Source organism: Benincasa hispida, chromosome 3 (genome assembly GCF_009727055.1).
Source record: "Benincasa hispida cultivar B227 chromosome 3, ASM972705v1, whole genome shotgun sequence".
In the NCBI taxonomy this organism is placed as follows: Eukaryota; Viridiplantae; Streptophyta; class Magnoliopsida; order Cucurbitales; family Cucurbitaceae; genus Benincasa; species Benincasa hispida.
In genome coordinates, this window is record NC_052351.1 from 34,692,843 (window position 1) to 34,754,504 (window position 61,662).

The 61,662-nt window shown below is 32.9% G+C and overlaps 5 protein-coding genes and 1 non-coding gene across 21 annotated transcripts in view; 3 read left to right on the top strand and 3 right to left on the bottom strand.

The window, feature by feature from the left end:
- Positions 1–1,392, bottom strand: part of LOC120073838 (protein MODIFIER OF SNC1 11) — a 3,708-nt gene extending 2,316 nt beyond the window's left edge. For both annotated transcript variants that reach the window (XR_005480823.1, XM_039026711.1), the window contains exon 1: positions 969–1,392. Coding sequence is in view for 1 of the 2 variants with exons in the window: in XM_039026711.1 (XP_038882639.1) it covers positions 969–1,276 (308 nt within the window). In the remaining variant the exon portion in view is untranslated. The remainder of the gene's footprint in view (positions 1–968) is intronic.
- Positions 1,393–10,624: 9,232 nt separating this feature from the next.
- LOC120074656 (thylakoid membrane protein TERC, chloroplastic) lies at positions 10,625–15,858 on the top strand. 5 transcript variants are annotated; one of them, XR_005481031.1, is made up of 16 exons: positions 10,629–10,855; positions 10,932–11,015; positions 11,167–11,249; positions 11,340–11,416; positions 12,045–12,132; positions 12,257–12,337; positions 12,408–12,464; positions 12,562–12,646; positions 13,100–13,149; positions 13,342–13,398; positions 13,512–13,590; positions 13,945–14,003; positions 14,300–14,357; positions 14,443–14,555; positions 14,899–15,036; positions 15,519–15,858. XR_005481031.1 is itself a non-coding variant. In XM_039027852.1 (15 exons), the coding sequence occupies exons 1-14, from the start codon at positions 10,717–10,719 to the stop codon at positions 14,532–14,534; spliced, it is 1,089 nt and encodes a 362-aa protein (XP_038883780.1). In that variant the 5' UTR covers positions 10,629–10,716; the 3' UTR covers positions 14,535–14,555; positions 14,899–15,227. The 5 variants fall into 5 exon arrangements, 2 of the variants coding, with proteins under 2 accessions (XP_038883780.1, XP_038883782.1); XR_005481032.1 differs by having other exon boundaries at positions 15,635–15,858; XM_039027852.1 differs by lacking the exon at positions 15,519–15,858 and having other exon boundaries at positions 14,899–15,227.
- Positions 15,859–19,336: 3,478 nt separating this feature from the next.
- Positions 19,337–28,251, bottom strand: LOC120073134 (two-component response regulator-like APRR7). 9 transcript variants are annotated; one of them, XM_039025777.1, is made up of 10 exons: positions 28,075–28,251; positions 27,786–27,865; positions 26,923–27,547; positions 25,087–25,248; positions 24,839–24,972; positions 24,243–24,407; positions 22,522–22,708; positions 21,987–22,434; positions 21,073–21,889; positions 19,337–19,787 (listed from the first exon to the last, which is right to left on the bottom strand). In XM_039025777.1, exons 3-10 carry the CDS (start codon positions 27,263–27,265, stop codon positions 19,680–19,682), a joined length of 2,364 nt encoding a protein of 787 aa, XP_038881705.1. In that variant the 5' UTR covers positions 27,266–27,547; positions 27,786–27,865; positions 28,075–28,251; the 3' UTR covers positions 19,337–19,679. The 9 variants fall into 9 exon arrangements, with proteins under 9 accessions (XP_038881705.1, XP_038881703.1, XP_038881701.1 ...); XM_039025775.1 differs by having other exon boundaries at positions 26,923–27,610; XM_039025773.1 differs by having other exon boundaries at positions 27,993–28,251.
- A 10,831-nt stretch (positions 28,252–39,082) lies between these two features.
- LOC120074646 (adenylate kinase 1, chloroplastic) lies at positions 39,083–42,355 on the bottom strand. 3 transcript variants are annotated; one of them, XM_039027836.1, is made up of 5 exons: positions 42,029–42,355; positions 41,723–41,863; positions 41,019–41,291; positions 40,661–40,826; positions 39,083–40,290 (listed from the first exon to the last, which is right to left on the bottom strand). In XM_039027836.1, exons 1-4 carry the CDS (start codon positions 42,353–42,355, stop codon positions 40,683–40,685), a joined length of 885 nt encoding a protein of 294 aa, XP_038883764.1. In that variant the 3' UTR covers positions 39,083–40,290; positions 40,661–40,682. The 3 variants fall into 3 exon arrangements, with proteins under 3 accessions (XP_038883764.1, XP_038883763.1, XP_038883762.1); XM_039027835.1 differs by lacking the exon at positions 39,083–40,290 and adding an exon at positions 40,330–40,464; XM_039027834.1 differs by lacking the exon at positions 39,083–40,290 and having other exon boundaries at positions 40,382–40,826.
- A 1,209-nt stretch (positions 42,356–43,564) lies between these two features.
- TRNAD-GUC lies at positions 43,565–43,636 on the top strand. The gene has a single exon. It is a non-coding gene; the product is annotated as a tRNA-Asp (tRNA).
- A 7,943-nt stretch (positions 43,637–51,579) lies between these two features.
- Positions 51,580–56,228, top strand: LOC120074511 (thioredoxin-like protein AAED1, chloroplastic). Its single transcript, XM_039027661.1, has 9 exons — positions 51,580–51,997; positions 52,075–52,216; positions 52,308–52,353; positions 53,062–53,121; positions 53,359–53,395; positions 53,911–53,990; positions 54,067–54,158; positions 55,301–55,361; positions 55,821–56,228. The coding sequence occupies exons 1-9, from the start codon at positions 51,799–51,801 to the stop codon at positions 55,878–55,880; spliced, it is 777 nt and encodes a 258-aa protein (XP_038883589.1). The 5' UTR covers positions 51,580–51,798; the 3' UTR covers positions 55,881–56,228.
- Positions 56,229–61,662: the final 5,434 nt, after the last annotated feature.

The window sequence follows — 61,662 nt, forward strand, 5'->3', positions numbered from 1 at the left end:
CCAAACCTCCATAAGACACTACAGACAAGACAAAACCACAAAGCTCTCATAATTATGAAAGGACGACGGCTTAGCTAGTTTGTGTGAGAGGCACAATTCTGGAAGCCTCGAGAAAGACTGAAAGAGCATAACAAATCATTCCAGATTTCACTTGAGAAGGGATAGGAAAGAGAAAGGACTGCAACTTTTCTCTTCATTTTTTAAAGAAGAAGAAGAAGAAGAAGAAGATATAACAGTGAATTAATGATATTTGACATCTAAAAATAAGCCACTGCAATCATTTCGGGTTTCAAATATATATGTACCATTACAATTAGAAATTCAAGTCATTGCCCGAATATGAATGATTAGATTGGGCACTTAAACCAAAACATCGGACTAAATAACAATACAGGGTTGATACGTTCCAGAAAATCATAACCTACCAGTTCCAAATCACCTCATAACTGCAGAAGCAAATCATCGGTCTAACTCAGATATAACAGAGAATTATTGATATTTGACATAAAAATAAGACACTGCAATCATTTTGGATTTCAAATATATATGTACCATTCCAATTAGATTTTCAAGTCATTGCCTGAATATGACAATTAGATTGGGCACTTAAACCAAAACGTCGGACTAAATAACGATACAGGGTTGATATGCTCCAGAAAATTATTACTGACGAATTCCAAATCACCTCGTAACTGCACAAGCAAATCGTCGGTCTAACATATGACGGGAGATACATGAATTTTTGGGCTTGTTAAAATCCCTACTCAGGCAGTTTACGAGATAGAAACGTCATATTTATACCAGTAAATTATCACTACATTTGTCCGTAAAATGAGAGAAACATATAGATTCAAAGCAACCATAGGAAACTAACTATGCAAAAGCCCATGATCTCCAAGAGAAAACGCAACAACACAAGGACGAGCAAAGGCATGCAGCGAAGACCGATAACAAATAAATAGACTCACCGTTCCGCTCGAGAATTACGCTTTTCTTCTTCAGACAATTGCACTGAGATCCCAAAACGCTCGGCACGGCGCATTTTCCTCTGGACATCAGAAACCGGTGCACCATCACCTTCAACCGACGCCTTACCGGAGCCCTTGGACTCGTCCCTGTCCTTGGATGACCCGCCATCAGTTGACGAAGACGGAACGGAGGCAGGAGGCTGGGCAGAGGAAGAAATCGTCGGGTCTAGGGTTTGACTAGGGTTTTCTCCAAGCGGACTCTTGCTATTACTAATATCATTGAGTCCTGCAGATGCTACCGTCGCCATTGGAGGAACAGATTCGAGACCGGAAACCTAATCGGAGCTGCTTGCGAACCACGAAAGCTGCAAAGGGAATTGCCGCGTGAAAGAGAGGGCACAGCTTTTCTATTCGATTTTTGGGTCTGGTCAGATATTTCACATCGTGGATGAGAAGGGCAGGGACAATAATGTAATTTGTATCCGAATGAGAACGAGGGATATTTCCCCTTCATATGTATACGTGCTGGCTTTTCATTCGTCCATTATTTTCCTTTAAAAATTGAATTTTTCCTATCTAGTTTTAGCCTTTTAGGTAAATAATGTTTCCTTTTAAAAAAAAAAAAAAAAAGATGAAGAGAAAAGAAAAGGTTTTAGGTAAATGATGGAAAATTTTAGGTTCAATCGTACATTTGATTCAATTCTCTCATTTCAAAAAAAATAATAAAAAAAAAAATTTAAATTTAATCCCTATTAGGCCTAATTATTTGGTTTTTTTTTGTCTTTATTTAAAATTAGACTCATTTCATCTATCTTTTTTTATAATGATTTGTATCCTACCAGCCAAATTCTAAAAATAAAAACAATATTTTAAAAACTATTTTTTAGTTCTCAAAATTTGGTTTGATTTTTTAAACCATTAGTAAAAAGTAAATAACAAAAAATAAAATAATTATTAAACAGAGTATTGATAATTATAATTTAGTTTTTATATTTTTATAAAACTCTCAAGCCCTAAGATTATTTATGAAGTTTTATCAAACTATAATGATCAAATTATAATTTCATCCTAATTATAGCAACAAATTTTTTCACTTAACCAATTTTTTATTACTAATTTTCAACACGTGTCTTGCACCTAGACGTTTCAATTTTATTTTATTAGATTAATAATATTTATATTTTATTTTAACATAAACTATTAAATTGGTTATACTTACAATAATATAAATTATTTACAGAGTAATATGTGTTTTCTTCGAGCAATACTAACTTTACAATGTGTACAAAATACTTTCTTATTACAATAATAAATGTTATCACGATGGATGTTCATTATCCAAATATGGATGTGCACGAAACTTTTCATATGCATTTTTTATTGTCAATATAGTTGAATAAGTACTAACTCGCTTATTAAATATAAACATAGAGAGTTGTAGCATCTCTACTTTTTTTAATCTCTATCCGATCTCAATTGTATAAAGATCGGATAGAGATTAAAAAATCAAAGAATCTGATTCCACAATTGTATAGTAGATATTTTTTATTGACATTGCAAGAAATTAACTGTATATACTCCTATCTTTTAACATATTATTTGGAAATTGTAATTCATCTATAGTAGCTTTTATTTCCACATTTTTCTTTTATTCTAATTATACATATTCTTTATTCTTTTTTTGGCATCTCAAAAATTTATGTGCCTTTAAACTTTTGTAGAACTATTTCGAAATTTTGATTTCATTAGTTAAAGTTTAATTTTATTCTAATTTAAGATTAACCATTAATAATCATATATACGTATACTTCACAGAAAGATTATATAAATAAATGATAATCCCATTACTAAAATTATTATATTATACAAATGATAATCTCATTGCTGTTAGGACTTATAATAATTTTTACTAGTTTTTACCTGTTTACGTACTAAATGACAAACTCTACCCTCCCTATATATATAAACTTTACTTTCATTATATAAAGAAAATAGGACTAAGTTCAATAATAATGTAATTTTTTTAAGTAATGACAAAAATAATGTATATAGAAAGAAATTACAAAATTAAGATGGAAGAAAAAGTATTGATAAAAATAGGGTAGCAAAATCGTGTATACGGTATAGTTTTGTGGCCAATAAAGACCAAACTCGTGGACGGGGTCCACGATCTCTATTTTTTTATTTTTTTAATTGTTTTCACAATTTCTCATATTGATAAGTTTTCATATAAAAAAAATTGAGACGAAACTCGTGAACATGATCCACCATTTCCATATTTTTATTTTTTTTAATTGTTCTCACAATTTCTCATATTAATAAGTTGCCATATAAAAAAAATTTGAAAAATTTTTGAATTAAATACACGTCGCTATTATATTAATTTATGCATTAAATGAAATTTTAATGAAAGGTATATAGATATATTTTTTGAATGAAAAAATCTTGAGGTGAAATGGAATATATTCAATTTTTGTTCAAATCGGTAAATTAAAATTTATTTTATCCAACAAATTTGTTAATGTAACCTTGTATTCAGATTCTAAAAAAACTCAACTTCATGTTAATGGTAGCATTTTATTTTTAAAAAAAGACAATGAAAAGATTTGCTTTCAAAATCCATAAATACTAAAACCAACTATATTTTTGTCAATAAAAAATGGTCAAACATTAATGCATCTACCATTTCTTTTTTATTCTTTTAAATAGCCAAACATTAATGTCTCTTCCAAAATGGTCAAACATTAATTTCTTTTCCAAAATGGTAAAACCTCATTCATGATTTAGTCTTAAATTTTACTTGATATGTGGCTGGAAAATCGTGGACCGGGTGCACGATTTATCTAGGTCGACACTCGCGGACTCCGTCTATGATTTTACAACCCTATTTTTTAAATAATTTCAAACCAACTTTATTTTTATCAATAAATATTAAAAACATTTTTAAAAAAAAATCAGGAAAATAAATAAAAATAAAAAAAATAAAGAAGCCTAACTACCCGTTCTCTTTTTTCATACATATGTATTATATACATCAAAGGAAAGAGAAAAACTAATTAAAAAAAATTAAAAAATAGAGAATAAACTTAAACTGTAATGCATTCACTTGTTTCTTATTTCTTCCGCATCTTTTTTCCCCTCAATTACACGCATCAACAGTCTAATACTTGTTTTTCCACGTCCTCCATATTTTTACCCAAGCCGCCTACGGATTCAATTGCAGGCACACATATATCCCTCCGAGCGAGCTTTTCAGAATTCAATATTTTGACATTTCATTCTCTTCCATCATCACCACAGTTGCATCATCATTGCTATCCTCATTGTATCAAGGTCAAAGATCAGTATTAAAAAGCTTTGATCTGGAGAATGGGAGTTATATGTGTGTCTCGAAGAGATTCCCTCTACCATTGATGTTTCGACAACGATCATATGATCACTTCAAATCTTTTATGGTATCTCTCGACTCCAACCAAACATGTAATCAATATAATCCATTATAGATACAATCTTTAATCTGTTGGACAAGAAGAAAATATACATTGATACAGGGGGAAAGAAAAATGAGATGTTGAAGAATTGAAGAAAAAATGGTGCCGGGTTTGTGGAAACTAACATTTAAGTTCCGCCTTAAATGTAATGATGAATGCAGTCTTTTATTAACACATAACATCTGACTTTTAAGTATGTTTTGCATGGACGGTCTTTGCGGGCTATTCGGAATGAGGTTGGTAGGTCTTGGTGCTTGAGGGTTTCGTCGTAGAGATAGATTCAAGCATCTAGCTCATTTGATGGTTGGCGATGGACGGTCTTGTTTTGTTTGGTGGGATCCTTGGCTGTCGGGGGTGCAATTTTGGATTCATATGAGTCTATGGTGGTTTATGATGGAAGGTTGAAGGTGATCTACAGTGTCTTGGGAGTTGCTTGAGATCTGGGATCTTATTGAAGCAGTGCGGCCTAGGGTGAGGGAGAGGATTATTGGGTGCATAGTACATGGGAGAGTTTGCGTCCTCATCGTCTTAGGGTGTCTTGGGCTAGTATTTTGTGGGCGAGGGGTGGTATTCCGCGTCACTCCTTCTATGCGTGGTTAGTTGTGAGGTACAGGTTGGGTATGCGGGATTGGTTGAGGAGCTGGAGTGTGTTGTCAGAGGGAGTGTCTTCTGTGGGGAGGTGTGGAGTCGCGGGATTATTTATTTTTCGAGTGTGGGTATGGGAGAGAGGTGTGGTCTTGTTGCGTCAGTTGGGTTCGTTGCATCAGATGGTAGGTTGGGATGTCGAATTGAGTTGGTTGTGCCGAGTGGGGTCTGTAAGGGGGTGCGTAGTAAGTTGTTCCGTGTATTCTAGTGTGATTCCATCTACTACATCTGGCAGGAGCGTAATCGGTGATTGCATGGAGGTCAATCGAGGTCGGTGTCTGCTTTGTTTCACCTTATGGTCTCTACGGTTCGTGCTCGAGCTGCTTCCTGACAGGTTGATTTTCTTGGTCTTATCTAGTGTGTTTATGGATACTTTTCTTCTTTTTGAACTTGTTGTTGCTCTTTGTTTTGCTGTTGTCCCTAGTTGTGAGGTTTTAGTTTTTTTTTTCTTTGGCTTTCTCCTTGGTGGTTTGGGGTTTTTTGAGTTTATATTTAGTTATGTTCTGGTCTTATCTGGTTGGGTTTCTTTGCATATTGTTGTTCTATCTTTGCTTGTAATTTGTTGCTTTGATGTCTTGATCCCGGATTGTGAGATACCCTTGTTATTTATAATAATATCATCTATTCTAAAAAACATATGACTTTTAAGTTTTCTTGAGTTTTTTTTCCCTATAATTTAGAACTGATAACATTATCACAATAATGCAATAATGAGAATTATTTAAAAATGAAGATAGGCAAAATTGGGAGAAAAAGTTTATCCTTATAATCCCTTTTATATATGGTATAGTATAGATAGATATAGATTTTAATTCTGTCTAATTCTAAGAAATAGCACCTTTCCATTTACCAAATATTATATTCAATTAATTTTAGGTCAATTTATGTTTCTATGATTATACGAATTTATAAATTTTCAAATGAATTTATCAATTATATTTTTTTTAGATGGATAATTGCATCTTGATTTTTAAAATATTGGAAAGATTAAATTTTGCAAACAAAAAAATAAAGTAAGATATGGAAAATATATAAAATTTTGGTATTAATATGCCAAATAATTCACCGATCTCAATGTTAATCTTCCTGGGATTCATACCAAGATTTTATATATTTTTCATATTTTTTTTTTTTTTTTGAAAATTTTAATATTTCCAAAAATTTTAAAATCAAAATCAATTACCTGAGATACATCTAAAAAATCATTTGGATAATTGGATATTTGACTTAGAAATTAAAAATTTGACTAAATATGCTTTAAAAAAATTGCTTAAGATTTTGATATAATATTTGATAAATATATTGGAAAAATTTTGAAAATATATAAGATTTGGTATAAGATTTAGGAAAATCACATAATATTTTTGAAAAATTACTAGAATCAGTGGTCTCTCCAATATGTACCGGCCCCAAAAGGGCCAAAACAATCAAAGCTATTTTTTTTTAACTAAATCTTTATGGTTGATCTCGCCACCGAGAAAAGCTATTTGAACACAATTTCAAACATAATGCTAGTTTTGTAAGATGAAAACTTAGATGTATCATTTCTGACAATTTCCCCTAAAACTTTCAATCTCATCGATTTGAAATCTAAACTTAAATAAGTATTACATTTTTTACTCTTAAGCAAATTTCAGTTAATTCATCCATTAATTTTAACTATATATATTTTTAGCTCCCAGAAAAAGATACTTTCATGGCTCTAATCTTGTTTGTTTTTTATGTTTAATGTGTTTACATATTTATATTTTACAGAAATTTGAGTAAACCATTATTCCGGAGTACTACAGGTCATTCAGGGCCAATTTGGAGTTAGTGGTAGTCATTTCGAGCACTTGAAGCTTCAAGGAGCATAAAAAGTAAAAAATGCTCCAAGAAAAGGGCGACCATGCATAAGTCAGAGAGCTCACATTGGGCAAGTGTTGTGATGTTGCACTTGAAGGAATTTTGGGAGAAGAGAACCTTGAGCAGAAGCGAATCATCCAAAAAAATATCTTTCATTGAATATAAAATTTACAGTAAAGCAATAAACAAGATATACATTTATTTTAAATTACAACATGCGAATTAAAAGGTTTTAGAAACCTCACCTTTGAAGACCTTTCTTCACGATTTTCCTCAAACAATTCACGAATCTCTTGAAGACTTTTTTCCAAGAAAAAAACCTCGAATAAGAACAAATACTACCACAAATGTTTTCTCGATATTCTCAGGTTGAGAACCTAGGAGTGATGGGCTCTGACTATTTTGGATTTGAGGGAAAACTTAATGTTGAGGAGGAAGATTGAAAATTCTCTAAAAAAAACTCAAACACATAGAACTCTTTTGTTATTTACTTGCTGTCAAAATCAACCAACTTGCTTAGCCAAGAAGAAGAAGAAACTTTTTCTTTTCTACTTGCTAAAAATAACTACCTACCGCTTACGTGGGTGGAAAGAAAAGAAGCGGAAAGGAGTTGTAACTTCTTCCTTTATTATTAAAATAATAATAATATAAATATAAATATGATAACTAACTTATTATATTATGTATATATTAGATTATATGTTATATCAAATACATTATAACAAATATATTAGTTTCTATGATTATATTATGTAACATATAATCTGTTGTTTTAATATTGTATCACATACAATATAAGCTATAGTTTTTTTTTTTCTCTTTTATATGACATTTAATATAAATCATATTTACATTATACTTAACAACTATGAATCCAATTCATAGAAACTATATTTGAATCACATTCAAATATTTATTTCCTCTAATTAAGCTATAATGTATCAAATACATTATAACAAATATATCACATATAATTGAATCAACTTAATTATATCATATATAATTAAATCCCTCTATTAATTTGAACAATTCAAATTAATCAAAAAACTGATTATCAATTGATCCTATTGAGCTACCAAGGGGACCTCATGGACCTGTAGCTTGAAGCTCCAACGGCACATGAATAATTAATTAAACTCTTTAATTACATTATTCACCATCTGTTAACTGTTGGGCACTTCACAAAAGATCGATAATTGCACTATTCGCACTACATATATATTTTCGTGTCCATTTGATATAATCAATCAACGGTATGATGACTATTCATAAATTGCTCGTAAGGATAGCTAGGCCAAATTACCGTTTTGCCCCTATAGTTACATTTAACTCCTTAAGTATCGCTGATCCCTCTAATGAACAATAAATCATAGTCCAACTATGACTAAACCCCTCTCGAGCCAGGAGAGGGTGGGGCGCCGCATTATTCAAGACCCGGAATCAGCCCTTAAGAGAGCAATTTATCTACTTACCCCTGCCTTGAGGAATAAGTGAATTTCATCTTGTGTAGTTGTGTTCTCAACTATCCAATTACACGAATCCCCAAAATGGTAGGCTTGTTGATTCGTCAATCTGGCTACTCTCATCCATACAAATCAAAAGACCGCCCTCATAGGTAGGAGTACACAACTCGCTCAGGTCAGGTCATGTTACCTATAGTTATCCTGGTGAAATGTAAGTCTCTATTATGAACGCTGTTATATAATGATACTAAATATTTTGTGGTCCGGTCTTATACAAACTCCTTTGTATAGAATATTCCCGCTCGCATGTCTATACATGAATGATCAGGATCAGATTATTTGTAGCACTTTACAACAATTGTAACACCTACCAAGCGGGTCATACTCATAGTGTCACTAGGATAAGGTACCTAGCCTTATCCATCTACTACAGACCATTTAGGTTATCACTTAAACTTGATCCACCTGTATGTCTCTACATACATGTTTAAGTTACAAAGATAGCCTTGAATGATAGTTTATTAGTTTGTGGTTAATGTAACTAAAATATCGTATATTTTATAGAAAATGAATAAAATATCATATATTTAATTAAATACACAATGAGTTTGTTCAATAATGTTTACAAACTATAGAACCCTACGAGATTTAGGACATCAACCCCAACAACATTGTAGTGCTACAGCGCTTCCATCGGATGCAAGCACAAAGATGTCCAAGAATGGATGTAGGGTTGTCAAGGGCAAAGTGTTGATGTGCTATCCATTTGTATCGCAATGCCATCGTGATTTTTTATATATCTCTTTTCAATTTTAGGGGTTTTCAGGTTGGAGATTATTGAGGGAAGAGCTCGATATTCTTTTCTTCCTTTATCTTTCTAGCAATTTTTAGGTTAGCTTGATTTTTTTTTTCCTTTTGAGTTGTAATTAAGGATTGGAGCTCACCCTCCTCATATTATCTATGGATTGATGAGGTAAGTGATTTTTATAGTTTTTATAGACTATGGATTGATGAGTTAATTTTTTTTAGATTTCTCGACTGATCTAATGCATTTTAGATTATGTTCTTTGAATCTTGTTTGTATTTAGATATATGCTTATGTATGGAATGACTCTCTACCTATAAATGTATAACTTGGCTAAGACTTGTTGCTTGCACGTTGTTTGTCTAGCTAAAATCACAAGTAGCAATGGTTGAATCATATATGCTAGGAATATAGGCTTCCTATAGAACTTGAATGCATGCTAAACCTAGGTTCAAAGATTAATTGGTTAATTCAATTGGACTACCTAATTAGTTAAGCACACAATGAAATTAAAAATCGTAATGCAAATATGTTAGTTATAGATGAAAAATTTCAAACCCAATATGACTAATACATTCAGTTTAATTAGAGTCTTGTGCTTTAATTGATAACTAGAGCGCTTACTTGGTTTAATCCAACAAGTTGACTGCCTGTAGCGTCAATGAGTTTGGTTAGGAGCGTTAATGAGTTTGGTTAGGTTGAGCAAATCGGTGGGCACACATAAATTGTATATATGTTCAATCAAGTAAAGTCAATGATCAAATTATATTGGAACCCCATCTTGCTTCTAGAACTAAAATTTCCAATTCTAAATTATATTTACCTGTTTTATCTTTTATTTTCATGCACATTATCTCATTTTCACACTAAACCCACATTTACCACTATAACTAGTAAATTAACATAATACAACGCATCCCGCGCTTCCCTGTAGATCGACCCAAACTTGCTATTTGTACTACTCGATAATATAGGAGTGGAGTTCAATTATTATAAATATTATTTGATTGACGGAGAGTGGTTACAACACCGTTCCTTTGGTCCTATCACATTTTTATAACGCACATTAATTTTAACAAACATAAAATTTACACCAAATGAGTTTGATCAATGCACAAAATACCCATTAAATAACTTTATCAAAATTCACAAATTTAAACAATTTAAAATATATATACATATATAGTTTAGCTATGCTTACTTGGGCTCACTAGTGTAGTTTACTCATCGAACTCATAAAATACATATATTATTGAATAATACGTAACCTGTGAACCAAGCCGACGTGTCGATGAGATAGAAGGGCACATGCTGATACAGTGATACGGTGTACAACCTACCACAAACTGCAAGAGACGATTGATGAAATCTATTCGACATGTCGGTTTAATAGATCTTTTTCGACGATAATTCAGCGTCACGTTGAATTGGAAACGAAATTCCAAAGAAAACAATGGATAAGATATAGACATAGTGAGGCCTCAGTCTCAGAGGTGGAAATGGCTTCAATCATCCACAACGGCGTTCAAATTTCTTCGAAGCTCGATTCTCCGTGGCTCAAGGTTTCATCACAGCTTCATTTTCATCCTCGAACATGGATTGAGACTGTCCACAATCACGTTCCTCAATTTTCCCCAGGTTCAACTCTTCCCTTTTCTCTCTATTGTGAAGATCGGCGTAATCTCATTGTGTATGTATGAATTCGTATTCGTAGTTATCCTCAATTGCCATCCTGCTCCACGCTCTTTGATTCGATGCGGCAGTCGAATCGAGAGGGAAGGCGATCCATCTACTGCAGGTCAGTGAGAGTTTCGTGTATTTATTTTTTCTTTTCAAGATTAATGGTGATATTCATATATGTCTGTTTCAATTAGACGTGGATAATAGTGAGGCATTTTCCAATTGTGGTTACTTGTTCATCATATGGTAACAGTGAGACGAATTTGCAGAAGCCAATAGGACCTCTTCCGTCCCAGGAACGATTGAGGGGCTCGAAAGTAAAGTTTCTTCCCTAAGAAATGTTGCTTTATGTGTAAGCACTTGCTGATCGTTAATTTGTGAATATAATCAAACAGTATGGCTGTTCGTTAATTGATTTGGTATTGTTTATTCTCTGTTCTAGGTTGCTACTGCAGTGGCATTTGGTATCGGGGTGGGTTTGAAAGATGGACCTGGCAAGGCATCTGAATTTTTTGCTGGGTATGTTGGGTACTACATTTTACAGTAGTCTCTCCACTAAACACACGAGTTCTTCAGTTATCTGTCATTTTTCTTTAGCGAATTGGTTGGTACGACGAAAAATGGAATTGGGCCTAATCAAATGGAATTTATAATTTCATTGGTAGTTGGGAAATTAAAAAATGTCGTATAGGGAAGCATTACACAGAATTGCTGAGTCCCATACTGTTTTGGTGCTTGGATTCATGGCTTACGCTTAGTTCTTAAATAACAAAACTTTTGAACTATTCCTTACATGAAAACGTAGAAGGAGAACTGTGCAGATTAACTAGGACAAGAGGGCACGTACCTTTACACATTTCCTGCTGTGATACGAGCTTAGATTTGAACTTTGTATTATGGTCGGATCGCAGATGTGACTTGTGAGTGTGGCATGCCTTGTTGGAAGAATTGATTTTTCTGCACATCAGGATTTAAATCCACTTCACTCTTTTCTACTTCTTCTCAACAAAAGGGGGGGGGGGGGAAGTGTTCAACTGTAATTCTTGATCTGGAGATCTAGAAGATGCCTTAAGTCGTGTTTGTAGAACCTTCACTTTATTATACTTCTTTATGCTCTGTTAACGTCTGATTGCATGGCAATTTTCAGGTATCTTCTGGAGCAAAGTTTGTCAGTTGACAATCTTTTTGTCTTTGTTTTGATTTTCAAGTACTTTAAAGTGCCAATGGAGTATCAGGTGCTAACTTTGTGCAAAGCTATGACTAAATTGCTACTTAGCATGCAAACTATTAGTACTATTTTGCTGTACAGAATAATATAATGTTTATGCATGTTGATGATTTGTTGGTTTTGAAATATAGAATCGGGTGCTTACTTATGGTATTTCTGGTGCAATTGTCTTTCGTCTAACTATCATACTTCTGGGAACAGCCACTCTCCAGGTAACTCCTCTTCCCGTTGTATTCCACTTTACTCAAATGGTCTATCTGAGAATTGTATCTATTGTTTCAGAGATTTGAGGCAGTAAACCTGCTTCTGGCTGCTATACTTCTATTCTCATCATTTCAGGTTGGTTGTTCTAAGCTTTTCACTTCTGAATTTCCATATGTTTTCTGATGATCAATTGTTAGGAATTTTTAGCTTAAATATATCATGAATTCTGCAGCTGTTTGCCAGTGAAGAAGAGGATGACGGTGACCTATCAGACAACTTTGTAGTGAAGACATGCCAAAAATTAATCCCTGTGACAGGTATTTTGAGATTTAATTCACATTTGCTTTTGTGTTGGAGCATGTACTCGTGAAAAGTGCTTGATGATTTGTACTGTTTTCTTAACACATTTGTTTGTTGAGCGGAAGTAGAGTCTATACTACTTTGCATCTCTTGTATATATGGTACAAGAAAAATCACGAGCCTCATCATCATGATGATTGACTTTCCTTAAACTACAGTCCATATTTGCCGAGGCAGCTCGTGAAGAAACTATTTAGAGGATTTATCTAAAAATAGAGGGGAGAAAGAAAATTTTCATGCAGTAGAATAGAAAATTTTCCAAGGTAGCTGTTTCTTGTCATACGAGGAGAAACTGAACAGTGTATGAAAGTGTTATTTTCCGGTCTGTTTGGTTGGCTTACTATCGAACAGGATTTTTGTATCTTTTTATGCTCATGGTGAGATCTTACTTCCCTGTTATATTGTTGCAGCAAACTATGATGGGAATCGCTTTTTTACACTTCAGGAGGGTGTGAAGAAAGTAAGTTATGATGGACTCTACTGTAGCTTTTAGGAATATTATTGATCATGTTTTCTATTGTTGAGCATAAAATAAGAAAGAAACCTTTTCTTATCGAGAAGCATGCCACATTGTTCTATTGGAAGCTTGTAGACCTATTATGTAAACTTAATTTTGACATGATTTCTAACAGGTCTCGAACATTTTGGACAGGCAACACCTTTACTTCTCACCGTAGCTGTAATTGAGCTCAGTGATATAGCATTTGCCGTACGTTATTCATGACTCGATCATGTTATATGTGCATCAGGATGTTTTTTACTTCACTTTTCTAGTTTATGGAAATGCTCATTCAACGTTTATTTTCATGAACTTGGTGCTAGGTTGACTCAATACCTGCTGTTTTTGGTGTTACAAGGGACCCTTTCATAGTGTTTACGTCTAATTTTTTTGCCATTTTAGGTAATTCCGTGCCCTTCCTGTGAATTAACATCTTGGATAAATGGATTCTAACAACTTTGAAATTGATTTTTTTCTTCTTTTCTTTACATGTCTTCAATCATCATATAATTTGCCAACATTTGTTTGATCTAATGACTTGCTCAATATTAAACATGGGAGCAGTACTGGCCAATGGGGTGAAGATTTTTTCTAGCAGTTCTTTAATCAAAAGTTATACCGTGGAAGATGTGTTAGGATGATGTATTTATTGTTTATTTGTTTTTTTTAAGAAGTTGAGAGCAAATTTGGTTTGTATGCCTTTGTGAATTAGAGTTTCTTGAGATGCATAATAACCACCATTTTGGTGTCTTACAGGTTTAAGGTCCCTATTCATTCTTGTAGCTGATGGGATGTCAGAATTGGAGTACTTACAGGTAAAATTTTAGACGTAAAGCAGATCAAGAGCAAGTCAAGCTGTTATCAAGAGCAACTTTGGTTTCTAAAATTGTCCTTCGTGAAAGGTTGAAAGTCTTAAAGCACGTACAAATAAAATGTTAAAATTGAAAACTCAGTTTGAAAATATTTTTGGTGGTCGTATAATTGTGGACAAATATTATGCCCCTACTGTGCGAGCCTTTTTGGTGTTTTCCATGTCTTATAAATTACTCAGTTCTTCCTACTATAAACGTCCACTGAAGGAAAATTTCTCCCTACTTAAATCTCCTTCCAGCCTTCTATTGGCGTTGTTTTAGCATTTATTGGGAGTAAGATGATCCTGGATTTCTTTGGTGAGCACTCGTCAGTCAATTCCAAATTTCAAATCTGATTGTTGATTTAAAATTTGAGAATTCATTGATTTCTCTCTTCATGCAGGATTCCATGTCCCAACTGAGGCATCTCTTGGATTTGTTGCAATAAGTCTGAGCACTGGAGTCCTGTTGAGTCTACTGAAGAAGGCTGATTGATCATAAAAACAGAAATACAGGGTATTTAGCTTTAATTGTAGCAAGTTATTGCTTCTTCATTTTGTTCAAAAAGAGAGCGTAGATTCAGGCTTCTAATCGAAAACCTAACTACTCTAAGACCTAGTTTCATGCTTCCAAGTCGAAAACTTAATTACTCAGAACTCTCATTCTCTCTAGCTAGTCTCGAGGCGAGTGAAAATCCTCTTGAATGAAAATTAGTAGATTAGGGACTCCCATTATTATCAAAAGATGGGAGGAAAATGAAACTAGAATAAAATTTAGAGCAAGCATCTAGAATTAAGCTCTTTCTAATACTAAGCATTAGAATTTCCTGCTTTCTGATTGTTATTTTCATGATTGCCAGAATTGTGTGTTAAAATTGTCACATCACTATTGACCGGAGCCTTGGATATACACGGTAAAGAAAAAAGATGCACATTCTGCTGTCTACAAATCGTCAAGGTTAGAAGAACCATTCTTTAACCGGTCGTTGGTTGTTGTGGTAAGATGATGAATTTGTTCTCTTATTTGCAATTAATGCCAAATCCCTCTCTCAATTAAACAAATTTCAGAACCTTTCTGTTGTAGATAGATGATTAGTAGCTCTAGATCTCTGTTTTTCTTTTTCGACATTACATTTTTCTGTCAAAAGTGAGTTATTGTTGAAAGTCTTTCTACCCGGGCCACGTTTACCAATCCGTAACGAAAATTGGTATAATCATAATGGGATTCCATTGGTAGATTAATCATAATAGGCCATAGTCGCAAACGTAGCTGGATTTTTTTTTTAATCACGTTTACATAGAATTATGAATATGTCACATGTTGTTACGTATAAGGTTAAACAGTAACGATAACAGTAAAAGTAACAAATTCATAATTTTCATGTTGTAATAGTAACAATGGTAATGGTAACAATATCATCAAACACAATTAGATTGACTACTCTCTGTTCGTCAATTAGTTTGTATTTTTTCATTACAGATTTGAAAGTGGAGTCCAAACGTGAATATGGGTACAAAATACAAGTAAACAACACGAAATGTAATCAAATGGGGTTCATTTTTCAAACTATCTTTGATTTATTACATTTATTCTAGGGTACATCTATTCTAAGGTAAACGTGACCTCCAGCACTTTTCTGCTAGAGACAGCAGCCCAATACAGGTGGTAACATTTGCATACTGATGGGTATTGTGTTATTATTGTTCACTAATTGATCATAGGTTAGTGATTGGAATATCCATAGTTTATATTAGAGTATGTTATTATTTTGTAAACACTAAGTTTCTTATAATTTTATTCAATTTGAATCTTTCGATAATTTTAGAATGTTAGTCCCATTTGGTTCGTGATTCATTTTCGTTTTTATATTTTCAAAAATAAAAAATACAAGAAAACCGGAAACCAATAAAAATGTGTTTGGTATTTCTCTTAAAATAGTCTATTTTCAAGAATAAAATTGTCATTTTCTTTATTTTAAAAAATTGCGAATGTAAAGTACACTCAAAATATTTACTTTAAACTACACAAATTACAAATTGAATATTATAAATTTTTTATTCATAGTCGAGAAGTTTGTTTCTATCTATCAATTGTATCTCTTATCGATTTTTAGTGATTTTTTTAATCGTTAAATATATGAAGAAATATGAATATACTACTAATTTAAATGGTTCAACGTTTTTTTTTATACTTTATCTTGATGGAAACTATTTAAATTATTTTTTCATAAATTATTTTTTTTTGTCTCACATTTTATCGCTAGTATTTCGGTAATTCAAAAACTTTTATCCATCATGTAATCTCTATCCACTATTTTTGTCTCTTATTAACAATAAAATTTCATTATAATAACAAAAGGCTATATTAAATCATTATTTTTAGTTATCTAGAATAATGAATTTTATCAAACACAAATTAATCTTCTCTTGCATTTTCAAATTTTGATTTTTGAATTTAAATTTTAAAATTTTAATTTAGAATCAAACATGTTTTCAGGTATTGTAAAAAAGATAAATTTGTTTTTGTTTTCTACTGATTCTTTATTTTCGAAAATAAATTTGTGGATCACAAACTAAATCGAGGTGTATATATTCAAATTATCTTACAATGAAATCTATTATCGGCCATTGAACTTCCGACAGCACACGTTTAAAATAGTGAAGGAAATTTGATCTTAGAAACGTTAGAACTTTTTGTTATGTTAGTTTCTATAAGGAAACACAGTTAGAAAATTTTCATGACATAAAATCTGAATCCTGAATAATTTCTCTTAAAAGGATATTGTTTTTAAAATAAGTATAATGAATATAAGTTGGAAAATGAGCTCTTATTCCTTGATTTTCTCAGAGGGAGGAAAAAAAAAAAAAAAACCAATTATCCTCCCTTTTATAATCATTTGATTTTTTTTTTTTCAAAATTAAGTTTATAGACACTACTTCCACTCCAAATTTCTTCCTTTGTTATTTAATTTTTACTAAGTTTAAAAAATCAAACCAAAATTTGAAAACTAAAAAAAAGTAGGTAGCGTTTGCTAACTATTTGGTTTTTTGTTTTTGTTTTTGAAAAATCAAGCCTATGACATACATATTTCTTACAATGATTTGTATTTTCTTGTACAATAGTTGAATTTTTAGTCAAATTTCAAAAACAAAAACAACTTTTTGGAAGCTACTTTTTTTAGTTATGAAAATTTGGTTTGTTTTGTAAACTACTTGTGAAAAATAGATAACAAATGAAAATTTTGGATGTGGAAATAGTGTCCTTAGGCTTAATTTTCTAAAACAAAATAGTTACCAAACGAAACTTAGTTTTAAAAATTTTGTTTTTGTTTTTAGAATTTGGCCAAGAATTTAACCATTATACTTAAGAAAGATGTAAATTATTGTAAAAAATGGGGAGAAAATAAGCTTAATTTAAAAAAAAAAAAATGGAGGCCTCATTTTGTAACCATTTTGATTTTTGTTTTTGTTTTTGAAAATTAAGTCTACGGACATTACTTCCACCTCCAAATTTCTTACTTTGTTATCTTATTTTTACCAATGATTTAAAAAACAAGCCAAATTTTAAAAATTAAAAAAAGTAGTTTTTCAATAGTTGTTTTTGTTTTTGAAATTTGGCTAAGAATTCAACTATTGTACTCAAGAAAAATGCAAATCAGTGCAAGAAATGTAGAGAAAATTGGCTAAATTTTTTTAAAAAATAAAAATAAAAAAAGAAATGATTACCCAATAGGGTTTCGATTCCCTATTCTTCAATTATAATTACTCATATTTTCTTATAAAAGAAATTGCTACAAATCTTTAAATATTAAAAATGTATAAATTAGTAATTGATTTTAATGCCGATTAAAATTTCAAATTGGAAACTTTCTTCTTCAACATCCAAGTTTTTAAAGGTTGTCATCATTTCGGATCATATAGAATTAACAACAAAGGTTGAACTACAACAATTTTATGGATGACATTTTAAAAAAAAAACTAAATTGTCTACTTTCTTTTACATTCTTAATTATTTAAAGATATAATAATAATTTCTTAATTAATCTTAGCCTAGCTTATCCGATAAAGGTATAAACTTCTTCAGAATCCAAATGGAGATGTTAGAAATTCAAATAGAACTATACATATATATATATATATATATATTTGAACAATTTCGTACATTCGGGGTAAACTGAAAATTCAAACATATAATTCTAACCCTTGTAATAGTCTTCAGCCTTTCCATATATAATAAAGGTTTAAATACAGCTTTAATATACTTTTAATTTTGGTTCATTTTGATTCTTTACTTTCAAAATGTTAATTTTAGTCCTACACTTTTAACTTTGATTTATTATGGTTATTGTAGATTTAGAATACTCATTTTAATCCTTATACTTTTAAATGAAGATCATTTTGGATATTTCATGTTTTAAGGGATTAAAATGATCACTTTTTGAATGCTTAATAACTAAAGTATAAAATATAAGAACTAAAATGAACATTTTGAAAGTACAATGATTAAAATGAATCAGAGACGAAAATATAAGAACAAAACGAATATTCTAAAAGTACAAAGATCAAAATGAACCAAAATTAAAAATATAGAGATCAATATAGTATTTAAACCTATAATAAGTGATGTACAACGGGCTGCAAAAAGCCGGAGGTACAATTTCCATTAAAAATATAAATATATTTTTGGAAAACAAATAGATATATATATACACACACACATATCAAGAAAATGAAAGATGCCCCATCAGCACATGCACCGTAGAGTTTAGAGTGTGCAAAGCTATACCAAACTTGATTAAATCGAATCAAATAAAGTTAATTTTGATTTGAGTTTTTGTTTCTTTATACATTAACGGGACTAAACCATTTATCAATAGTGTAGTCTGGTTTATCAATTTTTGAAAAACTTTAAATCCAAACTACATAAAACCCAATCCAATATAATTTGGTCTCGATTTCGAATTAACAAAAATATACACAATGCACTGGTGTAAAGTTAAACAAATTAGGAACAAGCTAAAAGAACGGAGAATAGAAATGAAAGTTCACATACAACCTATAACTCGCACAACATTAGCAGTCAGATGATGTGAGAAATTGAACAAGTGACTCGCCATTCGTTTGGAGAGCAGAAATTACATAAAGTTTCGGCCGTAAAAGCTCATCGGTCACGTACTTGCACAAGTCGACTTGCCATTCGTTCAACATTTGCACCTCTTGTGCCATTGCCAGAAGAAGAGTGCACAAAAAGAAAGTTACTCTATGTTCAAAAATTCAAACCACTGGAAGTAAGCTATCTATGAAAAAGTAGTACTCTTGTACAAAGGGGATAGAAAGAAGAGAGTAGGGTAATAACAATGAATAATACACTCACATTTTGTCCAAACACAAAACTAAAATAGAGTTTTCTGATGCAGAAAGGCAGAAGGCCTTCTTGAATTAGAAGTCCAGTAGCCACTGGCAACAGAGTCCAGTTCAGCTTTGTCTGTCTAATTTAGAATTGTTAAGTAAAAACATCATTTTTCTGTCTAAAATGGTACACTCTAATTTATCTATTTTCCCACATGCACATTCACATATCTTGTTAAAGGGAAAACCATATCATTTTTTTTTTTCTTTTTACCAAAACAATGCAATGACTTTAGCCATCTCCTGCATTGCTTGTGTTTTCGCTCGTGTTTTGTCTCACAAACTGTCCCCTGACACGGGGTCTCTGTTCTGCTAATCTCTTTCTGCTTTGGTATCGGACCTGTGAAAGAATATAGACGTAACTAATAAGAAGCCAATTTAGCAGAAAACCAGCATCTCCTGAAGAAAATTGATACAGAATACAAAAATGGAAGAAAATGATTCAGAAAACCAGCATCTCAACAGAAAGGCATAAGACCTCTAGTCAATAAGCCATCTTTTCCTTTCCCTAAAAAAAAAAGTCAGAATCTAAACAGCAGACACATAAGAAGAAAGCCATACAGTGCAATTATTTGAGTCGACACAATGCAACGAGAGACCATTTAGGTTCCAAAAGTTCTCCTGATGCAGGTCATTGGTAAGGATAGCTCTAACATGACTACAATGGAACCCAAATGAAATCCCTTTATTGCACGTCTATCTAGTAAATATGCAATATACCGGCCCCACAGGAGGGCACAACTGATGCAATGTGCTTGAACTTGAAGGAAGTGTTATCCCTAATCTGCCCCCCCCCCCCCCAAAGAAAAGGAAAAAAAATAATATATAAACATGTAGGCTATTCTGGCAAGAAACAGATCAACTCTCGCATGACCAATGAAATAAAATGCCCCTATTTGCAAAGACCATTGAAGTCCTAAAATAAGTAATAAGAATAATAGTAATAAAATTATATTGCAATACTTAGTGAAGCATAGACTCAATCTTAGCATGTTAGTATCCAACGTGTACTATATACACCAGTAAAAGTAGAAAAAGTATCGGAAGCTTGTTGAATATATATCAATCTCTCCTACACTGACATTTATTGAAAATTTTCCCGACACTTGAACTTTTTATTTTTTGTTTGAAATCTTGATCTAAACAGAAATATAAAAGAAAAATAACACTTGAAATATAAAAGAAAAATAACACTTACTTTCTTGAGATGGTTGATTTTAACTATTCATCCGACACATTTAAAATTTTCTTAAAACCATTGGCATTTACTGTGAGGGATCGTAACATTAGAAACAAAGTAATTAGTTCTTCAAGCTTGTTTAAAGTGTCACATATTTCATCACTTCAGTCACACGTAAATAATTAAACTTCTGATGTGAAATTGTTGAAATGTACAGAGATGCATATGCTTTTAAGCATACTTAGAATACACACATATAAGTCTAGCCCTGTTTGTAACCATGCAGTATTTGTTTGTGGCTCCATTTCTATATCGGTGCTTCTCAAAGCTCAGATAGGATATAGAAAAATCCCCCAGATATGTGAATCACCAAGCTTTACAAGACGAGGGAACACAAAATAGACATAAGGAGCATTGGACTAAAAGAGAGATCGAGTAGCATTACCTTTTTACGGAAGCATCTTTCCTTCCTTTTCTGGCGAAACTTTGTCAAGGCAGCTTCCCTTTGTGAAACTTTGTTTTGGTCCATTTTGTTTCCACTTCCACTTCCACTCCCACTCCCACTTCCACTGGCATCCCCACTTCGACCTATTCCATTATCACTTTCCATATTCAGCCCTCCAGCATTTACTGCAGTGCTACTCCCATTTTGGCCATTGCTTCCATGGTTACTACCCGAGGCGCTACCGTTGACACTATAATTTGCCGCATTGCCTTCTACAGTACCATTTAAAACATTGGTTGACCCACAATGCGTGGCAGCTGCAGATATTTTCTTCAATGAAAAATCATTATGCTCAGATGACAATCGTTGAATATTGTGGACAAGCTGATGAGTGGGATCATACGGGTGACAAAGTTGCTGCATTTGAGATTCCCTGTGCACAAAATTAGACTGAGCTTGCATTGTTGTAGTTGTGACATTATTGACATTATCAGCTTGCTGTGGAGCAGATAGACTGTCATTCTTAACAGGGTGGAAAGCTCCCGATGGGTACAAACAGTTGACTGTTGATGCCATTGCTGACTTGTTATTAGTAACTACAGACTTGGAAAATGCATTATTGGTAGTGGACCCCATGTCGATATTATTGCTATCTCCATTTGAGCATTGATTGGGAGGGTTACCACTTGAATGAGATCGAATATCTTGCATGTTCTCTTGATTTGTAACTTCTAAACCATTAACAGGTGGAGAGTTACTAGGGGGAGAGTTACTCCCGGCATTCCCAGTTGGAGTCTTGTTTGAGCCAGCATTGTACCTGTAATTGTATGGACAGTGAAGTTTTATTGGTGAAAAAGGAATTGCATCAACATTTTGAAACAATATCTGGAAGGATGGACCATTTTCCCACATACCTAGAAAAAGCTGAAGAATCTGAGCGTCTCAAAACATTCCGCTCATCTTGGACCGCTTTCACAGTTGTTTGAACTCCTCTAAGCCTTTTTAATCCAAGCTCAAGAGATGGAAAATCTTCTGAATCTGTAACATCTTTATTCTTAATGTCTGTGGTCTTGGGATGGCTGCTCGGTGCCTCAAACACAGTGACATCCATCTTAGAATCAGTAAGATTGGTAGCAAGACCAGTAACAGTTGTTTCCTCATACTTAAGTTTGCTGGATGGGCTCTCAGAGTTGAGGTCAAGATGTCCTTTGTTGAACTGCTCATTGAATCCACTGGACCCAATCTCAAGCCTAATGTTCTGTTTTCTGTTAACTAGCTCGGTTGGGTGTTCCGTAGAGAGTTCAAGTTGTAAATCTAGATTTCTGTTCATGCCTAATTCAATTTTACCCAAGGTAACAGTTTCTGAATAAAAACGAAATGAAAAAATATTATACATATTATTAACAGTTTGTATAGTTCTTAGATACACTCGGATATTCAAAGGCATACCAAGTTGCTTTTTCTGCACCTGGCACCCTGCTGTCAAAATAATTGGTGCATTATTGGCAAATGCATCAGCATTTGAGTGGACAACTTGAGCACAAGTACTATCAGGACGTTCACGTTTATGATCCCATGCTGATGCAGATACTGGTCTAGGGCTTTCAACTTCTATAGCTTGCTTGGTCCAAGAACTCTGTAGAAAGAGAATTGGAAATTAGCAAGAAGACGCTCCCCCCCCCACCAAAAAAAAAAAAAAAAAAAAAAAAAACAAACAAACAAACAAACAAAACAACTTTAACCGGTTGACAGGGTAGACTTAAAAGTCTTATCACTGGAAAACAAGTACCACCCACTAATCTGCCCCGGAAAATGGAAACGAAAAAAGCAGTATAAAAGTATAAAATGCATTTGATCTAATTGAAGTGAAAAGGGGTACTATGTCGGGAGTCCTTTCATAAGCTTACGACAGAAATATGGTATTTTCTCAGTGAAGGTGGCACTTCAATGAACTAGAAACAGAAAGTGACACTAGTTACTGTTGGCTAGGAAACACACTGAATTTTTAGGAATTTGGAAAGATCTTGGGAGGGAATTTGGTCGTTGGCTAGGTCTACCGTTTCTATATAAGCGTCCAAGAACATTTGTAATTGCCCATTTGGAGCTTCTTTTTATATAGCATGTCGTTCGGCTCCCCCTTAGTTTGGACTGTTTATTGTATGCCCTTTGAGTCCTTTTTTATCTCTCTTTTTTCTCTCAATGAAAAAAAAAAGGTTACTGTTAATTGGGAAATCAGAATTTAGGACACCAACCATCATTGATAAAAAACAATTATACAGTCCTAACAGTCCCAAGAATAAAATTTGGTCACATCTTTTAAACCAATCTTACAATGTTGAAATAGTTGATAACTTATGGATTAAATTACATGCTGGGAAGGATATTGATTCCAAGAAAAGGAAATATTTCTTACCCTGTAGTAAGGCGACGTTTCCTGATTCAATCACCAGGCTGCTTTAGCCAGTAAAAGATTCCAGTAACCACTTTGTTTTATCAGAACACATACTATTGTACTAGGGTTGAAGTAAATACATTAGTCTTATCATATAGTGATCTCGTTCACTCTAATACCCACTTCATATATGTCATTTTAGCCTATTAAAAAACTATATATCTTAGCATAAGGTTGCTTGTTGATAAATTGACAACATGTCGAGTCAGCAACACGGCCAATTGAAAAATAAGAGAAGAAAAAAAAAAGGAATTTCTCTCACAATAATGCTCATCAAGGGAATTGGGGGAAAGAGAGCCAAACCAAGGTTTCAAATCAATTCAAATTCATTGTACTCAACAATTGAGTGGCAACAAAAGTAAACCAGAAGAAACAAGCATGGGATAATGCAAGTTACACACAATTGCATGTCAATGCAAGTTGCTAGATATAACTCCACTTCTACAATAATCTAAATCTACAATCAAATAAGTAACTAGCATTGTAACTAAGACATAGCCAAGGGAAACGAGACAATACAATCTAATCAGCGTCTAACAAATCCATCTACAAATAATTCAACTATTTAAACATGATGCCACTCTTTCAAAGAGCATTTGTTAGCCAAAACTAGTTCAAGAGAAATCTACTATCCTTGACGTGATATGTTTGACACTCTTTAATGTGCATATAAAACAATCCTAGATCTTGTTAGTCTCTCGACAAGAATATGTAATACCTGTGTGCCACTACCATCATCACTTCCATCACCAATGTTGAAACCAATGCTCTCATTGTCTTCTTCTTCATCGTTGCTCCCAGTGTTGTTGTCTGATTTTTCAACACTTTTTGACTTCACAGATTTTTGGGTCTGTGTGCCACTTTCACTACCACTGCCGCTAGACTAAGAGAAAAACTAGATATCAGTAGGACATAATTAATAGGAAAATATCAAGTGTCCAATGCCCCATCACATAGTAGATAAATGTGAGCTAAAAGTCTATGAGAATGCACTTGGCATAAATTCAGGCAGATCTCAGAAAGGAGAGTGACAATCCTTTTTTAAAAAAAAAAAAAAGAAAGAAAGAAACATAACTTTTTATTGATAAAATGAAAAGAGGCTAATGCTCAACAATACAATTACATTCAAGAGGAAAGAGAAAATGCGAGAAAACAAAATGAGAAAAAAGGAGAGTGACAATCATTATAGATAATTAGCTACAAGGACAATAGAAAGTACTTCACTCTTCGTATTTAGCCATCTATAACAAGTCGTAATGTCAGCTAATCAATATAATGCAATCAAAAAGGGACACAAGAAGCGAAAGTACTCACGCTATGGCATCTTCTCCAAACATGTTGCCAAAGGTTTTTAAGCTCATTCTTCCGAATGGGCTTCACTAAAAAATCGACAGCCCCCTTTGACAAACATTTAAATACTAAACCCATTGAATCATGAGAAGACATCACTGCACGAATATAACATCAAAATAAAAAAATAAATCAATAGATTAGCGTGCATAGAAAGATCAAACTACTTAAAAGCTATACGCTTGATAAACTAGAAACTTCAAGAAACTTACTGATTACAGGTATATTCTTCCTCGTTTTATGGTTCATAATTTTGCTTAAAAGACCAATGCCAGATAAGCAAGGCATGACCACCTCCGTTAGCACAAGATCTATGTGATTTGTCAGATCTTCTAGCATCTTCCATGCGTGCAGTCCATTTGCAGCCGCAATAACTAACATCGCCGACAGACAAGAAAGGGTGGTAAACCAGAAAAGGACAAAAGAAAACATAACCCGATTGAAAGTCAGATCATGGGCAGGAAAGTTCTTTTAATTATGCACTCATTGATGAAAGGATATTTAAAGCTCAACCATAGACATAGGATCCAGATAACTATTTGTCTACCAAGATACGTTAGAGGAATAGAATAGCTCATAAAAGAAGGATGCCTTAAATTCACTACCATAGGTTTTCCATATGTGCTAACCAGAAAAATGAACAACATAAAAGTTATGCTTTCATTTTGCTAAATGAAAGTTCGGTTTCTAACCATGTATGTGTGTGTTGCACGCATAAGAAGATGACATAATAACACCCCTTCTCCCCACCCCCCAAAGGCAACCTAAAGTATCGATAATGATGTCAGTTGCAAACAAGGAATCAGTCACGCCAACTTTCCTTACCACAGTAAGATTTCTAGTACAAAAACTAGGATGCAGGGACCAGGGAATCAAATTGTGCGCTATTAGATAGGGAGTTACAGCAATAATCAAATGCAGACTCGTCAGGGAAAGGAAATACTTCCAGTGACAAAAAAGTATTTTTAATCATTAGTAAGCTAATGAAATTAGGTACTTCACAAAAGTATTTGTATCCAATGACATGCAGGAATATGAATCACACCAGCTAGTGCTCTTCCTAGTTTGAAATACAATACAAACGGAATGAAAAAGCATTTAATTGAATCAGAATTGCAGATAGTGTCTCATAGGGAACCTCTTCTTGATGAATTGGACAATATTTTTATAATTTTGAATAAAACTTGAAGAGGCCAACATGTTTCAGGAAGATCTTAAGTGCATTGCTATTTGCAAGAAGAGTACACAAATAGAATTGCCAAGTTGTATTTGACCGAGGTGGGGGATATGCACAAAAAGAAATTTTGAGGAACTCCAAGCTCTAGAAGGAGCTCATGGGGTAACTCCGGGTCTAGAAAGAGCTCAACAAGGATACTCCAGCTTGAAGCTAAGGATGGAAACAGATATTAAAGATCTTCTTTTGAAAACGGAAGCTACATTGTTTCCTTTCCAAAAAAATGGAAGCAACATCACATGGGGTCTCCCCTTTAGTAACATCATAATATCAATGAAACTGTTTTGATAATGGAAGCTACGAAATGAAACCTGTCTGTGTGGCAAGTAGTATCAAGTGGGATTCTTTCAGCATTGTTACCTCTTCTGTTCTCCATAGTTGAAGTACTTAAAATTTATAGGTTTATATATTTTAAGTCTATCATAGTAGTTCTTTTACCATTTATCTTCCAGGTTTATCCCCTCTCTTTATGTTTGTACTGCTAACTAAAGTCTGTCCAGCAACTTCAACAACAGTAGTTCATGTAATGAAATTAGTGCTTCCGGAATAATAGGAACTGCTTGTGTAATGAAATTAGTACTTCCGAAATAATAGGAACTGCTTGTGTGATGAAATTAGTACTTCCTAACTACGGAAATTACACCTTATCAGAGAAGTTCAGATGTTAACGGAAACTTGAGACCATAAATTGTTGAAATTAAAACATATATATGTATATATAGACGTGGGTGCGCGTGCACATCTGAAATGATCGTGCATCAATTACCAGTCATATGCATGTAGAAAATGGTGCCAGAAAGACCAATTTACTGACCTTCATAACTGCAATTACGAAGCAGTGCAGTGACTAGATGCCGAGTGGAGTCATCATTTTCAACAAGCAAAACCTTCAGGGACCTAAGATGTAGAAATCTCTCCCAGCAGACCATAGATCCTTGAGGCTGCTGCTGCTGCTGTATTTGCAGAATGTCATGGGCATGAACAGTGGATTTTCGACCATCTTCTGTATTTCTAGTTAATCCATTGACCTTCAACTCGTTTTCCTCAACCGGGCTCTGTTCCCTGCCAGATACACCATTATTCACGCTTCCATTACCATCCTGTGCGTGGTGACTTGTTTCTCTTAACTCCCTCTGCCTGCCGGCATGAGCACTCATCAGGGTTGACACTTGTCGTCAATCAGAATCAGAAAGATTGAGAACTTGAAACTCAGTTTCCCAGTATCTAAAATCCCTCTCCAATCAAAGGAACAAAAGCACATAACTCTATGCGGTTTTCAAGAACCCAAAGGCACCCTCCAACTTAAACAAGTGGAAACGACCAGAGGTATTGTCAAAGTGAAACACGAAGTCCACAGTCTATGGTGGGGGATTGGAGAGAGATTCAGTGCGCATTCTAAATCCAACAAGAAGCCTCAAAATCCAATGGTAGCCTGCTCCCTGGAAAAACCACCGCACCTTAAAAGCCTAACCATTATACGTGAAAACCAAGAATAACACGAACTGCAAAAACAAACGTTTGCAGACGTTCAGCAATTAATCCTATTCCCAGCAGCAGCAATAGACGTTAAGCAAATTTTTTTAAAAAAGGGAAAATATATATATATATCAAACCCTAAACTGAAGCAAAACCGAGAATCTCCTGACATTAACCTAAAGAGACGGATCCACAAATTACCTAGAAAGATCAACGAACTAATCAATAAAAACAGAGACTTCTCATATGCAAACTTGATGTAGAATCTTTATTGATTATTACTGAAAGAGAAAAAGAAAAGAAAGAAAAAGCAAATAAAACAATAAGTATGAATCACCAAAAGAACGACTAGCTACGAATTAAAACAACAGTACTATTAGAAACAGAAACGCGTATGAAGAACATCACCATCAGAGCTTCCAGATCGATCTGGAGGCTGGAGGTGAGGCAAAAAAAGGGTCTCAAGAAACGGAAAATCTCAGAGCTTAACTTTATCTTCAATCCAGAAATCGCTGAATTTCGCCTCCTCTGTTGTTTGCGAGTACGGTTGCAGTGATGAAGTTGCTTGACCAGCCACAGAAACAAGGAGGCTAGAGGTTGAAGAAGGAGGGTAATGGCCGAATTTTCAGTTTTTTTTTTTTTTTTTCTCTTCAGAACTAATTGGAAGAGAAAATTAAAGGAAAAAAATATGGAAGAAGATATTGCAGAGAGTACGCGGGGGGATGACGTGGACAAATTGAAGCTGTGGGATGGTCCAAATGTTCCACGTAGGACGAAGATATTTCCAACGTGGCCGAAAACTTGGGGCCACGGGTTTTAGAAGCGGAACGAAATCTAAAGCCGGGAGCTGAAGAGATTGTATGGATCCGGGAGATTTAGTCGGGACACGTGGCGTCATTTTAGAGTCGATTTACGAAAAGATAACGTCGTTTTCACGGACGTCGAGTATTCGGCTAATTTTCATCAATTTCGGTTGAATAATCATTAAAAAAAGAAAGAAAAAAATACACACAAAACGCATTATACTTTCTTTCACTTACGTAGTGAAATAAAAAAATTTTGCGAAATTTTCATTTTATAAATTTAAACAATTCTATCAATGTTTGTTATTTGAACTTTCCACACAAATGCATGGAGCATGAATTTATTTGCTCGTTATCATATCAACTTTAGCATTTATATGATATACCAATGGTTTAAAATTTTTATTGCGGGTTGTTTTTAGAATTTAATTCAAAATTCAACCATAGTATTATAAGAAATTGAAAGGAAATATGCTTAATCTTTAAAAATCAAAAATAAAAAATAAAATGGTTACCAAACGGGACCTAAAATTTTATCTTTATATAGATATCTCTCCTCACTGTGTTTAATTAGAAAATTATATTTCACTTGATTAACCCAATAAAATAACGTATGTGTTCCATGAGTGAACTAGTTGTTCTGAGGAGTAATGGATCATCTAGTGGTAACAAGTCTTCACAACACTTTATATAAGTGCATTCCCTTTGTACTTCTTATAATGTAAGAAGTTCTCGAATAGATGTTGCATTACCGGTCTTGGGACTTTTTTTATTTGGTTGATTTAGATGGAACCTGGCCTGTCTAGCATTCCCTCGCATAAAGGGTGACTTTGGCATCGACTCTCTCTCATTAGGTAATTACCGAGGCCAAAGTTACAAGACTAAAAAAATTAAAAATAGTAGATAATACACATAGGCCACGTTAATGATAATATTAAATTCAAATTAAATATAATATCACATTCCCAACATATCTAGGTAGTAATATTACTCTAAAAACAAAACAAAAAAGTCCCAAAACTTTTTTTATATCTATGAATTAAATGTAATTTTAATAAAAACATATTTTTAACAAATGTATTTTCTTGCTGAAACGTGAGTTTCATTTAATGGGATTCGCATGACTTTCGTCCTTAAAGATCAGAGATTTAATCACCTACTCTACAATTTCTAATAAAAAAATAAATACATTTTCTGGTATCTTTTTAAACAATTTTGTATCATATTACTAAAACAAACACGTTATGAATTCACATCAAATCAAGAAGCATACATACACCATACAAAACTTGAGAAGAGAAATTTTATAAGGGTTGAGTTACTTCAAAATAACTCAACTATTTATCAAAATATATTTTTTGAATAGCTTTTGTTAGCATTATAAAAACAAATAATCGTTTTTATTTTTTTAAAAGAATAATGAGTATGTGAAATCTCATAGATTATATAGATAATATTGACAAAATATTTTGTACTCAAATGATTGTGTTTATTATATGTGTATAGTAAATATGTAGAGCATAGAAATTTGAAGTTTAAATTTCACGAAAAGAATACATGACAATTATCATATAAACGAGCCAGAGTTATCTTATAGAAAATATCCACTTTGTTTCAGGCGTTCAAGCTTCAACATGATCTTCAACATTCTTCAAGTATATTCAATGTTATGATAATTCTTAAGTCAATTTGCTCGCTCGTCGTACCTCTTCTTTAAGATTGAATACTTCATTCATGGATAATGTTGAATCCGTTGCTTGCCTTACTTTATTTTTACATATATATTATCTCTCGTATATTCATGTTGAGAGTTTTAATCCATAAAACTATTAATTTAGATTTTTGTGATTTAAATTGATTAATCCTACAAGATTTTGGAACTTGTATACTTACACTAATATCTTGGTTTTTTTTTAATTAAAAAAAGAAAAAAGAAAAAGAAAAGAGAGATCTTGATTTTTTCCCTCAAATATTTTAAATATTAGAACAATCATAGAATAAATTAAGGATGAAAATAGGTTCAAATCACTAATTAATTTTTTTATAAAAAAAAATGGTTCAAAAGTTGACGGCGTTAAATTTGCCAGACTGTGGTACAGAGCAATCGAAACTCTCGTTTGATTGGTCTATCATTTGTAGTCGCACGTAATCAAGTAAAAATATCACAAAATGAATTCCTTAAGGGGTCGGGATACGCTGCAGGCAGTAGCAGAATATAACCAATCATAGTGGAACGTGAGACGTCGTTTTTCTTTTCTCATATAATTTTCCCTTTTTTTTATAAAAATGTATTTCTTATATATATATTGATTTGTGGGAGAGGGGGTAATTCAAATGGTAGGAATACGACTATTTAGGCCGACCACAATACAAGTCATGAGCGATAGCGAAACCATGCCGTATAAAGGCGAGCAGCCCAACTAGCAATAGCAAACGGCCGAGTTCCCCAACAGCTGCTTAGCTTAGTAGCTCAACTCTTTCGACTGGGGATTGAATCCCTTTACTTTAAATGGAGTGATTGTATTCATAAAGGATCTCTCCTCGTGAATTCATTTGGGCATCGAAGTTTGAGTTATTGCCATCCCTTGCTTGGAGACCACTATCTATGCATGTATTTTCAGCCTGGACTCTCGAATCTTTTGCTTCTAGGATAGTGGCGAACAATGCAACTTGCGTTGCAGGAGATGCCCGCTTCTCGCCCGAAAGAACCACTCACTAGCTAGCCGGACTAGTGGGGCCCTATCTGGAGACATACTGAAAACATCATTGTTATCTCATACGTGAGCTGCCTCGTACGGCTCTTCCTAAGAACTTAAAGCCCCCATAGTCAAACTCATTCGAGAGGGCTTGGTGGTCTTAAGAATGGTTCGGGTGGGGGGTTCTCTTAAAAATAAAGAAGACAAATAGAATCTAATTCTTGCTGACATCAAAAGCTCAGGAGCTGTGGTGTGGCAGAAGATCCAACTCTCGAGCCTTCAATTTAGGGGCTTCCCCCCTTATCCCTCACCCTACCCTTTCATTTCCGCTTAAGCTTGTTCACGGACTAGCTGTACCTACCGTTTCTTTTTTAGGGTCAGTATTAGCAATGCAAAGTCTGACTTTTTTTTTTAATATAGATTTTTTCTCGAAACATAGGAAGGCACTCATTTTCTCCGTCTTAGAGATTTGATATTCAATGACCAAAATGATCTTGTCATGAGTTGGATTCGAACCTGCACCTCTGGCCAAAGGACATATACCCAGAGAACTTGTCTCGACTCTCGTTAAGTCATAGTTGGGTAAACTCGGAACATAGTATGGAGGGATTAAGACGACTCTCTGTAAGAGACTTTATCAAGGCTTTATGCAACAACCCCTCAACTATACCTACCTTTCATAATACGTATGGCGTTGCATCCATGCACTCATTCTCTTTTTTTAGCTTTCCTCCACCTATACTTTCTTGGTCCTGGGGCTTGCGTTCCTTACTTCAGTCTGTCTTTTAGTATACAACTAAGCTATTATTTCTACCTAACAAATATAAAAATTAAATTTGAGTATCCAATAAGAACAAGACACGTTGCACCATCACCGTCAATCAAGCGCCCGATATTCCTCTTTGACGTTGAAAGAATTACACGTGTCTATACCCAATCACTCGATTACATTTTCCAACCTGGTTCTGGTGAAAGTAAAAGATTTATCTAAAAAAGGTTTTTCTTTTTCTTTTTTTTATTTTTTAAAGGAGTAAATGGATGAATGAATAGGTTATTATTTATCTTGAATTTATAGGGTCCATTTACCAAAATAATAATAGGACTAACGAGAGGAACGATGTTTTTTTAAGTTACATTTGAAGATATGGAAATTGATTTTAAGTTTTAAAAAATAGTAAAATGGTTAAATAAATAGTTAACTAATAATTTGTGAATGTCATAAATACTCTCATATTTGATAGATTAAAAAAAGAATATCCAAGTCTATTAACGCTAATAAAAAAAATTCTTTCCTCCAAATTAAGTTGTAATCAACTAACCAAATCTTAATTAAATGGTAAACAATAGATAACACACAATAAATCAGAAGTGGAAAAAGAAACCTATTAAAAGATAAATAAAACTTTAAGATATAAAATTGATCCGACCTCCGGATTGTTTTCCGCCATTGGAACCTACCATGAATGGGTTTGTGTAACCATTAAACAATGCTAGTTATTATATGACAACAACATATGTGATTATAATTACTGTAATCTAAAACTAAAGCTCTGTATAAATATTTACAAACAAAATGGTGGATGGATGATATTTAGTTTTAAATCATAAATAATAAACACAATTTCTTCGTCAAATATAACAAATCCTCAACAGGTTCTATTAGTATGCATGAAAATAAAAAAATAAAAATTAATTAGAAAGAAAAGATAAATTGATATTTGAAAACAATATAATATTAAAAATAAATAAATAAATGATGAATAGAAAATTTGAGTAGAGTAAAATTTCAAAACAAAGATTTTGATACTAATTTGAGAGAATGGAAAAAGAAAAGAGGGTATTACATATTGTAAAAATGGTATGATGCATTCAATATCCCCATTTCTTAATAGAGGTTTATCAAGAATGAAGCAAATAACGAAATTTTTAAAATCATTATTCAATAGTTAATTTTACATTGTAATCTTAGTATATTGTTGAAGAAAAATTTATGAAAATAAGCAAATAATGACTACTTCCTGAAAACTTAATAGTTTTGTGAAATAAGAGATTCGAATTGTTGAGAATAAATAAATAATTACCCACTAATTATTTATCTTCCTCTTCATCTTTTGATTTCAAATCCACCATCTCTATCTTGCCTCGTCAAGCCTCCATCACACTTTGTCATGTCGATAAACCCGTCTAGAAAGGTTTGTTGCTTCATCTAAATCTCTCATAGTCAGGACAATAAGTTCAAAGCGTGATACGATATCTATACATTGAAGAATCACAACAACAACAACTCCAATCCTAATTTGTAGAAATCAATTAAGAATAACAAATACTTCTCATTATCAAGATTTTCTTTGATGTTTAGAAAAGAATTGGCGAAGAATAATCTAGGGCATGAAAATGCATCATGACTGCACTCTAAGAAAAACAGCTCCTCTACAAAGAAAAATTTCAAGAAGTATTTAAGCAATAACTCGGGAAAGAAAGCGAAATGGGAGTGTTATAGCACTTTCAGTAATTTGAGATATCGAATAAGAGGAAGTAAATTAAATGTATAAAATATAAGGTAAAATGAAATAATAAGGATGATACAAGTTTTGAAAGGATTTTTTTTTTTTTTTTTTTTAAAAAAAAAAGGGAAAAGGAGAACAAAACAATAAGGATAATAAGAGATTTGGAATATATATATATATATATATATAAAAGAGAGAGAAAAGAAACGAAAAATTGAGATAAAGTGTTATTTTATATTATCCTAGGATTCAAATAGATAGAAGAGATTTGTAGCTACCGACCCCCTAGGACTTAATTTAGGCCGTTACTAAATACATGCATGGAACTCAAAACGAAACTCTGTTATGACGAAATAAATGCTAATTAAATAAGGTAAGTTCAAAGACTTTCATTAATTTCAAATATTAAAACAATAGTAGGGTACCCATAAATCATAAAGTCTGAAAAACGATTCTTAAAAATAAGTTTTAAACATCAAAACTAAAAATTAAGAGAAACATGGAAAGAACTCTAAATCTCATGATGCGGAAGCATAAAAACTAGTCTCAGTGGCTTGATCACGAATTCCGCTTGTCCATCGCCGGTGCATCTCTACCCTTACCTGAAACAATACATGAGAAAGAATGAGTATGAAATACTCAGTAAGTAACCCCACTACTGGGGTCAGGCTGGACATTTATGTCCTCTAGATACCCACCTCTGGTGAAATATAAAAACTGCTCTAGTCCTCATGAGACACATATGCACATGAAACAAGAAGGAGACTGAGTCCTATCCTACTATAGTTAAGTATGTCCATTACTTCTGGTGAATCCCGAAGGAGACACAAACTGGTGAATCCCGAAGGAAACACAAAATCTAATGGGCATCTAACTAATACATTTGCACAGTCTCAACATGATAATCTGTACGAATTTATGACATACATATAAACCTCAACATCATGACCCTACAACATACACATATACCTCAACATCATGGCTCTACAACATACACATATACCTCAACATCATGGTTCTACAACATACATGTATACCTCAACATCATCAGATCAAATACAACCATGGAAGCACATACAATCTCATACTAGCATTTAAGTGTATATGTGCGTAAATAAATAATTCGGATCTCGTAACAGAACATACTTTAATCATGTTATACTATTATCTTTCATTCTGTCATTCTACCATAACCTTCATTTAACATGCTAGCATACATCTAATGCCTGGCCCGTGGGCAATTCCAGTAATAAGATTACTAACCTTGATATTAGGTCGAACCAAAAAACAATTGAATATTTGTGAAATTCTTGAATCCTCAATCAAGCCTAAACATAAACCAAGCTTTAATTAATAGTTAAGGCCAAATTCCAAACACCCAAATATTACAAAATATTTCCAGATAATCTTAGCCTAGGTGGTCCAATTCGAATACCTTCCAAACCTCCAATTTTAAGTCCAAATAATTAGCAAACCAAACTCTTCTTCAGCTCTGAATGAAATTCTCGAATCAACCCCTAATCATATGTAGCTTCGTCAAAAAATCACTTCCAAATGACTTTACCAAAATTTCTCAACAACCAAAATTAATCCACAAAAGGGTAATCAAAGCATAAAACTTACCAAAATTCGCTAAAACAAACTCCAACTTTACTGAACAACACCTCAATACCTTCACAACTTGAATCCAAAGTTGAAACACAATGGGTATCAACCAATTGATGCCAAAAGTAAATGAGTATTCAAGAATCAACCGAAAATAAACCCAAACGGCAGAAATCTTACCCAAATCGATAAATTCAATGACGGCAAAAGTGAACAACGCTTGAGCAGTGGTGGACGGAGGTCATGAAGAAGAAACTGACGTGGCGGCTTTGGGCGGCGTCGGAAGGGCTCACGAAGAAAAGGGGGATGGGGTTTGACTTTTTATAAAAAAAACAACAACAACAATAATAAAACAAAAATGAAGTAAATATAATTACATTTAATTTCTTTCCGTTTTATACTATTAAATTTTTTTCTGTTTCAAAAGAAAATTAATTCCTGTCATTAATTTTCAATTTGAATTTCAAATTGAATAATTTCACACCAACAATTAAATTACTGCACTTATACAGTTACTGAAATTACACTATTACTAAAAAATGTGCGGGGTGTTACAATACCAAAATTTAATTACAGTGTAATACAAGATATTGCTGAGGGCATTTTAGGATTAACAAAAAAAAAACATATCACGTGCCCTTTTACCACAATTCAAAAGAATCTCATCTTTGCTATTTTTCTAAATGGTGGTGTAATTACTACTAATGAATATTCCATAAAAATATACGTTTTGAATGGAAAATGCTATTAGTTTTCTTTCTGAATAAGAAGTTCAAGCTACTAATTCATGAGTAGTATTGTCCTTCTCTCTTGGAATTTTACAAAAACCAAAAATATTCACCGAAAAAACAAGAGAGTGAACCTGACCGACAAAATAACAAATTAAGAAGTCTAAGTCCACACCGCATATTGAAGTTAAATGTTATTAGTTAATGAAGTTGAATGTATTTGAGAAAATGTGCTAAATTACTAGGGTGGTTTCAACTTTTAGGTTCACAATCATACCGCATATTGAATGTAACGATATATGCTAGCTAAAAATTTTAGCTTTTTGCCAACAACAACGTAACTTATTGTTTATACTATCAACTTTGTGGTTTAAGTTTCGATTCCCCTATCTCACACTTTAATTACAATATCTTTCAAAAAAAAAAAAAAAAAGCTTTTAATGTTTTTGTTTTATTTTTTTTCAATTTTATAGTCGTCCTAGATTATTATAGTTGGATTATAATAGTTTATGTTTAAGTATAAATTATTTTAGTTTGAGTTATGATACTATGTATTTGAGGCGTAGACTATTTTAATTTGATAAGGAAATAGTAAACATTATATCAAAGAATAAAAAATTGACAAATGTAAAATAATAAAAAATCCGATGATCCGAACAAATCAATCAACCCAACTCAACACCGTTTGGGTTGAGTCACCGACTCATTTGAGTTGGGTTGGGTTCAAATAAATAAAAATTTTATGGGTTGTATTGGTTCATGGGTTTAACTAATATAACCCAAACCAACCCGAATTTATTATTAATTTTAAAATATTTTTTTATTACTTATAACACAATAATTTTTATATATATTTATTATAATTTTATTTAATTCTAATATTTTTTTAATAATTTATTCTTCAACAACTCTTTCTTTGCACTATAAAAAGAAAATTTTCACTATATAAATTGAAATTGAATTATTAATCTTAATTTAATATATAAAAATAATTAAATTAGATTTTTACATAATTACGTTTTGTTTCTTTTTAGAACAAAATTTTAAATACATGACCCGATTAACCCAAACTAACCCAACCCAAATATTTCATAGTTGGGTTTGGTTGATTTTTTAATAAGGATTATTTGGATTGAAAAAATTTACAATCTGAACAATTGAGTTGGGTTTAAAAAGATTTTTAAACCCAACCCATAAATACAGTACACACATTGAGGTTTTGAAATAGTATTTACTATAACAAAAGTCAATTATTATAGTCTTACAATCCTTATCCCAAACATCCCCAAAAGATTTTTTAATTATGTTCCTAACATTTATCTGTTATGCCATTTATGTTGATGAACGTTAAAGTTTTGCTTGTGATAGTTTGCAGCACGATACTTAGTGAGGTAGCATAAATTTAGAGGAAGAAATAAATTACTTGACAAAACAAATATTTTTAAATCATTCCTTTACACTTTCTAAGAACTCGGTAACTTTCAAACACTATTAAGGAATGATATCGCATAATAGCTAAAAGTACATAATATTGTACACGATCGAGAATTTGAGCTGAATAAATTCATGTTATCTTCATAAGACAATTTTATTAACTTTAGTATCTGAATTTCAAGAATATTGTATCGCATGATAGAACATAACAATTTTTTTATGATAGTAACACATCGTCCATAAGATCCAACAAACTTTACCTTGTGAAATAAATCGAACATAAACGAAATTTTAAAATGGAAGGAAAGTTTTAAGAGAAAAGTGCTTATGAAAAAATCAAAATGCAGTTTGAAGATGAAACATACCTATAAAATAATTCGTGATCAATGGATAATCACGTATCTTCCTCAAGTTGGTTAATATTTGAAAAGACATATCCATTCATGAAAGAATGTAGCACGAGGAATTGAAAATGATACAACATAAACAAAAAGTCACAAACCATTTATTTCAACATTTTAATCTTTAGTAACCTAATTTCTCTTTATGTATGACTTGGTAATTATCATGCTATATATGTAACTATGTAAATTTGCCATCAATCAAGTACAAAGCAATTCAGAAGGCAAGCAACATTTATTTGTTTGATGAATCTACACCTATTTCCATGCACCTCCCCTAATTATGTAGTAAAAAAGAGTTCAAAAATATTATTTTTTAATATAAACAAAAGTGTGACACATTACAAACATTGATCGGATAATTTCGATGGGTTATACACAAATACCTGCAATTCGAAATGCATTTGAGTATTTTTTTTATAAATATTTTCGTATTATATTTATTTTAATTAATGAGTCTTAACCCCACAAGCTGGGATGCAAAATTTTGACATCTTAATTGAAAATAATACTTTCACCGTTTGAACTATGTTTAAATTAGAGAGAGGTGTGACCATTTGATTGTTGTTTTGACATCTCACATGTTTCCTCACTTTAACAAAACATATCCCCATAGGGCAGCACATTGGCATTTGAAGGGAAAAAAAATACTCATTTGTGACTTGCACACCATGTCATTATTATTTGACTAATTTGCCCTATCTCAATTTGTTCTTTAAATGTATATCATATTATTATTTGCATAATTGATACACGACAACCACATATCTAATATGCATTTATAAATAATCTAATTTATATCTTTAAGCTTTAGTTGTATTAATTAAAATCTCAAATTTGTATCAATTTAAACTTTACATTTTACAAGTCAATCAATTCAAACCTATTAGAATTTCATTTTAAAATAGGTAATGCATACTTTCATACATCCATAAAACTTATTTAAATAAAAGTATTAATGTAAACTAAAAAGAAGTGTATGAATTTTGGGGGGGGGGAAGCTATTATTCCCGTAGAAAATAAATTCTGCATCGGTTATTTTCAGCCAATTGAAATTGCAATCAAGTTAAAATAACTATTATATATATTTTTTAATTTTTTGCTTTTGAAAATTAAGTCTAAAAACAACCCTTCTACCACAAAATTTATTGCACTGTTAGGTATTTTTTTTTACCAATATTCTAAAAAACAAGCCAATTTTTGGAAACTATAAAGAAGTTTTAAAAGACTTATTTTGCCCCTTTACTTATGAAAGAATAAGCAAACCATGGTAAAAAATGGATAGAAAATAAGTTTAATTCTCACAAACCAAAAGACCAAACAATTGCGAGACAACCTAAATTATATCATTTAGGATAATTAAAGATTTAGACTGATGCAGTTTGATATAACACCAATCACAGAACACAAGCTAATATTTACAGCACAGGTACACTGCATGATATGAATTAAAATTGTAATGAATAAATTTGAATCTCCATTGTTGTGTTTGATATGCAGAGTGTTGAGCTTACAAATGTGGAGCACAGACTATCTTGTACCACCAAACTATTGTGGTCAAGAGCTGGTATTGTGCCCTGTCTTGAATGTCTGCAGCTGTGTAAACTTACTGTTTGGCAAATACTAGAGCCAACCAGCTCGGCCAGCTGCAATTAATCTACTATAGCCTAGCTAGATTACCATTTCCAGTTCATCATGATCGTCAATTAGTAATTTTTAACATGATTTTTTCACATCAACATAGAATCCAGCCCCCTCCCTGGTGTCCCAACCCAACCAACCCGGTCCACCCTGCATCTAAATCACCCTAGCAAACCCCAATATGCTATGGAGGGGAAAGGGTTCTTAAACTGACCAAACTGAACTGAATCGAATCAAAATTTCGATTCAATTATATGTATATATACAATTGAAAACCAAACCAAATATTTAGGGTTTAGGATTTCGGTTTGATAGCCGAACCAAAGAGAACCTACCTGTATTAATGGTTTACAAGAAATCAACCCCTTGTGAGAGAGATGGAAGGGAAGATGAAACAGATTTTGGGCGAACTAAGTTGTAAATAGTTCCTCCAGCCAGTCCATTATAGAAACATACAAGAAAATCATATCCCTACGTATATGCTAGACCTGAATTCTCCCATATAAAGATAAACTTCTGAAAACGTGAGAAGACTAAAGACGTGTTTGGATTGATTTTCTAAGTGTTTAAATAAGTGTTTATAAGTGCAAAAAAAGAAGTGTTTATAAATCCTTAGAAAGTCAATCGAAACGGGCCTAAGTTGCTAGAACTCTTTTTTTAGTACAACAATTACGGAGTGGGGGATTGGACCTCCGACCTCTAGATATGGTTGCTAGAACTCTTTTTAAGAAACTGATAAAAAGAGATTTCAATGATGATAAGAAATTTACAGAAAAAAGGGAAAGAACCAGGGAACAAGGGTTACAAAAAGACCCACCAATAGATCAAAAGATGGTTTAAGCTATTACCTGTAAACAGAAAGAAGCATTTACAAAAATAGATTCCATAAATCTGTCAAATGAGAGAACTTTGTCAGTGAAAGTCCGGTTATTGCTTTCCAACTAAGGATCAGAACTTCATAAAAATCTTCGAAGGGAACACATTCTGAATAATGAATGGTAGATTATAAGAATTCAAGATCATTATTCCTCTGTAGAGATTGATACTCAATGCTGTTACAAATCCCTGTTTGCAGAGAATCTACTCAACCATAAAGAAAATATGAAGTATTTCCCCTCCCAATTGGGGAACAGATTGAACAATAATTTAGAAAGAAAAAGAATTTAAACCTCAAGTTTGTTTAATTTATAGTTTTTTTTTTTTTTTTTGTTCTGCAAAATTGTTTATGCCTGTCGTGTATGTTTGAAAACAATCAACTAACCAATCATTTGCAGCGCGGTAGTTTAGGCTGCTGCAGATAGTTTCTCCTCAAAATCATCAAGGTTAAGAACTTGCAGTAGCTTTGGCCAAGACTCTGGGATGCCACCTGGTAAGTCGAATTCCAACAATTTCCCTCGACTGCGGTAGAACTCCTCAACAGGTTGACTCTAATACCACACACAAACAAATAAAAATAAGAAACAAGAAACCATGAATCTAACAGAATACCATCAAAAGATGAATATCACAGCAAGTGAAACTAAAGTTTTAAGTATAACTGGCACTGGCAGCCTTCTGGAAATGTTTTAGTTTCATCTATCGATATCTGTTATTCACAATGCAAGAAAATTGCTAGATACCTTTTCATTATAAACTCGAAGACGTTCTTTCACAACTGCTTCCGTATCATCTGCCCGAGTAATTAGTTTTGTCATGCATTGTGTAGGGGGAAGCAGTGGAGCCATGCTCATTCCAGGATTTCCATTTTCACCCTTTACATTAATGGAGGCAAGATTGAAGTTTTTTCCACACTGACCACAGATTCTCCTCCCAAGGCATTTCTCAAGTAACACGTCTTCTCGGAGCTTTAGATTAACCACCAAGTCTATATCAATCACCTCTTCCAAAATTTCCTAAAATGCAAGCAAAGAATCCAGAATCTAAGATGCAGCCTCTAAAGAACAATCGGTAAAAAGATATATGCATTATGAGAACAGAATAGGTAAGAAAAAAGTAGGGAAAAACAGATACCCAATTTATAAAACGACTGCGAAAAGAAAATGAACTTTCAACAGTAACAAGTTCATTTATAAATATTTTTGAAAAAAGGTTGATTCATGACTATGAAACTGAGACCAATCTAAGGCGCTTGAATTCCAGAGGCGCCAAATAATATTCTTTGAACCCACCATGCCAATTACTGTTGAGTTACTTTGGCAATCTTAGCGTTCTTTTCTCTATCTTCTAGTTTTTGTCCCAATAAAAGAAAATGAGCATGGAAACAAAAAGGGAAAAAGTGAAAGCTTATGCTCAACACTCTCCATCTTTACCACAGCATACTCACTGCTTGTCTAATTGTCCGAGGGAAACCATCCAGGATAAATCCAGATTCACCTTTCGGTTCACCAGCTTGAAGTCTCTTGGACAACAAGTTGATAATGATCTCATCCGATACCAATTTACCCTGATTAACAATCTCCGATAGCTGCATCAATCAAGATCAAATAAGACATAAATAAGAACGGGAAATGAACAAAGTGATTGACTTAATAAGTCTACAACTCGACACTAAGTCTCGACGTCAAAGACAAATCAAATTGGGAGCTAAAAACCGATCCAGAAACATTACATTTCCAGTGAGAGAAACTACCTGGCGAGAAAGTGGAGTGGAGGAAGCGAGCTCTTCGCGGACGAGATCGCCGGTAGCGATATGAGGGATACCGAGAAGGTTACAGAGACGACTAGCATAGGTGCCCTTGCCGACGCCAGGGCATCCAAGAAAGACCCATTGAACGTTCCGATCCTTGGGATCTTTGCGGGGAAGATTGTGGTTAAGAGCGAAAGGCAAAGGGGTAGTAGTGGTAGGCGGAGAGCTGAGTTCAGATGAAACAGCTGAAGAGAAGCATCTCCTGAGGAGAGAGATTGATGAAAGAGACGACACCGCAGAAGATTTCGAATTTCGGATCAGGGCCGCCATGGGAGCTGTTCTTGCTGGAAGTCGCCGATCGTCCAAGAGAATGGGAGTCGCTATAGGGATGGGGTTTTAACCTAGGGTTTCGTCCATTACGAAGCATTGCGAATTTCTAGCGGGATTTCCACGCGCGCGTGCTCCAGATGGATGATGCAATTTTAAGATCTTATAAGAATTGACGTTAAAAAGAAAAAAACATTTTTTTAAGATATAATTTTTTTTTTTTAAGAGTGGGCTCAACTTAACGATAATTGATATTACGTTTCATTATTTGATCTTTCATCGTCAATTATTATGCTAAAAAAATATATTTTACCTACAAAAATTGAACAATATTTATTATTGTTATGACATTTGGACTGAATAGGCTTATTGTTTGAATCTCATATTTTCACCGTACTAAAAAAATATATTTGTTATCCATAAATTCAAAAAAAAAAAAAAACACACTTAAAAGAAAAGTAAGTGGGAAAAAATAACTTAGTGGAGGAATGAATTTAGTAATTTTTTGTCTGTTTTATTTTATTTTTTATGGTAATACTCAAATACATACTGAATCATTTAAAATCAATTTTGATATTATGAAAATTATATTTAAAAGTATAAAATCAAATATTAAATTAATTTTAAGTGATTGACGACGTGTTTCAATGTAATTTTAAATATGACAGAAGTGATTGTTAACAATTTCGAAACCACTCCTAAATATACACTAAATATGGACATATTTAGATGATGATTATAGAGCCACTACAATATTTATTTATTTTTAATTATTGTATATATAGTTTTGAACCTTGGAGTCTATGTTTTTATCTTTTAATGTGTGTTTTTTCTTTTATTTGATCCATGATTTAATTTTTGTGTTTGCTTGTGGCATTATAGTTTTGGAAAATAAAATATTTGTATATCATATTCTATCTTTGTATTGTAATTTATTGCTTTTAGGCAATTAAATACTAATTTTAAAATTTAAGTTCATTGCACATGTTGGTTATTAGTTTATTAGTATGCATAAATGATTAAATCCCTTTGAATGCTTTTAAAATCGTAAAATATAAAATATTTTATTACAAAATGTTCGAATAAATTATCAAATGATTCACATAAATAAATTAAGACAATGTAAAGCCTAACGAAGAAAAAGTGGGCGCGTGAGCGTGTGGGCAAGTTCAAATAGAATTTATATTAATAAATAACAGGTCTAGCAACGAAGTCGTTGTAGTATAGTGGTAAGTATTCCCGCCTGTCACGCGGGTGACCCGGGTTCGATCCCCGGCAACGGCGATCTAATTTTTCCGATTTTCAATTATTTTTCAAGGTTTCAATGCGACTTGTCGTTTATCGTCCCTATTGTTGTGAATGTGAAATTAGTAATATGGTGGTTTTGAGCAACGTCATGTCGTTCCCCAACCAGGACCAGAGTTTTCTTCTTCCATTCCAACAGCCACATCTAACGATTTTTTTTTTTAATTAAAAAAAATATTATCATTATTATTATTATATATAATTTGAAAAACAATGGCAGATGAGCAATTGGAGCTAATGAAGACGAATTAGAGATGGTGAAGACGAACGACTAAAGTTAAAGAAAACGAACTGAAGTTGTCGAAGATGAACGACCGAATCAAAACGAAGATGAATCAAAGTTGAACAACAAAGATTGAAGTGAAATTGCAAGGGGGTGGGGATAGATGAATTGAAGCTAATCAAGACGAAGATGAACTAAAGCGAAATCGTAAGACAGGGATGAATGGCGATGAATGATCGAAGTTGATGAAATCACGCCAAATTGCTAAGAGAGTGAGGGAGAAATTGCAATCAGTAAAAAAAAATGTTGCATTGGGTTAACCTAAATTTTTAATTTAATCCAATCCAATCCAAAATTAAAATTAACTCAACACATCCCCTATAATTCAATGAGAATAATCCTCAATCCAAATTTCATTCCAACATTTGCTACATGCGTGAGAATCAAGATCTCATGAGTTACCTGTTAGATAAATTCTTTATATCTATATTGAATAGATAAACCCTAGGATTCCATTGCAAAATTGATGATAGCTTCAAGATGATGATGGATGACTATGGTCTTCCTCAACCAAAACTCCGAATGCCTTAGTGGGATCTCTCTCTAGATGGGATTCAAGAAAGATTGAGTCTTATTGTTTTGGTATATCAGAGACCATAACTCTTTATATACTAGTTCAACTAGGGTTCCATTAAACCCTAATTAACTACGAATGAGCTTCTACCCATTAAGTCCATACTCAATTATGAATCTAGGTCCTTAATTAATTAGATCACATAATAGGGCCCAATCTAATAAAATAACCCAGTGTGATAAATTATTAATCCACATACATAACCCATACTTTAATTAAACATATTATTATTTAAATATATCTAACAATCTCCTACTTGGGCTATGTCTATGTACCTAATATAATTAAATCACATAAACTTTAAGCGCGCATAAACAGGTTATTTCATGGAATCAAGGCGGCTTTCGTTACTACCCTTGTAACTAAACCTTCCTTTATCACCAATTCCAATACATTCAATGACATAGATCAAGTGTGGATGGATAGCATGGAAACTATATGCAAAGTGATCTGGATTATGCCTGTTTCCAACTGGTCCAAATTCCTTAATGAGATCATTAAAAAAAAAAAAAAACTTTATGCTAAACTGCATGCATGATAAACAAGTTCAGATAATAAAACATAAACCATTAACTTTATTCTATATAAAAAATAAACAAAATAAGGTCAAAGAACATCCTCAATAACAAACTCCCACTAAACCATGGAATCAAAAAAGTGACTAACACCCATGTGAGCAACATGCTCATGAAAAACTTTAGGTGGTAAACCTTTAGTCAATGGATCTGCCACCATAGAGTTTGTTCCCATATGTTCTATGGAAATTTGACCATTATGAACTCTTTCTTTAACAACCAGAAACTTCACGTCTACATGCTTTGACTTCGTATTGCTTCTGTTGTTGTTGGAATACATCATAGCCGACTTATTGTCACAAAATAATTTTAGTGGTCTTTCTATGACAACCACTATCTGCAGCCCAGTGACAAAATTTTGCAACCATATTCCATGATTGGATGCCTCATAACATGCTATAAATTCCGCAGCCATAGTAGAATAAGCCATAAGTGTTTGTTTAACACTTTTCCAGGATACAGCTCCTCCAGCCAATATGAAGATATAGCCTGAAGTGGATCGCAAAGTGTCTTGACATCCAGCATAATCAGAATCAGAATGCCCAATGATCTCCAAAACTTCTGATCTCCGATAAGTGAGCATATAATCTTTTGTTCTCTGTAAATACCTCATAACCCGTTCGGCTGCTTACCAATGATTCATCCCCGAGTTACTCAAATATTTGCCTAACACTCCAACTATGAACGCAATATCTGGACGCGTACATACTTGAGCATACATTAGACTTCTAATGGCCGATGCATAGGGAACCTTCTGCATCTTCTTAGTCTCGAGTGTGGTCTTGGGGAATTGACCTAAATGAAATTTATCACCTTTAGCAATCGGGGTATCTCCCGGCGCACAGTTTTTCATGTCAAGTCTACTCGAGATCTTTTCAATGTAGTTCTTTTTGTGACAATCTCAAAATACCTTGAGAACGATCTCGCAGTATTTCAATTCCTAATACAAAAGAAGCATCACCAAGATCCTTCATCTCAAAATTTCTTTTGAAAAATCTCTTAGTGTCATACAATAAACCTACATCATTACTAGCTATGAGTATGTCATTAACATATAACACCAGAAAGATTGATTTACTCCCACTGAACTTGTGATATACACAATCTTCCACAATGTTCACCTCAAAACCAAATGAGGTTATCACTTCATGAAATCTGTGATACCATTGACGAGAGACTTGCTTGAGACCGTAGATGGATTTCTTTAATTTGCACACTATAGACTTTGAATTATCAGATACAAAGTTTTTTGGTTGTACCATATAAATCGTCTCATCAATGTTCCCATCGAGAAACACAATTTTTACATCCATCTGGTATAACTCTAAATCAAAGTGAGCAGTGCCATGATTACCCTAAAAGAGTCTTTCGATGAAACCGAATAGAAAGTCTCTTTGTAATCAATGCCTTCCTTTTGAGTAAAACCCTTTGCAAAAAAAACGAGCCTTATATCTTTCAATATTGCCATGTGAATCCCTTTTGGTTTTAAATATCCATTTACAACCTATGGGCTTCACTCCTGATGGCAGTTCGACAAGTTCCCAAACGTCGTTGTCTTTCATGAATTTTATTTTCTCTTCCATAGCACTTATCTACTTTTTATAGTAAGAACTTTGTAAAGCTTGTTGGAAGTTGATTGGATCATCTTCTATTACGCCCACATCATTCTAATGTTCTTGAAGAAACACAATATAATCATCTGAAATTGCACTTATTCTCTCTCTAGTAGATCTTCTTAGTGGCACTTATTGAGGTTGTTGAGTTTGAACTTCAGGTTCAACAAGAGAGACTTAAATGTTGTCTTATTCTATAATTGGTTCAATAATGAAGTCAGAAATTGGAGCCTGAACATCATTTATAATCACATGAGGAAAAGAAACCAGTTCTTCTTCAAAGACAACTTTCCTTATGTTATCTTCCCCTCAAACTCAACATCCTCAAGGAATCTAGCATTTTTTGTCTCAAACAATGATCTAGAAGTGGGATCATAAAACTTGAAACCCCGAGAGTGCTCAGAATACCCAACAAAATAGCAGCTAATACTTATTGAGTTCAATTTTCTTTCATTAGGCCTATAAGGCCTAGCCTCAGCTGAACAACCCCATATGTGAAGATGCCTAATACTAGTAGGATAAACAACAAAACATATGCTCACAATTAAAACATAACAAAATAATTTTACATATGTGGTGGGCCCCTTTAGATACCTAGCACAACATTGATATTCAGCCTTTGGGCAAGAAAACACCTAAATGGTACTCTCAATGTAGTAATCAAAGTACTGACAATTAACTCTGTCAAAAAATAAACTTTCTTTGGACCGACTATTTTTCACATGATTAATCTTATAATTGCCACATACTCATTACCACATGTATACCCACAATTTGGCCAAATAATTATCTTCCTTTGGGCCGATAATTATCCGCATAAATTCATGAATATGCACATCTTATATTTCATAATTAGAACGATCTAGATAATAGAGGCTACTTTGGTAACATATTATTTTTGACCAATTCAATCTAAAATATAAGATACAATAATATAATAATATATTGCACAAAAAATAAAGGAGGAAGAACACCAAATAGTCTTTTACAAAATTCACTTAATAATTGCATATATATAATACAATTAAAGTAACATAAACATGTGAATATCACAAAAACAACCAAATTGTAGATTTTAATTCACAAACTTATCAATCAAGAACTAAGAACCTTTTTCAATAATTTCACCAAGTTACTAATCAATAGAACTTAGAAACAGGGGCAAGAAGTTCAATCAGCAATTAATCCAAATAGTTGACAAATTCAATATTATCAAACTATTAAAAAATAAATTCACTAAATTTAATCAGTTTTTTTTTTTTAAAAAAAAATCACCAGTGTCCAAAATTATCAATCACAATTCAGTTTTTTTTTTTTTTTTTTTTTTTTTTTTTTTTTTAAAAAAAAAAAAACTCATATTCATCAATTAAGTATTAACATAAATTTTCAATTAAAAAAAAATAAACAGCGACAACATTAACTTTTCCATTATTAATCAAATTTAAAACTGAACTCATAAAGTCATCCATTAAGAATTAAAGAAAAAAACTGATAATTAAAATCAAGAACCGCCGGCAAGACTTTAATCAGTAGTTGACCGATACCTTCGCCTAACGGCAACTCCAGTAAGTCATTAACCGAAAGTCTTGATGGGTAAAACTTGCAGCAGCTAAAGACCTAACTCCTTCGATTGGTCTTTAACTTTTTTCCAGTAGATTTCATCACATTGGTGGACTTTTGTCAACAATGTTGAACTGAACATCCTTAATTTTGATAATAATAGAACTAAGTTTTTTTTTTTTTAAATTAAAAAAAAACTTTAGGAAACCACGTTCAATCAAAATAATCAACAAAAAAAAAGTCACTTTAATCCACCACTAGCACATCATTCATAATCGGTGATGGGTATGTCAAATACCACATACAGGAATACGGGTTGCAAGAACACATATTGTCAAAGAAAAAAATGACCGCCGAGATTTCCATCCGATGAGTTTACAACGCTGCCATAGTAAGTCGACCATTTTTTTTTTAATTCTTTAAATTCTTTACCGAAACTAAAATTTAATCAACAATGCCAATGGAAAATGCATAAACTAACAATCCAACATGAAATTCATGCTCTGATACCACTTGTTAGCATAAATTCTTTATATCTATATTGAATAGATAAACCCTATGATCATTCGTGTCAAATTGTCAACTGGATTCCATAGTCAAATTGATGATGATGGATGACTATGGTTTTCCTCAACCAAAACTCCGAATGCCTTAATGGGATCTCTCTCTAGATGAGATTCAAGAAAAACTGAGTCTTATTGTTTTGGTATATCGGAGACCATAGCCCTAAGGTCTCTTTATATATTAGTTCAATTAGGATTCCCATTAAACCCTAATTAACTAGGAATGGACTTCTACCCATTAAGTCCATACTCAATTAGTAATATAGGGTCTTCATTAATTAGATGAGCCCAATCTAATAAAATATGATAAATTATTAATCCACGTACATAGTCCATACTTTAATTAAACATATTATTATTTAAATATGTCTAACATTACCGTGTACAACATATGGTGTAGATGTAAAACGCAAACAAAATATCGTATATGTGTTTTGTGTAAGATCACATCAATAACCTACGTCTCGCAGACATGATAGTATGGTCTTAAGAGTAGCTTCCAAAGATTAGAGAATCAATTTCATTCCAAAAAGAAATAGATAGGCCCACAAAAATTCCAAAATAGACAAGTCATTTCTCAAGTATATGGTAAATTACGATAAATTAATTGAAGTATAATATTCCATTTGTTCATACAGTAGTTTTATCTTCACAAATATTTTTATTTGAGATTGATTTTACTTCATTTTCAAAATAATATTGATGTTGCAAATAATTAATGAGAGTAGTACTAGAGATGTTCATAGTTCGATTTAGAGGTCAAATTGAACCAAATTAATGTAGTTCGTGGTGGTAGTGGTGGTGGTGGGGTTGTAGAAATTCGATTTTAGTGAACATTCGGTTTGATTTTTGCAATTTCAAATAACACCCTTAAGGAGTGTTTGGATTGAAGAAATTAAAATGAGAATAATGGTGGGAGTGGGTAAGGGATACATATCCCCTTGTATGGTACAAGTTTTGAAGCTTTAGACATAAAAATAAACTATTTTCATGTATTCCTTATATCTATGGATGATACTCAGTTAAAAGTGTGATTTTCTTATATCCACGATCTCTCTCTTTTTAATATATAAATTTAATCTTTTATTTTATATAATTAAAATTAATTTATATATGGATATAAAATTTATAATCTAGAAAATGATATTCAATTTTAAATTATAATATTTGAATTTAACTCCTCCATATTCATAGATAAATTAATTATTATAGAATAAACCGTAAAGAATCGATGCGTAAAGTTGCACATGACACCATATATGATATAATATTTGAATTTATTCTTAAGCTATGAATAAGAAGACGATAAGAACTAAGAAGTAACCCAATAAGTTTATATATATAATCAATTTTTAAATTAGTGTAGTTCAGTTCGATTTTAATCTGATTTTTAGTTTTAAAATCAAATCAAACCGAATAATTCAATTTTATAATTACACTAGACCGAACCGCACTGTAGAAATTTGATTTTAGTGAATATTCGATTCGACTTTTGCAGTTTCAAAGAACACCCTTAAGATGGGGTTTGGATTGAGGGAATTATAATGGAAATAAGGGTGATAATGGGTAAGGGATACATATCCCATTGTTTGGTACAAGTTTTGAAGAGAATAGACTATTTTCATGCATCCTTATATTTATAGACGATACTCATAAAAAAGTGTGATTTTCTTGGCACCCACGATCTCTCTCCCTTTAATACATGAATTAATTTTTTTATTTTATATAATTAAAATTAATTTATATATGGATATTAAATTTACAATTTAGAAAATGATATTAAATTTTAAATTATAACATTTGAATTTAACTACTCCATATTCATAGATAAATTAATTATTATATAATAAACATGATGCATTAATAACTTATGTATATAGTTAATCTAGTATCATTATGATTAATATTCTATGAGATTATTTTAAATAATCATAATTAGTTTATCATTGATTGTTTATAATTCGTTATTTTTTAATCACAAAATGTTATATTTATTTTTAAAAACCAATTTTAATTGTTTTATCAATCAATATATCATATTTATATAAAATCATCAAATTGATACATCAAATTATGTAATCAAGTAACTTTGATTATAAATTATTCATTTTACAAGCACTAGTAATTAATATTATTATTTAATAATTAAATAATTAATTGTACTTAAAAATTGAATTGAATTTATTGTTTATCAATTAATCTATACAAAATTTATAGAAGTGTCCATTATTAATTTTATAAATAAAATACAAAGCTAATTTGTTACCTTAAATTTTTTATAACATTTACAGGTACAACCAAACACCGTCATCATTGATTCCCAACAATCTTATTTCCATATTTTTTATTTCCAGACATACTTAATTTCTGGATATTTTTAAAATCTCAAACCAAACGACCCTAAATAGTACACATACTTGATTGTATAAGAAAAACTCCATATGATTTTAAAGACCAACTTCTTTTATGGAAAAAAAAATTATGATACTACGATATTATGAATACATTATATTCTCTAAATTATAAATAAATATTTAAGAATTACGTGAGACTCGTGAAGTAAAATAATAAATCACCAAATAACTGTCGAATGTTGAACAGATATATGAGACCTAAAAGTTTTTGAAAAAAGATTCAATTATTTCATTAATTATTCTTTTTCATATTACTTTCCTTTATTGTCTTTTAGATTTTTCAATATTATTGAAGATTCTATTCATGGGTTGCTATGATAATGAATTACTATAACATAGGGATGTTTGGGTTGGAGCAAAGAGTGGAGATCCGAGAAACTTCCCCACCCCTCCACTTTGCCAAGAGTGATAACCTGGCGATAGATGGTTGGTCCGCTTAATATTTGGTTTAAAATCATCGCTACAGAAAATTAAATCTTCATCTACCCGCCACGTTTAGCTTCAGCTCCAAAATTCCTGCATCGACGCCAGCCGCCGGCCGCTGATTCCGGTAGAACTTATGGCGGCGACTCTATCGGCTTCACTTACTTACAATTCTGCGCTACTACAAAGAAAATCCAGCCAATCTCCGCGTGGTTTATATAATCTCCGTCATCGAAACCTTCTCTTTAATTCCAGTTTCTCGCACTGCAGCGATACTGTAAAATTCTCATTTCAGCGAACTGGCGTCGTCGTCTCGGCAATATCTGGTTCTCCCGGTAAGCCAATTTTCTCTGTGCGTTATGGCTTTTTTCCTGGTTACTGCGGGCCGTGGTTGATGAAATGTGGTTTACAGAACTTGGATCGTATGTGGAGAGTGGGAACACTGCAGATTTACTGGATTCGGTGAAGGTGTTTGACTTGAACGGCAATGGAATTCCGATTTCCGATCTCTGGAAAGACAGGAAAGCTGTTGTTGCATTTGCGCGTCATTTTGGGTATTTGTTTGCTTTGAATTTTATATATCTAACTGACAACAGTTTTTCAGTTTCTATTTTTCGCTTTATAAGTAGATTTGTGTCACTACAGGTGTGTCTTTTGCCGAAAACGTGCTGATTATCTTGCATCCAAGAAGGTAACGAGCCTGCATAATCAATACAAGAGTTGCTTAAATTGAATATATTTGCTTCCAAAGTGAGTATAATTCATTGGTAATTGATACTTACTTCTTCATTTGAAGTTCGAGGTTCAAATACTCATGCTCCACATTTGTTGTACTTAAAAATTTGAATATATATTGTTAAAATGTTGATATGATATTAAGTTTACTTCACCTATTAGCTTAAGCTTTTGGGTCGACAGGTTATTTAACATGGTATCAAAACAAGGTCAAGGAGGTCTTGTGTTCAAATTTTTGCAATATTATATTCTCTCAAATTAATATTGATTTCTAATTAATTGGGACTTTTTTACAAATTTCTAAGCCTTGAAGAGAGTGTTAAAGTGTTGATATAATATTAAATTAATCGTCGTTCATTAGATTAAGCCTTTGGGCCGATTGGTGATTTAATCTATATATGTTCGGGATATTGTTCGCTTCAAGACCTTTGCCTTCTCAATCTTGGATCAAATTAGTATAAGTTTAGCATGCTCCATTTATATTGCTAATGGCGACATTAGAACTAGTATCTCACTATTATTTTGATTATATGATATGTGTATATATTGATTGGTATTGTCAGTAGAGTCATGCTTACTGCTCTTTCCTGTCAACTAATGGCTTTTCTACTGCAAATTAAGAAAATTTCAAGAATTAATCACACAGTTCATGATGTGGTAGCAGGACTTATTGGATGCATCCGGTGTGGCTCTTGTGCTGATTGGACCTGGTAGCATTGATCAGGTATGAAATTAATCCTCAATGGAGATTTTGCAGAATGTTATATTTGAGGATTTTATCAGGCATGGTGGTTTGGATCATGACACACTTTATTTGTTGAGCCGTATTATTTCCATTCTTGCCTTTGAGTTGGACGGTATGGTTATGGACCATCAGTAGATTATCTCTGCTTCATTATCTCACATCAAAATCTGTTTTTCACTTCATCGATCCTTATTTACTGTTAGCATTATGATGTAGGCAAAAGCATTCAATGAGCAAACAAAATTTCAGGGAGGTAAGTTCCTGCCACTGTGGAAGAATTTTGGAACTGATATTTTGTGACTTCTTTATGTGTACAATATATAATAGAGATCAATCAGGTGTTAATGAAGAAATTTGCCGGATGTGTAGAAGTTATCTAGTTAGGCTATTGCTAGTTAAATGTTTTGCATGCACTAAATATTCCTTTGAACTATATGTTGATCAGAGATAACAGTTTAACGGTTGTCCCTTTAGGATCTTTTAGTATTTCTGTTGAGGAACTGAAAATGGTTATAAACAGTAGTACTTAAGAATGAAAACGGATCTGGAGAAGTTCTTCCAGTAAGATAGGGCTGTTGATTTTCTTTTGAATCGATGTTGACCAGTTATATATGTATTTAGAATTGGAATCTAGCATCAGAGGAAAAAAATAATAAATAAATCAAATCCCGGTATTCTCTGAGTAATAATTTCAACTGGACCTCTTTCCCCATTCATTTAATTGTAAAGCATTTTGATTAACTGATGAAAGCATACTATCTATTTCAGAAGTTTATGCTGATCCTGCACATTCATCATACGAGGCTCTAAATTTTGTCTCTGGGTTTACAACCACATTTACTCCCAAAGTAAGTTAGGAGTTAAGTATCACAGTAATCATATCCGCTTGTAGTGCTTACTTTGGTTGCTTGTATGACTTTATAGGCGGGTCTCAAGATTATTGAGCTATACATGGAAGGCTATCGGCAAGATTGGAATCTTTCTTTTCAAAAGGACACTGTGACTAGAGGGGGCTGGTAACTGAAAATTCTAACTATTCTCCGTCTCTCTCTCGCTCTTTCCATCCTTCTAAAAGTTATGAACTGTGTTGAACAAAACTGTTAAGCGAATAGGCAAATACATAATTCCTTCCTTTATGTGCTACTAGAAGAATATTCAGTCTTTCATATGTTGTGTTTTGTTAGGATACTACCTAACAAGAAAACTCAAGAACAACCAATAACACAAAAATACTAAAAGATAGAAATGTATATAGTAATTCAATGAAGAAACTACAATATCATAGCCTTTCGAAAGGGCTACACTCTCCAAATTCTCACAATAGAAATTCCTACTAAAATGATCCACTCCTCTAGGGACCCTAACACATTATATTTATAACCAAGGCACCTCTAGCTAATAAACCTTGTGCCCTTACTATTATCCTACTTATAATCTTAGTATATCTCTAACTAAGGCTCTCACATGTTCTTTCTTCACTGTGAAGAGAACAAAAATGGCAATTTAGATTTTTTACTACACTCAGTGAACTATGATTAAATTTCATGAGTTGACATGAACAAGTAGTAAGATCCACTGAGTTTGAGATATACTACCCATTATCAGTTTGGACATAAGGTCTCATGGTTTTGCTTTTACTTTTGGTTTCACGTCTTTTCTTTTACTAGCCAATGTAGGACTTTGGTCATACTCCCAATAATTTTTTCCTTGACCATGGGACCCCTATTCTCCTCTCAAATAGTCATCTATCGTTCACCTCTCTAGCTTCGGTGAGAGTTTTCTCTTTTTCAAGCTACCTCTTCTTATTTTGGAGTACATTGCCCGTTAACCACCAATCACTATAACTATTTCATTAGAGATTACCACCTTTATTACCCATTATCAGTTATCACATTAGCAAGCTTATATCTGAATATTCCCCTGATTCATTTGATTAAAATGGAGGACTCACGTTGCATATAACATTCACTTTAGATACCCTTCTCACTTTCTGTGGGAAACTCATCATGGCATGTCTTAAAAAATGTAGTTCAGTACCCTGAATACTTGGTTATTGGTTAAACGATCAATTTTAGATTTATTGATCATTCATTTTTTTTTTTGTCACATCTCTCTCAAATATGCTTAACGAGAAAAGTATATTCGTGCCATTTTTCAGGCAGCAAGGTGGCATCATAGTTGCAGGTCCCGGTAAAAATAACATCTCTTACATTCACAAGGTATGACACTTGTCCCATATATCTTCTTATTTGTCATCTCTTTTATTGGAATGCCATGAATTTATTATTTTGGCTTAAATTGCTCTCTTCCTTTACCTGTGGATGTAGTTAACACACTATTAGTAAATCACATAAAACTCTATGTCGATTCTCTACTGTTTACGTTGTCTGTTTATCTTTGATTATCGATTTCATAACATCTTTTGCTACAATAAGAATCCAAATCAATCATTCTTTTCGATTTTATTTTCCTGGTAAAACAATATCTCCTGCATAGTGGATAAACAACAACAATAATAAAACTCTGACCCCAAGTCTTCAGGGTTGAATCTAAGATAAACTCTGCCACTTTCTGAAAACCCTTTTTTTTCTCCCTTTTGGTAGATGCAAATTTTATCTGCAAAGCTACAAATTGTCAAGTTATTTATTTATTTATTATTATTATTTCTTAAACTTTAGGATAAAGAAGCTGGGGATGATCCAGATATCCAAGAAATTCTCAAGGCTTGTTGCTCATAAAGTTGAGAGGGATTCTCGCACTGCACAGATCCAGTGCCACCTAAGGCTGGCTTGCAATAAGGTAGTGATTATGGAACAAAAATACCCTGAAATTATATAGCTCACTTGAAAAGAAAAAGTAGAGAGTATAGTTTTTGTTAAGAGAGCAGTTAGTTTTATACTCTGAACAGTTGGAACAGTGTGGATGCCATTGTAGAAATGGATCATAAAGGTATAGAATCAGGTGTATGAAATTCATTTTCTATGTAACTTCAGATTGGGCCATAAAGTGTTTGAATAATTATTGAATCATACACAATAGTATCAGAAGCATATTATTGATTAAGATTCAATAAATATTAAAAATTATGGAATGACTTGTTCAATCTAGGCAAGTTGTGGAGAAAAGAAAATTAATGCTATGTGTAAAGCAATGCAAATGTCTTAGAAAACTTAATGTAGAGCATTTTTTGTGTATTAACTATCATGCAATTTACATAATAATAATAATAATAATAATAATAAATACTCCCTAACCTTAATTATTATTATTTTTTTTGAAAGATATTATAATTAAAGTGTGGGGTGGGAGAATCAAACCTCAAACTTCGAAGTCGACAGTACAAACATTATGCCAATTAAGCTACGCTCTTGTTGGCCCTAGCCTATTCCTCGTTAACCACCTTCTTCTACCCATTCACATTCCTCTCTCAAATTTATCTCTCTCACACCCATTCACATTCGAATTTCCCTTCTCTCCCTCATTAACTCTCCCCTCTCTCTCCTAATCCATGAAATTCCAACCTCCCTCTAATCTTCTAGTATAAACATCTGCTCATTTTCTCTTCTTCATGCCCACATCTCCTTATTTACTCTTTCTTGTGTTTACAAGTCATAACAACAAGCTAAGAGGTGTCACAGAAATCATAGCTTAAATCTTCCATTTTCAAGAATGGTGAAACATTCATCACTATGGATTAAAGAGATGGTCAGGAGGGATAATGGTGGAAGGCAAATAGAGTGGAACAAAAACTCTTCAAATTGAAGATTTCCTTTCTTCTTGCAAATTTGAAGCTTATATTATCTAAATCAAGATAAAAATATCTAAAATAACTTAGAGGAAATGTTTTGTTTTGGAAAAATAGAACGGAACTTTTTTTTTTCCCCTTGTATTTAGTTAGCGAGAAATTTAAAATATAATTGTTTGTATTTATAGCAAATTTGTTTTATTCTTATCATTAATTATATTTGTTTTAACTTTTTCTTTGCATTTATATCTCTCTTATTGATCTTCTTCTCGTTTTTTTTTATAGTTTTCTTTTTTCTTTTTCTCTTTTTTGTCTCAATTAGTGTAGTAGATCACTAATCATTTCAATTATCAAAGTAATTTTGTTTAGTATTTTTCAACTTCGTGGGAGGTAAATCTATTTTTTTAAAAAATTATATTATATACAAACTATTATAAATATGATAATTATGTAGATGTCCATGCATAACCTCCATAGATTAAAACTCGTCGATTAACATCTCAAGTAATTTCCATAGTTATCTTGTCATCTCTTTATGTTTCATTCTTGTAACCACCATGTTAGCATAAATACTCTATATCTATATTGAATAGATAAGCCCTAGAATCATTCATGTCAAATTGTCAAGAATATATACATACCAGATTCCATTGAAAGATTTATGATGACTTTAAAGTGGCGGATATTATCTTCCTCAACCAAAGCTCTCTCTCTCTCTAGATGGGATTCAAGAAAGACTGAGTGCTTATTTTTTGGTATCTTGGAGACCATAGCCTAAGGTCTCTTTATATACTAGTTCAATTAGGGTTCCCATTAAATCCTAATTAACTAGGAATAGACTTCTACCCATTAAGTCCATACTCAATTAGGAATCTAGGGTCTTAATTAATTAGATCACATAATAGGGCCCAATCTAATAAAATAATCCAATGTGATAAATTATTAATCCACATACATAGCCTATACTTTAATTAAACATATTATTATTTAAATATGTCTAACAATCTCTCACTTGGGCTATGTTTATGTACCTCATATAATTAGATCACATAAACCTTAAGCGCGCATAAACAGGTTATTTCAATAATAGAATTGCCCTTTAGTTCAATCTGGTCCATCTCCTGTATTAGCACGAAATCAAGACGGTTTTCATCACTACCCTTGTAACTAAACCTTCCTTGATCACCAATTCCAATACATTCAATGACATAGATCAAGTATGGATGGATAACATGGAAACTACATGCAAAGTGATCTAGATCATGCCTGTTTCCAACTGGTCCAAATTCCTTAATGAGATCATTCTAAAAAACTTTATGCTAAACTGATACATGATAAACAAGTTCAGATATAAGAACATAAACCATTCAAATTTATATAGAAAATAAACAAAATAAGGTCAAAGAACATCCTCAATAACAAACTCCCACTAAACCATGGAATCAGAAAAGTGACTAACACCCATGTGAGCAATAAGCTCATGAAAAACTTTAGGTGGTAAACCTTTAGTCAATGGATCTGCAACCATAGAGTTTGTTCCCATATGTTCTATCGAAATTTGACCATTCTGAACTCTTTCTTTAACAACCAGAAACTTCATGTCTACATGCTTTGACTTCGTATTGCTTCTATTGTTGTTGGAATACATCACAGCCGACTTATTGTCACAAAATAATTTTAGTGGTCTTCCTATGCCAACCACTATCCGCAGCCCAGTGACAAAACTTCGCAACCATATTCCATGATTGGATGCCTCATAACATGCTATAAATTCCACAGCCATGGTAGAAGAAGCCATAAGTGTTTGTTTAACACTTTTCCAAGATACAGCTCCTCCAACCAACATGAAGATATAACCTGAAGTAGATCGCAAAGTGTCTTGACATCCAGCATAATCAGAATCAGAATACCCAATGATCTCCAAAACTTCTGATCTCTGATAAGTGAGCATATAATCTTTTGTTCTCTGTAAATACCTCATAACCCGTTTGGCTGCTTTCCAATGATCCATCCCTGGGTTACTCAAATATTTACCTAATACTCCAACTATGAACACAATATCTGGACGTGTACATACTTGAGCATACATTAGACTTCCAGTGGCCGATGCATAGGGAACCTTCTGCATCTCCTTAGTCTCGAGTGTGGTCTTGGGGTATTGACCTAAATGAAATTTATCACCTTTAGCGATCGGGGTATCTCCTGGCGCACAATCTTTCATGCCAAATCTACTCAAGATCTTTTCAATATAGTTCTTTTGTGACAATCTCAAAATACCTTGAGAACGATCTCGCAGTATTTCAATCCCTAATACAAAAGAAGCATCACCAAGATCCTTCATCTCAAAATTTCTTTTGAGAAATCTCTTAGTGTCATGCAATAAACCTACATCATTACTAGCTATGAGTATATCATCGACATATAACACCAGAAAGATTGATTTACTCCCACTGAACTTGTGATATACACAATCTTCCACAATGTTCATCTCAAAACCAAATGAGGTTATCACTTTATGGAATTTGTGATACCATTGACGAGAGGCTTGCTTGAGACCGTAGATGGATTTATTTAATTTACACACCATAGACTTTGAATTACCAGATACAAAGTTTTCTGGTTGCACCATATAGATCATCTCATCAATGTTCCCATTGAGAAACGCGGTTTTTACATCCATTTGATGTAGCTCTAAATCAAAGTGAGCTACTAGTGCCATGATTACCCTAAAAGAGTCTTTCGATGAAATCGGAGAGAAAGTCTCTTTGTAATCAATGCCTTCCTTTTGAGTAAAACCCTTTGCAACAAGACGAGCCTTATATCTTTCGATATTGCCATGTGAATCCCTTTTGGTTTTAAATATCCATTTACAACCTATGGGTTTCACTCCTGATGATGGCAGTTCGCAAGTTCCCAAACGCGTCATGTCTTTCATGGATTTTATTGTCTCTCTTCCATAGCATGTTATCCAGTTTTCGAGATTTTAGAACTTGTGTATAAGCTTGTTGGAAGTTAGATTGAATCATTTCCATTACGTCTACATCATTCCTGATTTCTTGAAGAAATACACAATATAATCAATCTGATTGCACTTCTTCTTGCTCTACTGAGGGATCTTCTTCATGGCACTACTTCTGAGGTTTTGAGTTTGAACTTCAGGCTCAACAACGGGGACTTCAAATGTTGTCTTGTTCTATAATGGTCAACAATGAAAGTTGGAATTGACCTGAACATCTTGTATAATCACAATGAGGAATCAACAACCATTCCTCTTCAAAAAGACAACTTCTCCTTAATATCTCTTCCCGCAAACTCAATTCCTCAAGGAACTCTGAGATTCCTGTCTCAAAGCAATGATCTAGAAGTGGGTATCAGTAAACTTGAAACCCCGGAGTGCTCAGAATACCCAACAAAATAACAGCTAATAGTTTTTGAGTCCAATTTTCTTTTATAGGCCTTAAGGCCTAGCCTTCAGCTGGACAACCCCAGATGTGAAGATGCCTAATACTAGGCTTCTTTCCTGTCCATAGCTATAAGGGTTTTAACTATTGCTTTACTAGGTACCCTATTAAGGATATATGCTCAGTCTTTAGTGCCTCACCCCAGAGGGATTCTGGTAGAGAAGAATGACTAATCATACTTCTTACCAATATTCCTTAAGTGTTCTATTTCGCGCTCTCTGGCTACACCATTCATGCTGGAGTTGCCCGGCATAGTGTATTGCGGGAGCGATTCCACATTCCTCTAGATATTTTGGCAAAGGGCCCTGGACGTTGTTGCCACCTGATCCATCATATCTACCGTAATATTCACCACCACGATCAGATTTGACAGCCTTAATTTTCTTTCCAAGTTGAAGTTCGACTTCAACTTTGAAAGACTTGAAAACGTCCAAGGATTTAGACTCTCATGAATTAAATATAGGTACCCATATCTTGCATAGTCGTCTATGAACGTATAAAATATTGTTGTCCATTCACAAGAGGCCGTAGGGAATGGACCACAAATGTCTGTATGTATTAGTGTTCTAAGACGTCTGAGCATCCCGTTGGCACCTAATTTTCTTATGTTTGTCTGTTTTCCTTAATACATTCCACACAACGTTGAAGTTACTTAAATCAAGGGAATCAAGAATTCCATCTGACACAAGTCTTTGAATTCTCTGTTTAGAGATGTGACCTAAACGCTTGTGCCATAACATAGCGGAATTTTCATTTAATTTATGCTTTGTACCACATGAATTTAGATAACAGGATCTTGTTAAAATGAAGCAAAAGAAAATCAAGCATATATAGATTATCAAATTAAAGAACCGGTACGCAATAAGCTTAGAATCTTAAAAAGACTAACTTTATTATTTCCAAAAGAACAAGAAAAACCAAATTTGTCCAAACTGGAAATAGAAAACTAAATTCCGTCTAAATGATGGTAGCAACAAAAGTCTCGTTCAGATCAAATAACAACCAGTTTTTTAAAAGTAGTCTAAAATTTCCATAGCTTCAACTAGAACTGGCTTTGCCATCGCCCACATAGATGAATTTTCAGCATAACTTAGCGGTCGGCTCCACAGGGCAACCCTGCATTGATATACTTATGTGAAGTAGTAGCACTAGAACTACCCACCAAGTATCTGTAGGTATTAGAAGCTAATTAACTTCAGAACAAACCAGTAAAGAAGTGTTTACCCTTCTTTAGCACACCACTTGGCGTATTTGGGACAATCTTTCTTGAAGTGACCTTTCGCTTTTGCAGAAAAAACAAGGATTTTCAGTAGC

Excerpts from the sequence above, each read along its gene's own strand:
- LOC120074511 (XM_039027661.1), top strand. The coding sequence starts at position 51,799 with ATGGCGGCGACTCTATCGGCTTCACTTACTTACAATTCTGCGCTACTA. Across the intron at positions 52,217-52,307 it reads GCATTTGCGCGTCATTTTGG|GTGTGTCTTTTGCCGAAAAC; the intron begins GTATTTGTTTGC and ends GTGTCACTACAG. Across the intron at positions 54,159-55,300 it reads ACTGTGACTAGAGGGGGCTG|GCAGCAAGGTGGCATCATAG; the intron begins GTAACTGAAAAT and ends GCCATTTTTCAG.
- LOC120073134 (XM_039025778.1), bottom strand. The coding sequence starts at position 27,265 with ATGAGTGCTCATGCCGGCAGGCAGAGGGAGTTAAGAGAAACAAGTCAC. Across the intron at positions 25,249-26,922 it reads TCGTAATTGCAGTTATGAAG|TTATTGCGGCTGCAAATGGA; the intron begins GTCAGTAAATTG and ends CGGCGATGTTAG. Across the intron at positions 24,408-24,838 it reads TTTGGAGAAGATGCCATAGC|TCTAGCGGCAGTGGTAGTGA; the intron begins GTGAGTACTTTC and ends TTTTTCTCTTAG.
- LOC120074656 (XM_039027852.1), top strand. The coding sequence starts at position 10,717 with ATGGCTTCAATCATCCACAACGGCGTTCAAATTTCTTCGAAGCTCGAT. Across the intron at positions 11,417-12,044 it reads GCATCTGAATTTTTTGCTGG|GTATCTTCTGGAGCAAAGTT; the intron begins GTATGTTGGGTA and ends GGCAATTTTCAG. Across the intron at positions 14,004-14,299 it reads CAGAATTGGAGTACTTACAG|CCTTCTATTGGCGTTGTTTT; the intron begins GTAAAATTTTAG and ends ATCTCCTTCCAG.
- LOC120074646 (XM_039027836.1), bottom strand. The coding sequence starts at position 42,355 with ATGGCGGCCCTGATCCGAAATTCGAAATCTTCTGCGGTGTCGTCTCTT. Across the intron at positions 41,292-41,722 it reads CTCGGACAATTAGACAAGCA|GAAATTTTGGAAGAGGTGAT; the intron begins GTGAGTATGCTG and ends CTTGCATTTTAG. Across the intron at positions 40,827-41,018 it reads TTCGAGTTTATAATGAAAAG|AGTCAACCTGTTGAGGAGTT; the intron begins GTATCTAGCAAT and ends GTGTGGTATTAG.